We start from the raw sequence: 72,089 nt of genomic DNA, 5'->3' as shown, positions 1-72,089 counted from the left end.
TACACACTACTCTTACCCTAATTTGTTCTCTATCATTGCTAGGAAGAAAATGAGAGGAGAGCAGGAAAGAGGATGGAATAAAAAAAGGGACAAAGAAGAGAAAGAAAAATAGAGAGGATAAGAAGGAAAGGAAGGGAAGAGAGGGAAAACAGCAGAAAGTTCATGCTCTCCATTCAAGGAGAAAGAACTTTAGCACATCTTTTTCTTCTCTTCCTTTTTTCTTCTTCCTCTTCTCTCCTTCACTCTCCCCCTTGTGTCCCTTCCCACCTCCTTTGGCTACAAATACACATAAGTGTGCAATTTAAAACTGATATCATGGAATATCCTCAGAATTCCTTCCTAAATGCAGATTATACTGTAATGCAAAAGTCAGCCCCTGGATGCAGTAAGTGTTCCGTGGTATTGAAATCATTTTAAGTAAAGCTGACAATTCTCACTTCTCATATTTGCTATGGATTTGGAGAGGAAAGAAGATGACACCTAGCTATCTGCCAGCCGCCATTGGCACTGAGTTTTAACTGTTGCTGAATTTTCTGTCCCTACCCTGCCTTTGCTTCTTGCTCATACATTTGATTTTCCTCACCTCTCTACCCATTGGACACTGCCCCCAGCCCTTCCTCACACACCCAAATAGCAACCACTCAAAGTTGCATATTTACATGTGACAAGCAGACTAGTGTGAAGTTTTGATGCAAATGCAGCTGGAAAGGTGGAGTTTATATATCCCAGCAACACAGGGAACAACTTGAAATTGAAAATTAGATATTTCTGGTTTCAAAGTCTCCTAGCCATTTCGGATGATGAGATTTGTGCCCTCCACCCTCTTTCATGTAGAATGCCAACCATTGCCTACATTTCTAGTTGTCTGTTTTCCTTCACTTACTTTCATCTTCTCTCTCATTCTCTGGCTGCTTAGAGAAACTCAAAGTTCTTTTCTACTTTACCATTCATAGCAATTTGTTTGCCTTTGCCTCATTCCCAGCCCAGCCTACGGTATACTGAGAGACAAACCCAGTGGCCCATCATGGTACTTGTCTCAAGAAACACATTCATTCCACCTAAGAGAAATTCCCTCTCAGTTCTTAAATTAACAAGATCTTTTTTCCTCTATATTACAATTTTGAAAGCACAATTGTAAAAGAAAATAAAAAAAAATAAAAGGAAAAGCAAACAAAACAAAGTCTACAAGGAATAATATTGAAAGGTAAAATATGCTATAATAAATTATTTAAAAGTCCTGACTAATACAGTAACAGTGCTTTATTGAAACAATTATAATGGGATTCTCTCCAACATATAGCACAATACAACTTGTATTCAATTTGTATGTATGTGTGTGTATCTATCAGTTTCTAAAATAGCAGCAAAAATCTAATATATGGTATAAAAATGTGAGGGCAAAGAGAAAAGAATGTTAAGATTTTGGCTAATTGGCAAACAAAAGCAGAAACCTCAAAATGCAGGCGTTGTTATAATCCTGGAAATCAAATCGATTGTGCATATCTGTTGGGGACTTAGGAGCTGCGGGGGGCGGGATGGGGAGGAGTGAGGTTAAGTTTAAAAGGTGGAGAAGCTGAATGTGTTTGGTGAAGGGGAGAACTTCTAAAGTAGCCACTCAAATGACAGAATATGTCAACGTGGTACCTTTGTTCTGCCTTTCACTAAAACTTTGAATTGATCAGTCTGCTAAGTAAATGAGCAAACAAGAAACTTAGCAGTCTGTCCTATCCAACCCTACAATGATCAAACACACAACAGCTTGTGAAAGAACCAAAAAAGGAAAGCCAGGCAGGAGCTAACCAACAACATACATCACGTGCTGTGAAAGTGTCAATGAATATGGAGCGAACATTTTTTTGAAAAAGAAGTTAAAGGAAAAAATATTTGATGGTTGTTCAAGAGAACGTGGGTAAAGTTTTAAAGTACAGCAGGTAGTTGTGCTGTGCTTGGGGATTACAGGCTCAAATACAGCATGATGGACAATAACAAATTTAACAAGCCTCTAAATTAGAAGTGAGTGTTTAATTTGGTAAAGAGGCCTTTTTTCCTTCTACTAACGGCAAGTCAGAATGTAGCCCTTTCGGTTAAAAATCCAGTTGCAACATTCAGTGCATTTGCCATAGCTAGTTCCTTGACCAGATTTTTGTGGCTTAGATTTCTTGATAAGAACAGTAGTAAATTGGGCCAGTTATAGCTTTGGAGTCTTGGTATTCAACATGCCAAAGAAATAAGTAACATTAGTGCCACATACGTTTTCCTAGCAAACTAAGTCAACACTGGCTTGCATTTTAAAAGAAAGGGAGGGAGGGAGGGAGGAAGGGAGGGAAAGAAACTGTTTTTTTAAAATGTGTAGACGGCTGGATGCTTTATGGTCATTTTAATTGAAAGTGTGCTATGGTGTAAATGTATGTGCCCACCTAAAATTTCTATTTTGGAAACCTAATGCCCAATATGATGGTAATAGGAGGTAGGCCATTGGGAAGTGATTAGATCACATGGGCAGTGCCCTCATGAATGAAAATAGTGCCTTTATTAAAGAGTTCCCAGAGAGCTGCCTTGCCTCTTCTGCCATCTGAGGATGCAGCGAGAAGGTGCCTTCTATAAACCAGGAAATGGGCTTTCACCATACCCCAAATCTGCCTGCACATTGATCTTGGACATCCCAGCCTCCAGAACTATAAGACATAAATTCCTACTGTTTATAAACTACTGGTCTATAGGATTTGGTTATAGCAGCCTGAGCAGAATAAGACAGAGTGCCATGAAAAAGTAACCAATTACAGTAACTATGACACATGTTTAAATATAAGAATGAATGTATTTATTTTTACTTTTTTAAAAAATAGATTTAGGGAGAACAAATGCAGTTTTATCTCATGGATATATTATTATAAATTACCTGTTTATCTTATCCATTGTCTGTCTTTCCCACCCATATACAAACTCTAAGAAATCGGGAAATTTTATCTCTTTTATTACTCCAGCCCCTTTGCCTAGAACTGTGCCACAGAAATAGAAGATATTCTAGTGTCCTTGTTTAAATTGATGCTTTCGTTGTCTTTTAAATGAGTGAGAGCCAGACCAGGGCCCATTATTCCTTGTAAACCTCATCTGCCGTATTTTGAACAGCATACTGCCCTCAACTATTCTCCATTTGCAGGAATGGGTACTTTATGGGGCTCACCTTCTAATAATTTTACACATCCCTGGGTTGTACACTTTACCTCTCAATTTTCACATGGCAATTTCAAATATGACTGGGATACATGCCATAATGGAAATAGCTCTAAACCTCTTATTCTAATTTGTTAAAAATTTCCTCCCCCTTATAAACAGTCATCTTCTGCTATTGATGTTTTACTCTGCTAGTCACACATGATCCCACTTAATGTGCACAAAAACCCAATGGGGTATATACTACAATCCCTTATTTACAGATGAGGGAACAGATTCTCAGAGAGTTTAAGGAAACTGACAGTTAGTAAATCCCATGAGGAGTGATTTGAACTTAAGGATGTCTCTCTCCTGAGGAGTACCAAAAATGGCAGAATAGAAGCAGCCTGACAGCAGGCTGCTCCCAAGGAAAGAAGTGAAAAGTGCAGGCAGCTGCCTACATATGGATCGCTCTTCTCTGAAGCAACATTGTGAAATCACAGAGAAGCACAGCGGGCCACTCAGCATGGAAAAGAAAAGTGACAGGGTGGTAAATATAACAAGATCAGAGAATGCACGGGGAAGAATAGGAAGATAGAGCACTTGGGTGCCATGCTCATCCTGCTGGTGCGGTGCAAATTGGAAGATGACTTTCTCTACCCCCACAGCCCTCTGCTTGGTTGGACTAGGGCCCTGCCTGGAGTCTGTGCAGAGCCACTGCACCAGACAACAGGTGCGGTGAGGATCAGGCAGCAAAGCTCTCAGGTGCATCACACCAGGTCTGCACTGGACTGGGGGTGTGGGGTGGGGAGAGTGGACTAACAACTTCCTTGAGCCATACCCTGTAACGTGAAGCCAAGCACCTCTCCCTTAGAGCGCAATGGGATCTGAGCATGGGAAGTGACCAGGGCGCAGCAGGTTCTGACTTGAGAGGCTTTAGGCAACTGCTTCAGCAGGTCTGGGAAGGGCATGGAGAACTCAGCAGTCCCTGGCCTCTGGAACTGACCTCTGCCCACCTGACTTGGCATCCGTAGAGCCCCTGAGCATGTGGAACAGATGGCCACGTGCTTAGCCCTGATTCTGCCCTCCAGGCCCAAACTGCCTTCTGCCTGCTTGGCGCTGACATCGGCCTCCAGGTTGGATCAGCCCCGCCATCTGCACAGCCCTGCTTCTGTCCCAGAGGCCCTGCTCAGAAGCTCTGCTTCCAGCTCCTCCCAGTCCAGACTCTGAGTCTCCCACGCTGGAGCCAAGGCTCCATCTATGTGCCTCCAGAACTCCCACCAGGCCCTGAGACACCATCCCCAAGACTCCAACACTGCACCTGAACTTCAACACCCCACCTCAGAGGCCTGACCATTGCCTCAGGGCCAAAGGAAGTGCTCCACAGTTCAATGCCCAGCCAGACTCCTCCCAGCCTTGAGCAACCAGTACACTGCGACCTGGTTTGAACAAATGGCCACAGCCCAGAAACTCACAACAACCTCACCCAGCTGCATCCCCATTCTCTAACCAATAGCCACATGCAGAAGAATGAAACAGAACCCACGTATCTCACCACTCACAAAATTAATTCAATGGATAAAGGATTTAAATGTAAGGAATGAAACCATAAGAATTCTAGAAGAAAATGTTGGAAAAACTCTTACAGGTATTAGCCTAGGCAAAGAGTTTATGAATAAGACCCCAATGGCAATCACAGCAACAACAAAAATAAATAAATGAGACCTGATTAAGTGAAAAAGCTTCTGCACAGCCAAGGAAATAATTAACAGAGCAAACAGACAAACTAGAGAATGGGAGAAAATATTCGCAAGCTATACATCCAGTAAAGAACTAATAACCAGAATCTACAAAGAACTCAAGCAAATCAGCAAGTAGGAAATAAAAAACAACATTATTAAAAGATGGGCAAAAGAAATGAACATAAGCTTTTCAAAAGAAGATAGACTAATGACCAATAAACATGAAATAATGCTCAACGTCACTAATCATCAGGAAAATGCAAATCAAAACCAAAATGAGATATCACCTTACCCCAGCCAGAATGACTTTTATTAAAAAGTCCAAAAACAATAGTTGCTGGCAGGGATGCAGAGAGAAAGGAACACTTATACACTGTTCGTGGGACTGCAAATTAGTTCAGCCTCCAAGGAAAACAGCATGGGGATTCCTCAAAGAACTAAAATTAGACCTTCCATTGGATCCAGCAATCCTACTACTTGGTATCTACCCAAAGGAAAATAAGTCATTTTATCAAAAAGACACTTGCACTAGAATATTTATTGCAGCACAATTCACAATTGCAAAGATGTGGAATCAACCCAAGTGCCCAATCACTTCATGAGTGGATTAATAAAATGTGGTATATGTATACCATGGAGTACTACCCAGCCATGAAAAAGATAAATTAATACCTTTTGCAACAATCTGGATGTAACTGGAGACCATTCTCCTAAGTGAAGTGTCTCAAGAATGAAAAAAATACACACCACATGTACTCATTAGTAAATTGGAACTAACTGATGAACACACATGTTCACAGAGGGAAGTAAAACTCAATGAAAATCAACCAGGGGGTGGGGGGAGATAGGAGAAGGCGAGGAGTAAAAACCTACCTAACGGGTACTATACACACTATTTGGGTGACCAGCATACCTTTAGCCAGGACTCAAGCATTACAAAAGTGATCCATGGGCCGGGCGCGGTGGCTCACGCCTGTAATCCTAGCTCTGGGAGGCCGAGGCGGGTGGATCGCTCGAGGTCAGGAGTTCGAGACCAGCCTGAGCAAGAGTGAGACCCCGTCTCTACTAAAAATAGAAAGAAATTATCTGGCCAACTAAAAATATATATACAAAAAAATTAGCCGGGCATGGTGGCTCATGCCTGTAGTCCCAGCTACTAGGGAGGCTGAGGCAGTAGGATCGCTTAAGCCCAGGAGTCTGAGGTTGCTGTGAGCTAGGCTGATGCCACGGCACTCACTCTAGCCCGGGCAACAAAGTGACACTCTGTCTCAAAAAAAAAAAAAAAAAAGTGATCCATGTAACCTAAAACATTTGTACCCCCTTAATATTTTGAAATTTTAAAAAGCTTCAAAAAAAAGATGTCTCTCCTAAGTCTATGTTCTCAGCACTCTGCTATATGTCCTCTTCAACTGTGGAAAATCTGACATCATTTTTAAAGAGTTTTGAAGTCTAAAACTACATATTTTCTTGGATCCCTACAGAAAAATTAGTAGTTGAGATATATAAAAGTATTTCTAGTCTGTACAAATTCCAATAATGACAAATGCTTTTTTTGTATTTCTTATAATATGTGCAAACTCCAAATACAGCTTTGCAGCTAAACATCCTCTGTGTTGTTGTAGAAGGCAGTGATCAATTCTGCTGGTAAGGGATGGTGTAAGAATAATCAGGATATCCATTTAAGATTTAAGTCAGACCTAAGAAGAAACTGATTTATAAAATTGACTCAAAGAATAAAGGGCCACTCTCAAAAGAATATAAACACTGAAAACAAAAGGAGAAGGGAGATTAAAAAAATAAAAACACTTGAGTCAGCACAGGTTCTCCGTAGTAAGAAATAAATTAAAAACAAAAATGGAGAAGACATCCTGAGTATGAAATAAAAGTCTTCTGGATGAGCAGTATCAGATCACATAAAATGCCCTCAGAGTTAGAGTTGAATTGTCTTCAGTGGATTCTAGAGGGTCTCGTTTTTCTGACATCTCAATATACATATTGCATCTTCCTAAATGACAAATGCTCACACAGAAAGGACATTGCTTGGAGCTCAGCCAAGGACATTTACCAGTTTATAGCAGCACAGTCTATATTTTATCCCTGCATTTTTATTGAGATCATTATTTTAGCCTCACAAATATTTTTCAAAATCTATTCTGACATTTTCCTTTTTTGACTATCTGAGAAGTGTCAGAGCTCGACTCTTCACTTTTACAATATGCTCTTCAGTTTAGCATGTGAACAGTTATGTCTAAAAAGTTTCAACCAGATCATAACAGAAAAATACCAGCCTGTTGAGTTGAATGCATTGCATAAATAATTTCCAGTGATTATCTCCAAGGATATTTTATAGTTGAGGACTTGTGTCATTCTCCTATTTTAAAAACAATTACATTTAAAATACATCCCTAATGATTGCCCAGGTATAGGTTTCTTGAGAATAGTAATCATGTGCCTAATTGACAAATCACTTCATCATGTACTTCCTATTGCTTTTGTTGATTAATAACTCTTTTAATTGACTGAATTGCAGTATGCAAACATAATATTTGAAAACTAGGAAAAGCTAGGAGTTTTAAGGTAGCAATTATACTTAAATCAAATCCCACAAAATCTAATTAAAAATACAATTCTATTTCCTCATTACCTAGGGGGAATAATCAGGGGGCATTGATCTTTTGCTCTTTGCTTTAGTTGCAATTGATATAGATACTAGTTTTGCATGTTATAGTGGAGTCAGTATACCAATCTTATTTAATTCTAATTGCTCTATGCCATAGACCAGGGAGGTAGACATGGAGGCAAGTTGCAGCTTTAGTTAAAGTCATTAACTTTCAGTTCCTTAGAATCAATCAGTGCCTGCTCCAATGTTTTAGAGAACCTTGGGCTCTACTATTTCTGCAAATCTTTGTTAAGAAGAATAAGATTTTTGGTAGTCCTTGGCACAGTGAGAAAAAAAACATTCAAAACTACTATAGTCAAGGGATAGAAATTCTTAAAGGATCAACTGAATTCAACCAGAATCTGAAGTTTTACTACATTCAATGGATTTTGTTGTATTACATTTATTTTAAACAGAACCAGGTGGCCAACACCAAAGATACATTCATTAGAAACCCATTCTCAAGGTATATCTATGTGCAGTAAAAACAAGCACCTCCTGAAAGACAATGCACAAATAAAAACAGTTGGCCTACAAATGTGAAGTATCGGAACATTTACAGGGTGATTTATTCTGATCTTCAGATACTAAAATAAGATTTGAATTCATAAATAACTTCAGCCGTAACTGTTCATTTGCTCTCTTGACATTAGTGATATCATTGCCAACAATTGTGTAACTAGATCTTGATTAAACTTAGGTTTATTTTAATTTGAAAAGCATCTCATTAAGATAATCCTAATTGCTAACTTTTTGGAGTGCTTGCTACATTCACTTAAGTGCTTGGCATTTATTTGTTCATTTAGTCCTTATAACAAGAACATTAGAACTTACCCCAGCGGGTTGTCCTGATGTCTAATGAGTTTATATATGACAAGTGATTGGTTTCTGGCACATAAAATTTTAATAAGTGCTAAACATTTGGCAAGTATAATCATTATCAACATTTTACAGTTAGAGAGAAACTTTAAATAATAGAGCTTCCAGGATCATGATCTTGTCCACAATTCTGTGGTTAGAATGGACAGTATGAAATTAGAAGGCATGTGCATAAGAAACAGAATAGGTATCTCTTTAATGTCTAATTCTTTTCCCATACAGTTCTACTTCCTTGACTTTATTTTTTACTAACCTCCGTTTCATACTCTCTCTGACAATAAAGCATTCCTTGCTTCAGAGTGACCTTTGAGTCCCAGTGTAAGCTACTTCTTACTCTGGAACAACTTCCAGGAAAGTATATTGTATATTATGTCTATTGTTTGTTTCAAGGTCTACCTATTTTCTGAAGCTTTCTTGGGTTTACTCCATCTCTTTCTTGTCTGTATAATCCCTGACCTCTTAATATTCTTCCTTTTTTTCCTTTCTATTGAGAAGTATGATTAGGAATACATCTGTTATTTTCTCTTCTGGATTCTTGAGAAGTAGCAACTTTAGCTGAAGTCTCAGTCATTATTCTGTACAAAGCCCTAATCTACTATAAACTTTAAGCTTCTAAGAATACCTACATCAAGAAGACTTGATCTTTGCCAACATGTTCCAAAGAACGATGGTCTTATCACATAAAATTATTTCAAAAATTTGATTACAAAATTCAAATTTCTACATATACCAAGTATTGCACAATTGTGAAATATATTCCCAAGATTCAAATGACTTCTTTTTCTCCATTTAATGGGTCTGAATTTCAAAAGCAAAAACATACCTTCTATCCATTAATAAAGTGTATGTTGTGTGCCTAGCTACTGAAGTAGAGTGTACAATTACACAAGGAGCCCCCAATGTTCATTCAAATAATAAATCACCATGGTATTTAGAAAGTATTGTGCCATGAATCAAAACTTTTATTAGAATCATAAGATGTTTTACTTATGTTACACTAGAGTGACTGGGAAATATCACACAGATTTTCCATATGAAGTTACATAAATTTTTCTGATACTAGATTTACATTTGATACATATTGATATGACAGTCTTAAACTCTAGAAGGATTCTTACACTAGAGAGGGAGTGTAACAGATAAAGACTGGCTCTCTGCACTTATTCTGTACCAAGTGTTAATGGGACATTAGGAAAATGATTTATCTTATCTAGGTCTCTATTTTCTCATCTGCAAAATGGACAGATTAATGAAATCCTGACTTGTTTCTAGGTTTTATCAAACATTTCTAAATATTCCATATAATTTCTTAATGACTGGAAAAACATTATTCTTAAGAAGGATTTAATTTAGTCACCACATTCTATGTACAATATCTATGGCATTCATACTCCATCATTGAAAATTAATGGTACAGTGCTACACTTCTGATAGAATGATAATAAAAGCTATAAACTATGCTACTGTGAGCAGTTTTATAATTTACCTTACTTAATATATTTCTATAATAAATATTTGCTTGATCTTTATCAAAAAATAATCTATTAAGAAAGATTGGGGAGGAAAATGAGAACATATACATGTTGCACATAACTTTTCAATTGGGTATTTTTTTTAAAAATGAACTAGTTCCTTAAAGTAATTACAAAAAGTAAATATATTTTCAGAGAGGCAGAAGTAAGAATGGTGGTATTTTAGGGCAGTTTGTTCCATTATTAGGATATAAATATTCCTGCCAAATTCTCCCTCTCCCCTTTGCTTCTGGACCTCTGTTTTTCTACTCTCAACTTATAAATGCTAAGTGATCTAGGAGACATGTCAAAAGGCAAACACAAATATATCATCTTAGTAAATCACACGCATTTTCCAAGCATGGACATTGGCACAGTTTTTATGAAGAATATCTTTATTTTTAATGATCTCTATCCACATCAAGTCTGATTATCAATGGTTGTAGAAAACATATTCAGAGGGGAGAGACATTCAACACTGAAGACCAGGATGCTAAGAGTAAATAATGACTTATTACGAATAATTCATTTCAGATAACTCCAGAGATTTATTCAAGTAGATGCTCCTGGGTTCTGATGCCTGACAGCTGTGTGAGGTGCAGAAATGTTGGCTATTTCTATAGTGGCTATCAAAAGTAAGAGCTTTTAAACACTTTTTTTTCAAATAGCTTTTTGTAATGGAAGGGAAAATATCAGGGAGAGTGGAAATCAAATTATTTTTTGGGCTTCTCTTCCAACCACTTTAAAATAGATTCGGAGGTTGTCTTGCTAAAGAATTTGCCAGCAACGTACAAATAACTCCATTTACAAAGTAAAATGAACAAAGATGGTATGACTATAAACACATAAGCTACCTTTCTGGATTTGTCTTTGTTTATCTCATCACTTGGTATTTTGCTTGATTTAAGCTTGATTATTCCTGTTAGGATATATTGAAGGAAAGCATTATTTGAAAGGAAAAGATAGAATAAAGATCCAGGTAATAGAGTCTAAGAAGAAAACCTCCACTTGGCTTACTGCTTTATTTTTTAGGATATTGATCTTTATTGTTTACTTATAGACTTTTAAAACTAGGAAGGAAATGACACATTATTGAGCTCAACTACCCATTTTAAAGTAAAGGAATTTTTGTTTTCATGAAATGCAAAAATCATTGCTGAACTATAATATTGTATATTTTTAACATAGGACCTATACAATAGGAAATGTACAATATTATACACTTCCTATTATAAATATTCTTTGATTCTGTCTTTAATATTGTTATTTATCCCAAAGAACACCTTTTCAGCAAAGTAAACCTTAAAATTGCATAGCAATTGGAACTTTATTTTCAAATATATTTTCAAGTAACACTGTCCAACTTTGAAGCCCTAGACTTAGGAACACATGTGCAAATTTTTTTAAAGGTACCCAGTGACCTTAGGAGAGGTCACACCTCATCAAACTGGTTATATTATGTGCAGTTCAATGTCGGGCCTGCTAAATCAATTAGAAAAGACATAAACTGAAATATGGGCTGTGTCTTGCTAGAATAAAAAATCAGATGTTATGTCTGTTTTTTAGTTTGATATGTACCCTTGATCTTCAGCTCTCATACCAACTATGGATGTTACGTTTTTTATGCTTTGAAAAGTATTTACAGGTATGAGATCCCAATTTTTTAAGCAAAAGGATTATTTCTTCACAATTCAAATAACCTAAAAAATAAAATACTTTCTCTATAAACTACATCTTATTGTAACTACTGGGATATCACATAATAAACAGTAAAATAGAAATCTAGTCTTTTATGGTTCTATGTTAAAAAACATATACACATATACATATACACACCTTTATATTTAATTATCGTATACTTACATATCCGCCTACATTTGAATGTATATTAATTATGTCACTCAACTAAAAATTAATACATTGTGTAATTTTGAATTTTTTATTCAAAATCTGTAAACTGAATGCAAATTTGATAACCATGGGGTTACAAACCACAAACAAGCATAAACATGACCAGAAATGGAGATGTTTTTCTCTTTCTTTCTGATACTAATTCTGTGGAATTTGTTCAGAATATCAAGGTAAAGTTTGGAGAGAGAAGGTAACCAGGAACCACTAACATCTGTGACCATTACATCTATGTATGGGAAAAAAAAGTTTTAATAAGAATTTATGGAAAAATATCATTGTCAATATTATAACAATCAGGAAGGAGAGAATAGGGAGAAGAAAGATAAACTATAAGCTAATGCTGTGTTTAAGTAGAGCTCTATCTTGCATTTTATTCCACTTTATTTAAGGGCTGCTCAGGAATATGTTTTTATTTACCTTTGTAATTTTTTTCTCAATAATAAAAGTCTTCAAAGATACTGTTTACTAAAATCTATATTGCTCTAAAGAAAACGATTTTTTTAAAAAACACAGATTCTACTCAATGGGCATAGTTAGAACCGTAAGGCTCCCAAGAAAATTTTAGAGAATACTCTTAAATCTTTGTAAGTTTTTAAAATAAGAACTGCCATGCACAGATTATTGGGTCAATATTTATGTTTGAATAGAGAGAAACAGAACTTTAAAACACAAAATATTTATGCTTGGCTGTAGCACTTTACATTCTCCAAAATGTTTTAATGCACTCAACCTTAATTTGGTTGTTACAACTACTCAGTATCATAAGTAACTTTATTATTATTATATACCCTAAGCATCCCCTGTATAGCAATTTGGTTCTCTGCTTTTATCCTAGCACTGTTGTCTTTTATACTTTTCCCATGACAACAACCACCAAAAAACATTTGAGCTTAACCTGGTAGGTAGATCATAAAGAATCCATTTTATATGAACCTGTGTTCCAAATTATTATATAAAATATCAGCAACCTACCATTGATCCCTATTTTAAATATCTGAACACTAGTATGTCCAGTTATAAGAAAAGACCATTCACTGTTGGCAGAGACATGATATTGTCTTTGTTAAAATGCTTCAAAAAATAGAAATACTTTATATGCACTTCATATATACAGCACATCTCTGTATATATGTAAATTTGTGATCACTATCTAAATTACAAATTTAAAAGTGCAAAATAAGCAGCACTAGAATTCAACGTGATGAGGAATATTTTATTCTCAGATTTGGAAAGATGTTTTTTTGACTTGGTTATTCTACCCATAATTTGGCAGAATGAAGAAACAAGAATTTTAATCCGAGGCTCCTCAGATGCTGGCTTTATTTAAAATTACAAGCATTATCAGCTCATTCAAGTGCCTAGACAATAAAATTGTCAGTAGTTTAAAAGTGATGTCAAGATTTAATTCTTAATCTAGATGATTAAAATGAAATGAATAGTAACTCCTGAATATATAGTTTTCGAAACACTAGCCAATATTATTTTAAAGGAACTTTGTGAAGGTTTTCTAGGGAGCAGAAAGACTATCCCAGGCATCCTGGTCCAAGTCATCCTGAAGTTTCCTCCAGTCCATCATGTTTGTGTGTTTCCTGGCCAACAGAAGGCTGGGGCTCTTTAAATATTTGTGTCATATTGTTGACTCGGGGCAACAGAGTAGAATCCTGAGAAACAAGGATCAAGAGGGAATTGCTTTCAATCATGTGCTCAGTTACATAAAAGATATTCATCTCTTCCCTTTTCCCGGCTCCAACACCCTGCAGGATCCAGAGGCTATAAGAGCAGAGTTGCCAGAAGAAATACAAGATGACCACTTAAATTTGAGTTTCAGATAAACAAAAAAATTCAGTGTAAGTATGTCACACACAGTATTTGGAATATACTTACACTAAAAAAAAAAATTGTAGTTTATCTGAAATTTAAATTTAACTGGGCGATTTTTGTTTTTCTTTCTGTTTCGTTATGTTGCTCATTCTAAGAGAAAGGAGGTAGTGTCCCAGGATTAGAGCCTTCCCCATTGCTACCTCCACATCAAATTCAAGGCTGATCAGTGAGGGGACGATAAGAGTTTAGACAGAAGTGAGTCTGAGGCTGGGCGCAGTAGCTCACACCTGTAACGCTAGCCCTCTGGGAGTCCAAGGTGGAAGGATTGTTTGAGGTTAAGAGTTCGAGACCAGCCTGAGCAGGAGTGAGACCCTGCCTCTACAAAAAATAGAAAAATTAGCTGGGCGCGCTGGCACGCACCTGTAGTCCCAGCTACTCGGGAGGCTGAGCAGGATCACTTGAGCCCAGGAGTTTAAGGTTGCTGTGAGCTATGATGATGCCAGTGCATGCTAGCACTCTAGCCTGGGCAACAGAACAAGGCCCTCTCTCCAGAGGAAAAAAAAAAGGAAAAAAAAAGGAAAGGAAAGGAAAGGAAAGAAAGAAAAAAGAAATGAGACTGAAATTCTAGACCAGACTGAACTCGTTTATGTATGAAAAGGAAAATTCTAAGTCCTCCATAAATCTTATTAAAGGGTGACAAGGAGAAAAGATAAAATAGTTTCATGTGTCTGTGCCTCATCTTTTTCAGGTTTTTTTCAACAAGACAATTAAATGTCCAGAGCTTGATATGATAACCAAATTTAACCCTGGATTGTCATTAATCCTAATGTGGGATGTATCTATCTCCACACAAACTAATAACTGCTATTCCTAGAAATAGATGCAATGAGCATTTTAGAAAAATAGTCATGACATTCTCTGAGGACAGATGCGAAAGTTTTGATGTGAGTTCTCAGAGATCAGTGCAGGTTTGGGAAATACCAAAGAGCTGAGATGGTGCTAAAAGTGAGGACTCCCCAGCCTGTTCTTTAAAGACCCTGTGCAGACATAAAGTGCTTGACTGGATGTTTAAGTGGGAGTCTCATAAATGCAACCTTGATAGAGCTTGCTGAGGATGGTGATTTCTCTGCAGTCTCCAGAGAGCTCTTGTGAAAGAGCGATATCTAGAAAGTGATATTGAAACACAAACTCAGATACCAACTTTTCTTAAAAAAAAAACAACCAAAACTAACTCTTCCTAAAGAAAGAAGTAAAAAACCTGTATAAGTGGTCCAAGTCTTATATCCTAGCATCTCTTTCTAAAGTGTTTGGGGACGCCATCAGAGAAGTAGACTCGTCTAATAGAATGGACAGAGTAACATATGCTGTCCAGCTATTTGTGGGAATTAGGAAGGCATAAAAACACAGGGAATTCTGGAACTGTCCCAGGGGAAGAAACCTTTGGGTTCTGGTTACAATAGGTCATTGAGATACTTAGAGAATTGTTACCTGATATGGAAAAGAAAATCTCTTCCTCTCTGCCCCCGAGAATATCATGTGCTAAAAATGCCTCTACTCAGAAAGCTATAAGAAAGATCAGGAGAGAGCTGCAGGAATACAATGTCTAAAGATGTATCAGAAGGCAAGGAAAGAAATTGTCCACATATATGTCATGGTTAGAAATTTTGCTTCAAAAGGGTGTTCAGAAAGTGATTACAGGTAGCAGAAATGACAACCAGGTTTAACTGGCAAAAGTCATTGCTATGGCCATAGTTAATGTTTTTGAAGGCAGGCACAAGCTGCAAGAATAACAAGGGAAGCCTACTGGTATGGACCAAATGTTTGTGCTGTGGTTTGAATGTGTCCCCCAGAAAGCATGTGTTGGAAACTTAATCCCAGTGCAACAGTGTTGGGATGTAGGGCCTATGGAGAGGTGATTAAGAGTGAGAAACAAGGAAAATAAATTCTCTACGTTTATATCATGGTTAGAAACCTTACTCCAAAGAGCTGTTTAGAAAGGGATCAAAGGTAGCAGAAATGGTAACCAGGTTCAACTGTGGCCATAGTTAATGTTTTCAAAGGTAAGCACAAGCTGCAAGAATAACAAAGAAAGTCTACTGTTACGGGCTGAATGTTTGTGCTATGGTTTGAATGTGTCTCTCAAAAAGTATGTTGGAAATTTAATTCCCAGCACAACAGTATGGGGAGGTGAGGCTCATTGAGGGGTAATTTGGCCATGAGGGCTTTGCCCTCATGAATGGACTAATGCCATTATCTCAGAAGTAGATTCATTACAAAAGTGGGAGTTCAGTCTCCTTCTCTCACTCTTTCTCTCTTTCTACCTCGCTCTCTCTCACCCTTTTTTACTCTCTCACCTTACACCATGGGATGACACAGCAAGAAAGATTTTCCCAGATGCGGGATCCTTCATTTTGGACTTCCCAGCCTCCAGAACTGTGAGCCAATTAATTTTTGTTTATTATAAACTGCCCAGTCTATGGTATTCTGTTAGAGAAGTACAAAATGGACTAATGCAGTTTGTGTCTCCCCACGATTCATACGTTGAAGTCCTAACCCCCAGTGTAATGGTATTAGGAGACTGGGCCTCTGGGAGGTAATCAGATTTAGATGAGGTCATGAGGGTGGAGCTCCATGATATTGGTGCCCTAATAAGAAGAAGAAACACCAAAGCTTCCTGTTTCCATCATGTATGGGCACAATAAGAAAGTAGACATCTGTAAGCCAGCAAGAGGGCTCTTACCAAGAACCAAATCTACCAGCACCTTAATCTTGAACTTTCCAGCCTCCAGTAGTGTGAGAAATAAATGTCTATTGTTTAAGCCATCCATTCTATGGTACTTTTTTTTTTGAAGCTCGAGCAGACTAAGACATCTACCATCCTCCTGAAGTTAATGAAGTTAAATTGGGAAAAGAAGGATAGGGAGGTCGAAGTCACTGAGAAAAGGAAGAGGGAAAAGACCAGATTATTTACAGTCATGAAGATCCCCAGCAGGACTTTAAGAGAACAGATGACTACTTCTTGGAATATTGTTCATGTGATGACTTTGGAGGTTTGGAATGAATAAATCAGACAGACCAACTCTGTTTCCCTGAGTGAGTGCTTAAGTATCTGATACCAACTTGGTAGGTCTTCTGCTCCTGAACTGATAGGATTCTACCAGAAAGTAAAAAATAATACAGAAGGCCTAACTTATTGTAGGAAAAAAGATAAACTGTCCTGCATAAGGTGGTAAGAGAAGCCCTCTCTGAGAATGCAGCATTTTATGCCATATTATCAAAAGGAAATCAACAAATTCAGCTTGTAAAAGAGCACTAGAGAAATGGTATTGTATCCATAGAATATACAGTTTGTTTAATGTTATTTTACCCTTGCCACATCTTCTATTCTTCAGAATAATTATTTCTTTTATACTTCCATATTGCCTATTATAAATTTAAGAAGAAAATTAATCTGTATCATTTTAGTTAAATATTCTAATTAATCACTCATTATCTATTGAGTTCTGTCTGCCCAGCTGTTCTCATAGTACTTAACAATGCAGGTCTAGAGACCAGTTTTTATTTTTAAACAAAAGTGGCACAATACAAATAAAAATTATACAACCAAATCAGATGGAATGATTTGAAAAAATTCTAATAAATATTTGTAGAAAGATTAATAAAATGACATTTTTATTCAAGATTTTGAAGAACAGGATTAAGATTAGTCTGATATATTTGCAAGTCTTCAAAAACCAGAAATACAATGATAGTATTTGCACACAAGTACACAGAGGGAAGTAAAACTCAGTGAAAATCAATCAGAGAGGAGGGGGGAGCAGGGAATGGGCAAAAACTTACCTACCAGGTACAATGAACACTGTTTGGGTGATGGGCACATTTATACCTGTGACCCAAGCATTACAAAAACAATTCATGCAAACAAAAACATTTGTACCCCGCTAATATTTCAAAATTTTAGGAAAATGAAATAAATTGCATGCTTCTGTAGAATTTTAATTTAGAGAATATTTTTTAATTTTATTGTTGATAATTGATATTTACTGATATTATAATGGGCTTACTGTCTATTTCTTTTCTACAATGTTCAGAATCTTCCATTATTATCAATATGAAATGTTCCACCTGAAGAATAAGAGGAAGTAAATTAATTATACAAATAAATTAATAAGTAAATAAATAAATGTATGTGCATCTATATGTTTAACTGTAAACAAATAAATACATGCACAGATAGATTACTAATTTAGGACTCAAGTAATTTAGCAGGCATGGATAATACCATCTGCAATTTAACAAGTAAAAAAAATTCAGTTTAGTGTAAAATTTTGTTATATTCTGCATATAGAAGGTAAACCTCACAAGCAAATCCTCACTATTAGCAAGAAGTAAGATTTAAAAGTAAATTAATGGGAAGTAACTGAGGATTATCACACATTAATTTGGACATATGGGAGGCATACAAGCCACTCTATTGCCAAACACAGTGACTGAATCAGGTGGCTTAGAGGGTAATTTACAAATTTGAATGGCATTATACTGGAGATATGAAAATGCCATAATTCCAAAAACTATTACACCATTCTATCCTACACAATTTAATATTATCACTGAGTGCTTATCTTTTCTCTGTTCAATAACCACTATCTTTTCCTTAATAAAATAATAATTATAGGAGTAAGTCAATATGAAAACAATACATTATAAAATTATCTTCTAATTTTCAAGATATTAAGAGCAGCCAACACTTTATAATGCATAATATGGAGCAGCAGCAATAAACATTGTATGTGCTTTGAATGAATTATTTAATTTATCCCTCACAGCAAACCTTAAAGCAAGGATATTTATTATCTCCATTTTACAGATGAAGAAAGTGAAGTGTAAATAGGTTGAATTACATGCTTGAGGTCACAAAACTAGTCAGTTGCAGATGTGGGATCTGAATCCAGGTAATATGAATCCAGAGTCTATATTCTTCATTATTATTCTACAGCGGCTTACAGTAAGTATACAGATAAAAGTAAGAACATTAACCTTTTCCAAAATATAATCAGTGTTTAATAATTTATAATATCAATTTATTGTAGTGCTTTTCTTGGTATTAAAACATCTGTGTGCTAAGTTTATAGCATAAGGATTCTGCCTCATTTGTAGATATTATTATTACAAAAATGCATTTATAAGTTCTGATTCCAATAAAAGCATATCCAATGACTTGGATCAACTCTTTTCATAAAAACAGCTAGAAAAATTGGTACAAAACATTTTATCTTTTAGTCTGTTTGAAGATCTCAAAGAGCTAACAAAGAAGTCATGAATTTCAAGGCCAACATCTAGGGGATAAAGAGAAAACTTAGGGTGGCTAATAGTTGTTTATAAATATGTTCAACGTCATATGAGAGATTTTGAATTAGCATCACTCAGAAATACTGTTATACAATTCTATCCTATGCAGTTGAATAGGATGTAAGAGGTGAGCCTGACATTTAGAGCCTCTTTTCTCCTAGGGGAATGTGCTTATTTCAAACTTAGCATCTAAGAGGCCTACATGCTCTAGGCTGAATAGAGCTATTGATATTTGTGTGAGGCAAAGGGGAGAAGTTTTAAGCGTCCAGGGTGCTGGTAAATCTCCCATGCTTTAGATTGGGCACCTAAAGTCTACAACTTAGAATACATAGGAAATACACCAGTCCTCACAGGGCCTGAAGCCCACCTTAAAATGAAATAAATGTGTTTAAATGATCTAGAATTGCTAATATTCGTATCCACTTGCCAGATGCCAAGGCAAATATTCTCTGAATAAACATACCTGTATCTTAAACCTCCAATTACTTTTACTGATTTTCATAGCTATTCATTTGCAAATAAATAGACACATAAAGAGAAAGTTTAACTTGATTTAAAAAAAATAAACAATAAATAGTAGAAACACTTCTTCAGAGAAGCCAGGTAAACAAAAGAGAAGTTAAAATAAATATGCTGCCTAAATTTAAGAAAATATAAGACATGACTAAGAATTTTGGCAGAAAACCTGAAACTATAAAAAAAGAAGCAATAGGAACTCTAACTAAAAAGTAAAATAACAAAAATGGAAAACTCAATGGATAGATTGAACAGCAAATTAGATACAACTAAAGAAAGAATTGGTAAACTAGAAGATAAGCAAAAAGAAAATAAGCAGCCTAAAACATGGAAAGATGAATGGAATATACAGAAAAGAGTACAGATGATATAAACAATACAGTAAGAAGGTGAAAGAGTCTATAATATGTGAAACTGAAGAGAAGAGAGGTAATAGGGCAGCAGTAATATTTGAAGAAACAATAGCCGAGAATTTTCACCAATTGTTACAGTCATACATTGAGATACTATAAAACAATAAAAATGAATGGCTTCCATATACATCAGGACAACATGGACCAATCTCATTCACATAAAATTGAGGCAAAGAAGGCAAACACAAAAGAGTACATACTATATGATTCTATTAATATAAAGTTCAAAACCAGACAAAATTATATTAGAATTTGAAAGGTCAGAATAGTGGTTATTTTTTGGACAGAGGGAAAGGATACTAATTTGGTGGGTCACAAGGCAGACTTCTGAGTATCGATGGTGTTCTATTTCTTCACTTTGGTCCTGGTTACCCAAGTATATTTACTTTGTAATAATTGATATATATTGTGTTTACTTTAGTATATATTTGTTACATTTCACATAAAAGTTTAAAAACAAAACAAAGATGACAATTATAATGTGCTAGAGAGAAAAATGCTAATTCCAGAAATAAAAAAAATTATGATTTCAATATGGTTCTTAAATTAAGATTTATATTTTAAATATGTAATTCTTAATAAGATCTTTCTATAGGTCTTTCTAACTTTATGTTCTTTTCATATTTTCTGTAATTGAGGACTTTCATGATTTTAAAAAATGATCTAATGTACCTTACTTTAGAAAAAAGAAACTTTTTTGATGTTGCTTATACAGTTTTTTTTTTTATTTTCTATTTTTCTGATTTCCAAAATGGTCAGGTAGAATATACAAATAATAGAAGCTACGTGTGAATGTCTTTACTTTTTTCAGAATCATGACTTTTTAAAAATACTAATAAATTCAGGAGAAACTGTTAGTCATAATATTTATTATGATTTGGACCTAAGGCAGCAAGTAACAAGAGGTGTCCATGTTCAACTATATGATTAAGTCAAATCTTGATCACTTGCTTGACATGGTATCATTGTTGCATAATAATCTTTGTCATAATATCTGTGACCTCAAATTGTATTTTAATAAGGCTTAAAGAAAGTATACACAATCATAAATAGTTGAAACAATTTAGTGATTTTAATACGAAAACATTAGCATGCCAAACATAAGCAAATGCATGAAATTATCTTATCATTAGGTGTGAATGCCAAAATTGAGGGGTTATTTTATTGTTTAACACACTCCTGGGGGACAGGACACCTAATCATTCATAATCAAAACTGTAAATAACTGTTGATAATCTAAGACATGAATTACTCTAAGACTTGCTGAGAGAGGTCTGAAAAGACATTTCTTCAAGAGTAGAGAAATAGTACCTTTCATCATCAATAATAAATGAATGTTGAAAATGCCAAGAGAAACATTATAAGAATTGATCTATAGCTCTGCCTTCTTTTAAAATTTTCTTTTTATGTGGTTTTATCCTTTTTTTTTCCAAATAGTATCTCAAACCACAAGTTTTATCCTCTTAAATCAGGACAACTTGCAAGAAAATAACAAAATTTAAATGTACATCACTGTAAGATTTTTTCCTATAAATAAATCCATGAATCAGCAAGTACTTAGATACCTATTTGGACCTCTATCATTGGGTTTATCACAGCATCCTAACACAGTTTATTTCTTTATTCTCCCAGTGCACTGTCAGACCTCCACAGGCAGGAAAAATATCTTATTTATATCCCCAGGACCTTATAAAATATGGTACTCATTAACACTTGTTGAACTAAACTGATACCTAAAAAGTAGCCTTATTCCTATTATCCTCCTCAATTAAATTAACAAGATATCATAACACTAGCATATAATTTAAAATGAAAATCAGTGGAATGAGGCTTCCCCAAGTTCATTCTCTCCTTCTTCCTTCTTAATAGAAGTCCAATTTTTAACTGTGCACTTGACACCCAATAAAATGACTACATTTCCCTATCCTCCTTGCAGGTTAGTATGGTCATATTAGCATGACTGCTTTGTTAATGAGCTCCTTCAAAATGAGGGGGGAAATGGACACATTTTTTTGCTCTCCTTTGCTACCTCTTGCTTTTATCCTGGAAAGCAGATGTAATGACTGAAGCTGTATTATCAATGCTGGTCATGGTAGAAACCATATAATGAGTTTGTGGAGGAGAAAGATAGGAGTTTGTGCTCCTGATGATATCATGAAGACACTACACAAACTCTGGAATAAAATACTTCCAGGACTTGTTTGTGAGATAAAATTAAATATTTATCTTGTTTAGGCTACTGTTATTTTGTTTTGTTTTATTCCTGTTGTATAAGCTAGCACTAATCCCTACTGCATAAGGCATACTATACAGAAGAAGAAAAGCAACATATTATATCAAAAATAAAATGTATTGCTGGACATATGCCTTCATGGAGCCATTGCTATGATAATGTTCAGTAAGAGGAACAAAGGTTTGCTTACCTAGCATAAACTGAGTGTGTTAAAATAACAGTAAATTAATCTCATTGCATATACCCACCACATATAAACCATCACTGTGCCATATACACAGCTGAAAATTTATCTCCCTTAAGCAACATATATGTGCCTGAAATTGTGTTAATATTTCTTAAGAGAACATTCTCAGAGCATTGCGTGATTTATACAGCCAATCTGCTTTGCCAAGATTACTGGAAAGTAATTCAAGGCCAGCACCAATTGGGTATAATTAGGTCCATCAGATTCCCCATGTCTTATTTCTATCCTATTTCCCCAGTAACAAAGTTTTTCTTTCTTTGATTCTATAATTAAGCCCCTTTCCTTATAATCTCATTACACCAAGCTAACAAAATAAGACCAAGGTTAGAGCAATATCTGCCGGCATGTGTATTTATTTAAAATGCAGATTCAAGTAAGTAGAATGGCAACAGATAGGGCTATTGGGACATGTACAGAAAAGAATTCTTACTAGGTTCAGGTGTAGGCTGGTGCCAAGCAGATTAAACAATTATTTAGTTTTTAAGGGAATAGAAAAATAAAGTAGAATTGGAAAGGAGGCTCTCTCTACAGAGTTGGGTATACGTGGGTATTGACTAGCCAGAAAAGAGACCAAGAAATGGAATCGGGCAGGAGCAGGCCTTCAAGGCAAGCGTGGTAAGAGTAAGCAGTGTGTCTAGAGAAGCAGATCCTGAGAGAAATCTTACTATAAGCAATACACCAATACACATTATCACTTAACTTAAAAATACTTAGAGTATTTACTACATATGAATCATGATGCCAGGGAGTATGGGAGATTCAAAGATACATGTGATAATGTGTCCAGCATCATAAGTTTAGCAGAGTAGATTATAAATTTATAGAAATAACTATAGTAAAAGGCAGAAAGAAATAAGAGCTAGGACAGTTACCCATAAAACTCAAAGACTTCCTTAATGACAAACAAGCATGAACATGTAAATCCTTTTCATAAAAAAAGAAAAGCAACTGGTTAATATAAAAATATTTAACCACACTTGCAATAAATCAAAAGAAAAACATCTATAAAGACATCATTTTTAATAGTCTTAAAAAAGCAATAAGTGGCCTTGACTTTTTAAACAGATTTACACACACAGACACACAAAGGACTGGGGAAATTAGAGAAGTAAACTCAGACACATTGGCTTTTCAGAAGGCATCGTCTAATAATTAGATAGATCTAGTTTCACAGAATTCTATTTTAAAAAACGGATTATTCAAATTCTTAATGTCTTCCAGTTCTTGCTCTGTTGCTCAGGCTGGAGTGCAGTGGCCTGATCATAGCTCACTGCAGCCTGAAACTACCGGGCTCAACAGATCTTCCTGCCTCTGTCTTCCAAGTAGCTGGGGCTATAGGCGCATGCCACTACGCCTGGCTGTTTTTTTTAATTTAATTTTAATTTTTTAGGGACAGGGTCTTGCTATGTTGCCCAGTCTGGTCTCAAACTTCTAGCCTCAAGGGATTCTCCTGCCTCAGCCTCCCAAGTTGCTGAGATTACAGGCATGAAACACCATGTTCACTAACGATATTATCTTTAAGCTTTCACATTAGCCAAAAAAAGTTTTTAAATTATATTATCCAATGGTATGATGAACACTGTACTGCAAAGTAGTGCTGGTAAATGCCTAACAACCTGCTCTCTGGAGAAAAATAAAACACCATCTATTTTTGTAGCATTGCTGATTTCCATGGTATAAAGACCTTCACCATGGCTGACTTCAAGAAATCACCAACTCAATGTCACTAAACGCTGCACTGGGAAGAGATGCTCATAGTAGATTCTCATGGGCTGATCTAAGTAAGCTCCAGCACACCTCTGATTGTGTGCACTCCTTAAAGGACTATAAATTATATAAATCTCTTGTAACAGTTATTTGGTGATACGTTTCATTTGCCTTCAAACTATACCATTTGACTCAGTAATTTTATATCTGGAATCTATCCTAAATAATTTCAAATAATTTTTAACTTTACACAAAAAGTTGTTTGTCATCATAATAATTATGATAGTGTTAATAATTAAATATTAAGTAAAGTATAACATACCTACATTAAATCATTAATTTTTATAGCAATTAAAATATATTTATAAAAAGTATGGAATAACAGAAAACTGTTTTCTTTATAGAATTGAATTGAAAAGGCAAAAAAAGTGATCATGTGTGGTATGAATACAACTATTTTTTAAAAATTATACATAGAAAAAAAGAAGTGATAATATATTTAAATATTAATATGAGATTTTGTGTGAATTTCTGTACCTTTATAGCCCAGCACATAAGAAATATTTGAAAAATATTTGTCAATCTTAAATATGTTCTATTTTTCTATATTTCCTGATTTGTTTTCATGAATTTGAACTTATATAATAAAAAACAGTAAGCATTAAAAAGAACAATTTATTGTGCTTACTACAAGAGGAATATAAAACCAGCGTTGCTGGTTCAAGAGGATTCTGGGCAAATAATACATAAAATAATTAGGGAATAATACATGATAGAAGAAGAGAAAGAGTGCAGAGAAAAAAGAAGGTAGGCAAGATGATACCTAAGTTAGAATGTATTTTCTTAACCACAAAACTTTTTTTGAGATTGAAAAACCATGTATATTTAGAGACAGAAGAGGAGAAAGGGAACTTGTTCACAGAGGAGGACTGACTTAAAAGCAAGAGCCCTCATGATTTGGCAAGAGATTAATCTAAATCACATAAAGGGTCTAGAAGTCGGCAAACTATGTCCCATGTAGCAAATTCTTCCCACTGTCTATTTTTGTCAACAATGTTTTAATGGACCACAGCAATGTCTATCAGTTTATGGGCTAAGTAGTTGGGACAGACGCTGTCTGGCTAAAATATGTACTATCTGACCCCTTACAGAAAAAGGTTGGCAACCCTTGGTTTAGAAGAAGAGGTTAAAAATGTGATAATTCATATTTTTACATAAAATTTTGTGGAATGAGATCTATCTAATCATTATAAAAGGTCTTCTGACAAGCCAATGTGTCTGACTTTACTTCTTTAATTTCTATAGTCCTTTGTGTGGATGTCTGTTTGGTAGCAAATCCACTTAAAAGTCAAGGCCACTTACTGTTAAATTAGAATTGGGACTATAGATACAAAATGCTTTAAACAAAATGGAGATTGATTACAAATTCAAATGCATTAACATTATGTGAATGGTCAATTAAATAACTAATTATGTTGAAAAATTAATTGCCTGCTTAAGTGAACGACCACACCCCACCACATACCCTTTCACAGCCCACACAGGTGTTCCGGGTCTCTTAGACTTCTCAAACGATTTGGAGTTCGTATTTAATGGCTGAAATAGCCAGACACATATTTTAACACACTCAGTTTATCTATTGCTTCTACAAACATATAACTAATAACATATAACAAACAAAGTTAATACCAGAAACCATGTAAGCATTTAGGAATAGGATAAAGAAAGATGGTCTCTGACCTCAAAAAGCTGGTCTCTCTCTCTCTCCCCCATGTTTCATATTTAGGACTCATTCTAAAAACTACACATTCCTATGGCATTTAGTTTATATCTCTATAAGGGAATGGGCAAAGAAATAAAAACTGCTACTGTTACATTTATATTTTTTGGTTTGTGAAAATGTTTGGGCCTATTTGTACTCATACTTGCTCCCAGGATGGTATGGAAGAGAGAGGTTGAAATTAAAAGGAGCATATTTATTCTGTATAACTAAGTATTATCAACTTCTGATTCAATCTAGTCACTTGGGAAGCTTTTCCTAAAATTTGGGAAATAGAGTTGGAGACGGATTTTGGTTAGCATGAAGCTGAACCGCAGCAATATGTTGGGAGTCTGGAACCGAAAGAAATACATTATGAATGAGTGATGTCCACGTGGTGGAATGTCGGATCTAAGAGAGGAATTTCAGAATAACATCTTAGGTTCAAGTATAGTCGGTCTCTGTGTTGTAATGAACCTTCTCTGTCTCTACAGCTTCACTTACCCAACCCAACAGCCTTATATTGGTGGTTCTTTTGGAAAATGGAGGTGTCCACACTTGGGGTGAAGCCCTGAGAACTAGGAGGAAACAGACAGGAGTGATGATAAGTGATCCAGAACTGAGTTTGGAGTGAGATGCAGGAAGGACTTCCTAGGAGATTGTAAGCACCACCAGGCAAGAATCATCATAAACACCAGAAAAGGCACTGAACTCAACAGTGCGTGCGATAGGGTCTTGAGTTGTTCTATTTGGACATAAAAGCAGCTTTAGGAACTTGGTAATTTTCAGTTATCATTATGAATCTGAGTTTTGCTTCATGTTATACTTATTTAGATCTCATCGACCTCCTTCAATGGAATGTAAGCAGGTCATATTTATCTTTATATTCTTCCTATACCAAATCTTACTGTATTATAGAACAGGGGCTTATTAAATTAAACAGAAAAAGAATTTCAAAGGCCACAGAAAGATGATCTTTGCTGCATCATAAGAAGCAATGTAGAATTGATTGAGGGCTAAGTAAACTGCTTTTGTCTACTTGAGTGTCCTCAACTGAAAATAGTTTCTCCACAATCAAAACAGGAGAAGGGTGGAAAATGTGAGCATTGGGGAAGGGATGTTCAGGGAGAACTTTTTATGTAGCAAAACCTCCAGCTGGAAAAACGAATGATTTTAAGGAGGGGAATACATTTGCCTGTTGGGTAAAGAGAAAACAGAAAGTCCCTGATGCAAATTTGATTTATTCTGTAAATCACATACAACATGGGCCCGAAATTTCTAAACATAGCAGTACAATAAAATCACTAAAAACAGATTTGTAGGTTTATTAAAAACATATGGCCACGTTCAACCTCTGGAGATTCTGATAGTCTTGGTCTGAAAGTCTAAAATCTATATTTTTATTATATTTCCCACAATATATTAAAATCCCAAAGGAAATTTTCTACTCCTTTTGGTCTTTTTAACCTTAGGTCTGGCATGCTTACCAAATTAATTAATAATGTGTTCACCATGCAATATCTCTCTTGGCTTCGTAAGTTAGAAATTTATCAATAAAAATATTTTAATGTAATCTAATTCTCATTTTGTTTTGCTTTAAATGAATCCTCACAATACCAGTATCATATATATCTAATACATTCTTCATCCTGCTCACACAGTAGAAAACTTAAGGAATGGCTAAAATGAGGCTCTTGGCTAGGAACAAAACAGCAGCAAAAAATGGGAAAAAGGAGTATTGTATTAATTTTTATTGTGTTATTGTTAGCCAAGATGATATTATCAACAGCACATATAACAGAAAATGCTGTTTTCATACTTTAGATTTCCAATCTATTGCTGTATTCTTACACTTACCTTGAATACTATGATAGATATATAGATAGATAGTTGCATAAACATAGAGACAGAGAGACAGCTAGAGCTAGAGCTAAAGATATGGAGATAGAAAAAGTAAGGAATCTTTGAATATAAAACATGCCACACAAAAAAATCAGTTACAAAAGACAATGGAATCTAAAGATTTTCCAGTGTAAATCCTTCATTATCTGTTTTACCGTAAAGGTAATAATGTCAGTTTCCATCACACAATCATGTGATGAAATAGTGAAGAAGGCGGTTTCAGTGTTATCATTCATCTATTCATGAGATTCTAATTCAGAGCATCAATTTCGTTCAGCAATTCAAACTGAGAGGGTTACAATACATTTTTAAAGAAAGCCAGAAGGACAGAATAACTGCTGCAAATCTCATTTTCTGATGGGAGGTAGCATAAGTATTTGGAGTCCACACAGTACCAACAAATGTTGTGCCAATGATTTGAAACGATCTAGGGGGATAAAAAAGTCTATCCCTCGCCTTTGCCCCATTGAAAGAGCACAGTCCTAGTGCAGGTATACTGACTCTACACCACAGCTTTCAAAACTATCCATTACTATCACCACGTTGCCTTATTCCAAAATGTATACTCCTAATTTTCATATACACACACATACATATGCACAGACACACACACTGACACACTCTCTCTCTCTTCTGGTTCTGGAAAAAGGATGCATTTCACAATCAATAAGTATATTTAATGTAGTTTTGTTTTCCATGAAAGATATTATTAAATCAAAGGTATATTTTGCAACTGATGCCATATTAAAATTGAGAAAATACTGTATTCGAGCCCCCAAATTTCAGTTAATGTTTGTTTTTATGGTCAATAGAAACTGTGCTACACTGATGCTATAAGCCTAGCTCTGGAGAGAAAGGAATTTCCTTGGAATTCAAGAAAAGAACTTTGGGAAGAGTATCCAAAGTGTTCTTTGGATAAGGACGCTATCTACTATCCACTTATACCAGGTGCCATTAATTTAACAAGTTCTTTGCCAATCCAAATGTCACAACCGTTCCATTACTTCTTTCAGATTCCATGCAGTCAGAAGGTTACTGCTCTGCCCTAACTAGATTAACAAAAACTGACCAAGATCAGAAAAATAATAAAAATAAGTTGAAAAGATAATTCAGACAGCTCTAAAAATTACCAAAGTAGGTCCCATATTTACATTTTTCCAGAGAAAGAGGGTAAGTACTTTCTAGGTGTGCTAGAACCGGCTCTTATGGGCTCACTAGGGCTGATTCCTAAATTTTCAAGGATCAGGTGAGCCAATTGGTACATTGTTAGTTGTTTGAAATTGACCATAGTGGGAGTATACAAAATACAGAAAGCAGGAAATACTACAAGTCAGAGCCTTTTATTTCCTTCAAAGAGCCAATTTATGTACTTGGCACATACAAAAACATGTTACAGTAGAATGTTTGTATTTTATAAAGAAGTAAAAATATCTCTTATTGAAAAACATCACTTTGGAGCAACTGTTTCTCTTCTTAAAAATTTATAAACTATTTATGTCTCCATTTTGAGAAATTATCTGGAAAACACATGCAACTCTGTTAAAAGGAAAGAATTAGTTACCTTTAAAAGCTGTATTTTGGAGGAGAGAGAAGATGGCGGAGTGGAGGTGACCTCATGGATTTCTGCTCCCGGAGAGGAAGGCGTGGATCTCCACCTGCCACAACACTGGAGGATTGCTCCTCCACAGGAAGGGTGAGGTGAACCCACGGAGAATCACCGTGGGACACGGGGAACAGGAAAAAACAGAGGCGAGTGGGAAATCAGACCGAGATAATTTGGAGAGTGCGGGACGGAAAACAGACAGCGGAGTGCGGGACGGCCGTACCTGCCTCACCGGCGAGTGGGGCGGGTGCAGCCCCACAGCAAAGCGGCTTGATCTCCCCACTGACCCCCACATCCACTCGGTCAAGGATCTGACTGAAATCGGTGCAGAATCACCGCGGGAGACCTGGAGCTCCGAGGACAGGTGACATAGGCAGGCGAGAGCTTGGACTCTGGCGGCTCTCTGGCGCCCTGTCTCTTAAAGGGACAGACGCGGGCCTGCGCCGAGGCGAGGGGCCGCGAGCGTGAAATATTAAAGCGGGACTTTTTTGCTTTTTTTTTTTTTGCCCCTACGGCAGCTCTCCGGCTGGGGAGCTGCTGTGGGCCCTGGCGCCTGCCGAGCTCTGAACGCTCTCCCCGGGCGCCTGCAACCGGCGGATGCGCGGTCGCCATCTTGGTTCCCACAGCTAAGCCTCTGGCGGGTCTCCAGCGCCCTATCTCATAAAGGGACAGACGCGGGCCTGCGCCGAGGTGAGGGGCCATGAGCGTGAAATATTAAAGCGAGATTTTTTCTTTCTTTTTTTTTTTTTTTTATTTTATTTCTCTCTTTCTTTCTTTCTTTCTCTTTTCTTTCTTGTTTTCTCTTTATTCTCCTTGTTATTCATATTGTTTCTCTCTCTCTCTTTTTTTTTTTTTTTTCTTTTTCTTTTTTTTCTTTTTTCCTTTCCGGTGGCCCTCCAGCCCAAGAGCTACTGTATACTCCTGAGTGCTCCAGACCTCCAGGTCTGATTCCTATTGGTCCCTGAATATTGCCCCCCAGTACCAGTGAACTGCGGGTGGGCAGCAGCAATTGTGCGGGCCAAGGTCTAACTGCTGCAGAGCCATAGGGTGCCAGGCGGCTCCCCAGGAGGCTCCATCCCCTGATCCATAGACCCTCTCCAGGTCCCCTTCCCAGGTGTGAACACTGAGTGCTTCCCCAGACGCAAGAGTGTGGAGCCTGGACCTTGGGAACACTGGGACAGTGTAGACTCTTGCCCGTGGGAGCTGCAGCAGCTGGGGCACTGAGGGAGTGAGGGCACTGCCTCCTCTGCCTAGCCAGTGTCTTTCCTGCAGAAAGAGACAGAAACCACACATCCAGAGGAAGAACCAAAAGTCAGGGGGGGAAGAAGAAGGAAGACGAAGAGAGAGGAAGGGAAGAAAGAGGAAAGAGGGAGAGGAAAAAAAAGAAAAAGAAGAAGGAAGGGAAAGAAAAATAGAGGGAGAAGAGGCTTTCTGCTTGCAAATAGTGTGAATCCTGCCTACTAACTGAAAGTCCACAACACAGTGATTTAACTTGCCAAACTGGTCTTAGGTCAAGCCAACCCTCTGGGGGTGGACCCATCAGAAGCAGTCTCCCAACTGAGATAGAAAAAAGAAACTCTAAACAACACACAACAGTCTCCCCCTATAGATAAAGGAAGCAACATTCCAAGACTGTTCCACAGCCTAAGAACAGAGTACAAGACGTGCTGTTAACTAGACTAAAGCTGTGAGAAAAGATCTAACGATAGAGCCAGATGGGAAGGGCTCAGCAGAAAAATATGGGGAGCACAAAAAACCAAACGGAAACCTCGCCCCCAAAGAGAAATACCAACTCTCCTCCAATTGGCACAAGCCAGTTTCAGAATACCAACATGTTACCAGAAGAATTTCAGTCTTGGGTTATAAATAAGCTGAATGATATACAAGAAAAAATTGATATCCACCGCAAAGAAACCGCAAAAAAATTCCAGGATTTGGAAGAAAAATTCACTAAAGAAATAGACGTATTGAAAAAAAACCAAACTGAACTCCTAGAAATGAGGGATTTATTCAGGGAGCTACAAAACACAGTGGAAAGTCTCAAGAACAGGGTAGATCAAATAGAAGACAGAATCTCAGAAATCGAAGATAACTCTTTCCAATTAAATAAGACAGTCACAGAGATAGAGCAAAGAAATAAGAAAAAAGATCAGAGTCTTCAAGAAATGTGGGATTATGTGAAGAAACCTAACGTGAGAGTTATAGGCATCCCTGAAGGTGAAGAAGATAATAAGCAAGGGCTGGATAAACTATTTGAAGACATAATACAAGAAAATTTCCCAGGCCTTGCTAAAACTTTAGATATACAGGTTCAAGAAGCTCAAAGAACCCCTGGTAGATTCATAGCAAATAGGAAAACACCACGCCACGTAGTCGTCAGACTGACCAAAATATCCACTAAAGAGACCCTTCTTCGAGCTGTAAGGAGAAAGAAACAAGTAACATACAAAGGGAGACCCATTAGAATTACGCCAGATTTCTCAAATGAAACTTTACAAGCAAGAAGAAGTTGGGGCCCCATTCTCACTCTTCTGAAACAGAATAATGCCCAGCCTAGAATCTTGTACCCAGCTAAGCTAAGCTTTCTATATGAAGGAGAAATTAAGACATTCTCAGATAAACAAGGACTGAGGGAATTCACCAAGACAAGACCACCCCTCCAAGAAGTACTCAAAAGAGAGTTACACACGGATCATCACAACAAAGGCCCACGAATGTAAAGCCACCCAAGAACTAAAGATCAAATTCTAGCCACCACAATGGCTCAAGAGAGAAAACATAGCAAAGAAGTTCTACCCAATAAGATAAACAGAAATCTGTCCCAATTATCAGTTCTCTCACTAAATGTCAATGGCCTGAATTCCCCACTCAAGAGACATAGACTGGGCCAATGGATAAAAAAACACAAACCAAGTATCTGCTGCCTTCAGGAAACACACTTAACCGGCAAAGATGCATTTAGACTGAAAATAAAAGGATGGAACTTGATATTTCAAGCAAATGGTAGCCAAAAGAAAGCTGGTGTGGCAGTTTTAATTTCCAATAACTTAGTCTTTAAACCAACAAAAGTAATAAAAGACAAAGACGGTTACTACATACTGGTGAAAGGCACAATTCAACAAGAAGACATAACCATACTTAATATATATACACCCAATCTAGGTGCACCCAGATTCATAAAGCAAATCCTACTCGATCTAAACCAAATGATAGACAACAACACTTTAATAGTTGGAGACTTTAACACCCCACTGACAGCACAGGACAGATCCTCCAAGCAGAAAATAAGCAAAGACATAGTAGACTTAAACAGAAGGCTAGAACAAATGGGCCTGACTGACATCTACAGGACATTCTACCCTAAATCCACTGAATATACATTCTTCTCATCGGCTCACGGAACATTCTCTAAGATTGACCATATCCTAGGCCATAAAGCAAGTCTTAAAAAAATTTAAAAAATAGAAATCATACCCTGCATCTTCTCAGACCACAATGGAATAAAAGTAATAATGAACCCTAACAGGAACTCTCATTCCTACTCAAGGTCATGGAAGCTAAACAACCTTCTTCTGAATAACAATTTTGTAAAGGAAGAAATTAAGTCAGAAATCAAAACATTCTTTGAATTAAACGACAAAGGTGACACAACTTATCAAAATCTATGGGATGCAGCTAAAGCAGTCCTGAGAGGAAAATTCATTTCCATAAATGCCTATTTCAAAAAGACAGACAACTTACAAATAGACAACTTAATGAATAGACTCAAAGAGCTAGAGAAAGAAGAACAGACTGACCCCAAACCCAGCAGAAGGCGAGAAATTGTTAAGATCAAATCAGAATTAAATGAAAAAGACAACAAAAATACTATAAGGGAAATTAATAAAACAAAAAGTTGGTTCTTTGAAAAGATAAATAAAATAGACACACCACTGGCTAGACTAACCAAGAGCAGAAAAGAAAAATCTTTAATAACTTCCATCAGGAACATGAAAGGAGAAATCACAACCGAAGCCACAGAGATACATGACATTATCTATGAATATTACAAAAATCTTTATGCACACAAATTGGAAAATGAGGAGGAAATGGACAAATTTTTAGAAACACACAGCCTTCACAAGCTCAATCAGGAAGAAATAGAATTCCTGAATAGACCAATATCAAGAACTGAAATTGAAACAGCAATAAAAAACCTTCCCAAAAAGAAAAGCCCTGGTCCAGATGGGTTCACACCTGAATTTTACCATACATACAAAGATGAACTGGTGCCCATCCTACATAAACTATTCTTCAATATTGAGAAGGATGGAATTCTCCCCAACACATTCTACCAAGCCAATATAACATTGATACCAAAACCAGGAAAGGATGCAACAAAAAAAGAAAACTACAGACCAATTTCTCTCATGAACGTAGATGCAAAAATTCTCAATAAAATCCTAGCAAATCGTATCCAAGTGCTGATTAAAAAAATAATTCATCACGACCAAGTAGGCTTCATCCCAGAGATGCAGGGGTGGTTCAACATACGAAAATCTATAAATGTAATTAACCACATAAATAGAAGCAAAAATAAAGACCATATGATCCTCTCAATAGATGCAGAAAAAGCATTTGACAAAATTCAACACCCTTTTATGATAAAAACACTTAACAACATAGGCATAAATGGGACCTACCTAAAAATAATACAAGCCATATATGACAAACCCACAGCCAACATCATACTGAATGGGGAAAAATTGAAAGCATTCCCACTCAGAACTGGAACCAGACAAGGCTGCCCACTGTCCCCATAACTTTTCAACATTGTATTGGAAGTCCTTGCGAGAGCTATCAGACAAGAGAGCAGAATCAAAGGTGTCCAAATAGGGACAGAAGAGATCAAACTCTCACTCTTCGCTGATGATATGATGTTGTATCTGGAAAACCCCAAGGACTCAACCAAGAGACTCCTGGAATTAATTAACGAATTCAGTAATGTCTCAGGTTACAAAGTCAATACACACAAATCAGAGGCATTCATATATGCCAATACCATTCAATTGGAGAACCAAATTAAGGACTCAATACCTTTCAAAATAGCAACAAAGAAAATAAAATATCTAGGAATATATTTAACTAAAGAGGTAAAGGACCTCTATAAAGAGAACTATGAAACGCTAAGGAAGGAAATTGCAGAACACGTAAATAAGTGGAAATCCATACCATGCTCATGGATTGGAAGAATTAACATTGTTAAAATGTCTATACTACCCAAAGTAATCTATAGATTCAATGCAATTCCTATTAAATTACCAACATCATTTTTCACAGATTTAGAAAAAATAATTATACACTTTGTATGGAAACAGAGAAGACCCCGTATAGCAAAAGCAATCTTAAGCAATAAAAACAAAATGGGAGGTATTGATTTGCCAGACTTCAAACTATACTACAAAGCTGTGGTGCTTAAAACTGCTTGGTATTGGCACAAGGGCAGGGACACAGACCAGTGGAACAGAACAGAAAACCCAAATATAAAACCATCCTCATATAATCATCTAATCTTTGACAAAATAGACAAAAACATACTCTGGGGACAAGAGTCCCTATTCAATAAATGGTGCTGGGAAAACTGGATAGCCACATGTAGAAGACTGAAACAGGACCCACAGATTTCACCTCTCACAAAAATCAAATCACGGTGGATAACAGATTTAAACCTTAAATGGGAAACGATTAGAATTCTAGAAGAAAATGTAGGAAAGACTCTCACAGACGTTGGTCTAGGCAAAGAATTTATGAAGAAAACCCCTAAGGCAATTGCAGCAACAACAAAAATAAACGAATGGGACCTGATTAAATTAAAAAGCTTCTGCACAGCCAAAGAAACAGTCACGAAAATAAACAGACAGCCTACAGAATGGGAAAAAATTTTCGCATACTACACATCAGATAAAAGACTGATAACAAGAATCTATTTAGAACTCAGGAAATTCAGCAAGAAAAAATCAAACAATCCTATCAAAAAATGGGCAAAGGACATGAATAGAAATTTTTCAAAAGAAGACATAAGAATGGCCAAAAAACGTATCAAAAAATGCTCAACATCCCTAATCATCAGGGAAATGCAAATCAAAACCACAATGAGATACCACTTAACTCCGGTGAGAATGGCCTTTATCAAAAAATCCCAAAACAACACGTGTTGGCGTGGATGCGGAGAGACAGGAACACTCATACACTGCTGGTGGGAATGCAAACTAGTGCAACCCCTATGGAAAGCAATATGGAGATACCTTAAACAGATTCAAGTAGACCTACCATTTGATCCAGCAATTCCAGTATTGGGCATATACCCAGAAGAACAAAAGTCATTCTTTAACAAAGACACCTGTACCCGAATGTTTATAGCAGCACAATTCACAATCGCAAAGATGTGGAAACAACCCAAACGCCCATCAATCCATGAATGGATTAGTAAACTGTGGTATATGTATACCATGGAGTACTACTCAGCTATAAGAAATAACGATGATACGACATCTCTTTGGTTCTCCTGGAGAGAGCTGGAACCCATCATACTAAGTGAAGTATCCAAAGAATGGAAAAACAAGCATCACATGTACTCACCAGAAAACTGGTTTCCCTGATCATCACCTAAATGTACATCGGGGAAGGATACCAATTGGATATCAGACTGGGATGGGGGGGTGGGGGGAGGGGATGGGTGTATGCCTACATGACGAGTGCATTGCGCACCCTCTGGGGAATGGTCATGCTTGAGGGTGCAGACCCGGGGAGGTGGGGGGGGAGGGGATCGAGGTATGAATACATGGCGAGTGCCAGGCGCACTGTCTGGAGAGTGGGAGCGGACGCGCTTGGGACTCTGACTCGGGGGGATGGGCGGGACAGGGACAATGTATATGACCTGAACTTATGTACCCCCATGATGAGCTGAAATAAAAAAAAATATAAAAATAAAAAAAAATAAAAAAAAAAAAGCTGTATTTTGGATCAAAAATCAAATTGATGTAATTTTAACCTAGCCCCATCAACCCAACATCATTTAAAAATATTTACTTTTCATTATTTCCAAAGACCCATGTTCTTAACCCTAACCAAAATACTGAGGTGAATTCAAAATTAAATTACACACACACACAGGTGTGCACGCATGCACTAAAGGGGGCCATATTGCTCCAATCCAAATACAGTGATTATCATCCACAAAGAAGATACCACTTGGGGTGTCTGAAATTTACAGGGAAGACAGCAGAGCTCCCAGCAAGCATAATGCATCTGAGATGTCTCCCCATAAATACTACAAGCACAAAATAATATTCCCTCACTGTTGAAATCTGACTTCCTGCTGCATTGAAAACACAGGCCTCTGAATCGTGAATTGGGGATAAAGTATAAAATGTTTTTAAGTTTCTTCTACTTTTTATATGTGAATGCCTTGAGAAAATTTTAAAGACTTTTTAAAATCAAATGTTTTAAAGTGTTGAATTGAGTCCAAATATGGAACTAAATAGGTCATGAATATCACAGTATGGTTTTATAATTTTTATAAATGTTGAAGAGTACGTTTCTTGGGAGCATAGTAGTATTCATGTAATTGTTTCTCATGTTCAAAATTCTCAGTTAATCTGGTTATGGCAAGGTAATCTGTCCACTGTATTAGGAGAAGAAGGTTATAGCCAACAATATAACATAAATAGAACACACATTTGCTACATGTTCTATAGGAAAGAAAAATCCTTCATAAAGTTTAAGACTCAAATCAAATCTTAGCAGCAACCTGAAACAAAATTTTATTGCTAGGCAAAAACAATGAGAATGCCAGGTCATCAGGAACTCAAATATTTCAGTGTACTTATTTTGTTAGGAAAGAAATATATTTATAAAAATAGATGAAGGTATTGAAGATTAAAGTAACTGTGGGTAGCATATCTCTCTTCAGCTTTCTTTTTAACTATGAATTATTTTTAAACAATGAGTATACATAATTTAACTCAATTTTAGTTTGGTCATAAATACAAAATATCCAAAGGTATGTTCTAGTGTATATTAGTTTCTTTGTTGTTCTTTAAATTCTTGGATTATTCCCCCATTCCAGGGCGTTTGCATTTGCTATTTCCTCTGTCTGGAATGCTCTTCTCTCAGATATCGAGATGTTCATTCCCTCACTTCCTCCAGGCCTTTGCCTAAATATCACCCTGTCAGTGAGTCCTTCCTATGTGAAAGAGCAAATGACACCCCCTTTCTCCACCCAGCACTTCGTAGCTCTCCTACCACTTCTCCACAGTACTTATCACCACAATATACATATACATGTGCTTTCAAAAATTGTTGTTTTCTACTTACTGTCACGAGAGCAAGATCATTAACTGTTTTACTCACAACTAAATCCTGAGCACCTAAAGCAATGCCCACATGTAGTGATATTTCTTTTTTTTTTTTTTTTGAGACAGAGTCTCACTCTGTTGCCTGGGCTAGAGTGAGTGCCGTGGCATCAGCCTAGCTCACAGCAACCTCAAACTCCTGGGCTCAAGCGATCCTCCTGCCTCAGCCTCCTGAGTAGCTGGGACTACAGGCATTCACCACCATGCCCGGCTAATTTTTTTTTTTCTATATATATTTTTAGATGTCCATATAACTTCTTTCTATTTTTAGTAGAGACGGGCTCTCGCCCAGGCTGGTCTCGAACTCCTGACCTCGAGCGATCCACCCGCCTCGGCCTCCCAGAGTGCTAGGATTACAGGCTTGAGCCACTGCGCCCGGCCAGTAATATTACAATTAATAAATCTTCACAGGATCAGAAGGAACTCAAATGTTCTCTGATAACTTCAGCATTAATTCAGAGTAAAACCACAACTAGAATTAGTGCCCCCAAATCCTAGTGTTTAAACATAGGAAACACTATTTCCATACAATCCTGTTATATAATTTTATCATCCTGATAGAAAATGGAAAAGGGCTGTTATATCACCAAAATAAAGCTATTTACAATTTTATTTACTCTAGCATGCAAACTATAGGAGAACAAAGATCTCTTTGGACCAAAACTATACATAGGTGTGGAAACTAAAGATGGAATCAAAAGACTGTTATAAATACAAGATTGATTTTTACATTAGCAAAAAATTATTTTATAGGTGGATACTGTACACCAATCTATAGTTTGAGTCTCAGTAACTTAAAAGGCAAATCACCCAAATTATATATGTAGCCCACAGTGATGGTTGAGAATTTTTTGTTTCTCACAGGCTTGAGCTTCGGAAGTGGGTTATAAACATCTCTAGGAGATAAGAATAACCACTATTATCAGAGCACTCTCTATGTTCCAGGAGTTGTGTCTGCATCAGCCACTAACCCACAATCCGCAGGTAGGTATTACTATCCCATTTTTATAGATTAAAAAACATGGAGCTATTAGGATTTATGCATTGAATGCATATTGAAATTATCAGAGAACATTTGGATTCCTTCTCACTCTGCAGTTATATTAATTCATTTAAGATTTATTAAATGAGCAATCACTGTATGCAGATATTACTCAGGAACTTACCAATGAGTAAAACAGATAATGCTCATGATACAAATAATTGATTGAATAACTAAACAAATGGGAAGATAAGTGACAAATCTCTCAGAAAAATTCTGAATAATTTACATAAATCTCCCCTATCAAGGATGTGTAGCTTAACTCCTTATCCACTGACTATAAGGTGAGCTTATTGGCTTATTGATTTACTGCTAAGTACGGAGAGGGGGAAGAGGAGGAAGAGTGACTCTACAGTGGGGAAACCTGGCCACACTAACTCAGCCAGGTGGTCAAGGTCAACCTCATCAATGACGAGTCATGCCAATAGCCCGTGCACGCGCTAGGATGTGATGAGACTGGCATCTCATCTTTGTGATCCTACTCCCCAAGACACATAACCTTGGTCTAATCACGAGAAAAGCCTCCTATAAACCAAACTGGAGGACAGTGTACAAAATACCTGGCCGGCACTCCTCAAAACTGTCAAGGTCATCAAAAACAGGGCAAGTCAGAGAAAGGATCACACAGGAAGCTAAGGAGACATGAGAACGAAATGTAATGTGCCAGCCTGAGCAAGAGTGAGACCCCGTCTCTACTAAAAAAAAAAATAGAAAGAAATTATCTGGCCAACTAAAAATATATATACAAAAAATTGGCCGGGCATGGTGGCGCATGTCTGTGGTCCTAGCTACTCGGGAGGCTGAGGCAGGAGGATCGCTTGAGCCCAGGAGTTTGAGGTTGCTGTGAGCTAGGCTGACGCCACGGCACTCACTCTAGCCTGGGCAACAGAGTGAGACTCTGTCTCAAAAAAAAAAAAAAAAAGAAATGTAATGTGGTATCCTAGATGGGATCCTGCCACAGAAAAGGACATTAGGGAATAATTAGTGGAATGTAAATAAAATGTTGAGTTAATAAATAATGTGCCTTTAGTGTGACAAATGCACCATAGTAATGTCAAATATTAACAATAGAGAAAACTGGGTAAGGAATACACAGGAACTCTGCACTAGCTTGCAACTTTTCTGTGACTCTAAAATGATTTTAAAATTAAACTTTTTTAAAAACACATGCATGTATACATACATACACACACACACACACACACACACACACACACACACACACATATATATATATATCTCCAATCACTTAGACAAAATTGCAAAGAAGACATACTCCCATTCCTGATAAAGTACATTTACTGTCCCCCTAACAAAAAATGATGCAAAATAGTCCCCAAGATATTCAAACTGGTACCACCATGAAGGATCATGTTTTACCTTGGATCAGTGGGAGTGACTCTATTGGCTAAGCATAAGAGAAAGATTGGAGAGTATAATTATCTGGATAAAAGATTTTGGTTTTTCTAATTTCAGGGATGGATAAGAGCTTCAAAATCTCCCCCGAGCATTGGAGTAACAGGAAATCTTTCCTTCTTATGAATAGGAAAAGGCTCATTAAAAATTTCTGCTACTTGGGGGGAAAATCAGAAGGGGTTACTTCAGAGATATAGGGAGTAGATTCCAAAATAGGGTAGCTATGGGAGTAGTAAATCACAAGAAAACAACTGCTAGAGATCCCATTGGGGTCCGGTGATGGAAAAACTCATCTGCTCAGTGGAATGTGATTGAGTCATCCGAGGGAGTGATTCCCAATCGGGGGAGACCAAGGCACCAAAGGCACTGTTGTTTCAAAGGTGCCATATGGGCATTGTAGACTTCAGGTTTACGGGGTTTTGTTGTTGCTAATTAAATCTCTCTCTCAAACACACATTAAGAATGTTTACTAGTTAGAATATATTTTTTCCTCCTGTGAGACAAGCTAGTGAACTCTTATCCTCTCATAATGTAAATTTGCCATCTATGTCAAAAATCCTGAATGTAAAAGTTCAGGTAAAATTCTCAATTTGAGAGAATCCCAAACACAAAAATGGGGCTATATAGAAGCAGCATTATGAAGAATAAATTCAATTTTTGCCTCGATTACTTTGTGTCTCTTCCCATATATACACTGATCAAAAGAAGACGTGGAAAAAAATTTCTTGCTTTGAAAATGAGCTCTGTCCTTCTGAAAAAGAACCAAAAGAGACACACTCTTCATGCAAAATAAGAAGTATGTATCTTTCTACTGGGCTCTGGCCATTTACTGCTCTTATGTATGATAGCTTTCCCTTGCTGTAATAATTTATTGCCTATTAGTTCACTATTTTGCAGGCTCACTTTTCTCTCTTTGGCTGCATGGGTGACTCCATTAGTGGTAATGAACTGTGTCATGGGTAATCACACCATCAAGACCCATCTACCTAAACCCCAAAGGTTGAAACCTTCTTAGCTCTCAGTCCTACAAAGAGAAAAAGAGCAATGACCTGCAAAAGTAGAGACCTGAGAACCTCTGGAGATATTAAGTTTAAGCTTAATAGTGAGTCATTAATAAATAAGCTGCAGGACAATTATCAATATGAAGCACATTTAATAATTAATATCTTCCAAACAAAAGAGAAATGAAATACCAAGTGGAATTAGACAGAGGTTATATTCCGTTCCCCTTGAAGATCCTGCCTTGAAGGGGAATTCACAAACTGTTTAAAATTATGAAAGAGCCATTTTCCCAAAGCTCAAGAAGTGAGCCATTTAGCAAATAACATTCTTAACACTCATCCTTGTGTGCTCTTATAAGCTTTATCCATGCTGGATTCGAAAAGCACAACTTCTCCCATTTAATTACAACTTTTCATCTTTCATCGCAGTATCAAAGGTTTGGGTGTGTCTGTGTGATTAATAAAAATGAGTAGCCAAAATAGTTGAAATATAGCATCTTTCATCTGTCATTCTTATGATGTAAGATTCTTAGGCTATAATTTTTTGGCAGTAACTTCCAGTTTCTATGGACAATACTGATATTTGATGACTTATCCTTTGTTAAGTAAGGAATTTATATTTATTGAGTATTTACCAGGGTAGATGTATTGTTGCATTGGCTATCACCAAGCATCTTCCAGCATGCTGTGAACACAGGTATTCCACACTTTTAAAATTGAATACATATGTTTATTCTGTTCAAAATACTCTCAATTCTACTTAAATTTGACGGTCAAATTTTACTAAAAACACATTTTAAGGTGATAATGATAATACTAATAATAAATAATAATAGAGCAAATACTATCTTAAGTTTTTTGTTTGTTTGTTTGTTTTAGAGAGAGGGTCTCACTCTGTTGCCCAAGCTGGAGTAGGGTGGTGTGATCATAGCTCATTGCAACCTTGAACTCCTGGGCTCCAGGGATCCTCCTGCCTCAGTCTCCAGAGTAGCTGGGACTACAGGCACGTGCCACCACACCTGGCTATTTTTAAAATTTTTTTTAGAGAGGGGGATCTCACTGTGTTGCCCAGGCTGGTCTTGAAATCTTGACCTCAAGTGATCCTCCCATCTCAGCCTCCCAAAATGCTGGAATTACAGGCAAGAGCCACTGCACCTGGCCACTTAACAAGTTTTAATACTTAAGAAAGTATTAGAAAAAGGACATAATGCTCATTCTCATCAATGATTTCTCCCTAGCTGAGCTGAACAATATTAGGAAGCCTTAGATTTCAGAAAGTCTCCTGCCTACGAGGGTCAGACAGGCAGTTAGCATCATGATAAAAAGGAAAATGAAAGAGAAACAAAATTACCATGGGAAATATGAACTTGGCATAAACTTGTCAAAAAGAAGTCATCTATTTAAACAGAATTGAATTTGGATCCCTTGTATGTGTAGTTTCTCATAAGATTAGCTGCAAAATATCACATTCAGCTAATTTCAGGAAATGCCCTCTCTGCCCTGTAGTACCTATTGGAATTCTAGCCATCTTTCAAAGCTTAGGTCACAGCATTTCCTTTCCAAAGTCATTGGTTCTTATTCTGTTCCTTTCTCCATTTTAAACTCTATTAAATGTAGGGTTTTGCCACACAAATAAACATATTACAGAAGCTTATCATTGTAAGGCAGATAATTTCTGTGTCACTCTCCTTTCTTTCACAAGAAACTGAGCCTTCAGAATGCGGAAATTTCTCCTTCCTGTGTTTCTTCACTGTAGCTACCAATGAGCTAGGCACATACAACACTCAGTAAATGCTCATAAGTTGATTACTGGGTAGATACTAAATGATCCTCTGATTTTATATGCGTGTTTCACTTTGGGCATGTGGCATCACTTTTTATTCTCTTAGAAGTATTTTATTTTATTTTAATTTATTCTGATTTATTTTTCTGATTCTGACGTGCAAATGTTCTTCCTCTTCCTTTCGATCAATGCAATGCTAAACTTCATTAAAATCCATCCTTAAACCCAGCTTCTTCCAGAACGTCCCTCTGATGCCCTGTGTGTAGTGATCTCTCCTTTAGCAATTGTAATTGCAATGATGCTACATGGTCTTAAACATTATTGCCTTACACTATTCTTCAGTATTTTCTATTGCACAATTTATTTCCCCAAGATAACAAGCTCCCTTAAGGGCAGGGGATGTGCCTTCTACTTTCTTTGTATCCTCCACAAAAATAAACACATTAAACCTAAGGAAATATGGATTGATCTGGCTTCAGATTGATATGCTCTGTCACATTTTGTGGTCCCTTCAGTCTTCAATTAGCTGATCCACCACATGCTTTTTCCTACCAAAGAGTAATTTTTGTTTTGTTTTTTTTTGCTTTACAACTTAACCATACAGGAATTTTATTTAACAGCTCAGACTTCTTAATATGCACCAGCCATTTCACTTGGATTTTCAATAAGATGTTTCTAAGAAGCCCCCAGTTCCTGAGGATTTTAAAGATTTTTTTTTTTAATTTTCATTCCAGTTTTTCCTAGTATTCGTATTTGTCCACAGTTCCCTTTTCTAAAATTAAGTAATGAAATGATGGACTTGTTTATTTGTTTTCCCATGGCAGCCAAAATACTGATATAAATGTAATTAGATTGAGAGAATTATAACAGAAACATTCATCCATGAATTACTGTCCCATTTCCTTTCTGCTCCTTAGATACACTCACTCTATTTGTCATTGCAGGTTCTGAAAGTCTTGTCTAGAGAAGTAGCCTTCTCACCAAATCATGGACTCACGGACAGAACTCTTAGTTTAGACATGGTCACATTTTCTTCCATTTTACAAATCTGGAGACAGATTTGTTTTGTATTATTACAGCAAATATGTTTTTATTGTTAAATGAACAGTGTGCTTATGGAGAAAAGCATAAAGTATTTTGAATTACCTAAAATTTATTAAAATGAAGATAACTAAGGATTTCACTTTGTGTGTCTTAAAGAGGTCTCTAAGAGTACATTGCCAAAAGTATGTAATATTCATTTTTAAAGCAAAGAAAGAAAAAATAGAGTGTGTATAAATGTTAGTGGATGTGAATTTTATTGGAATGTATTTACACTTTCACCATCACCTAGCATAGAACTACTATTATTTAATATTTTAAAATTTTCAATAAGGATTTTTGGATCGTGTGTGTGTGTGTGTGTGTGTGTTTGTATGTGTGTAATTGTCAGATACTTAATATAGACAATTGAATTTTTAATTTATTAAGACATGATTACAAACACCTTTTTCAATTGCTTTACTGGTTAAAACAATACATTCTTTTGCTACCAATATCAGTGATTCATAGATTTATGAGCTTCTCTCCATTGTAATAGTACTTGCTTTGTAAATAATATATGCTTTCCTCAAAGTAATTGTAACTCTGAAAGAGAAAACTGTGATGTTATCTTTAAAAATATGGAGAGGTAATAGAGAATTCTGAAGAATAGAAGATAATATTGAAAAGAATAAATATTGAAAACAAAATATATATTTTATAATTAACTATATAAAATATGATTCAAAGTCTTCTTTTAGTGCCTTCATTTATTTTTTAAAAATGGAGTCATATATATAGGGAGAGATAGAGAGAAAGAAAGAGAGAAAGACTGTGTTATAATAGGCAAACATGTATCTGCCTACCTTTCAGTTGCCAGCCCAATCCCCTTTTCTTTGTAATAGTTTCCTCTGTCTTTCAGCATCAGCTCTCTCAAGCCCACTCCTCAACTCCTTATCTAGTCGTTTCTCAATTTACAATGAATTTAATAAGAATAATAAATTATTTCCTGACCAGTAAAGCAACTGAAAGAGGCAAATATCATTAGACCTTAATTTAACAAATCAATGTTCAGCGGTCCTGACCCTGGGCAGTGAGAAGTCCTGGCATAACAACATGCTGTCTGAACTCTGATGACGTCTCTGTAACACAGTAAGGGGGGCTTCTTGCTGCTCTATTTGAATCCATTCTTTACTGGTGCTCCTTCCCATGCAACACAGACCTGTTGGTGCTTTATGCTTTCTACGACATTGAGGTAAATTCAAAAAGTGAATGACATTTTCACAAAGCTTTATAAATAGTCTAGAGAGGGAATCTCATTTCCACGTCTCTTGTCTCTACACATGTTGTTTTTACGCCCCGACTCCTGTCCCTTCTTGTTCCCTCCTTTCGTCTTGCTCCATCAGGACTCACCTAAGACACCCCCTTTGCAGGAAGTCTTTGCTGACTCTCCCAGGCCAGACAAGATGCTCTGCCTCTCTGTCTCTGTGCTCCTGTGCGTTGATCTCTAATGATACTCACTCCTACTCCGTAATGGCCTGTTTCCTTGTCTATCTTTTAAACAATTCTGTCACCCACACTGAGTTCCCTCTCTGTGAGTACTGTGTCTTTAACCTCTCTGTCACTGTAAGCTATCACATCACTAGGGTGCCTGAATTATAAATGTGAATGAATGAATTGCCGTATCTGTGAACAGCTCCCTTCTTCTCGCAGGATAGTCTAGACCTTCCAGCCTGGTTCCAGATTCACTCCCTTCTTCCTTTCCATCTTCATCTCCTCTAACGTTTCTCGAATTGTCTGGTCATGCAATGGTCCAGTCTTCCTGGACTTACCCTTTCTCACACAGGCTTTGCAGTCTCACGCTACAGGTCTCAAATGGCCATTCTAATGAAAATAGTTTCTGTGTTGTATGCAGTGAAAATCAAAGTTGGGCTTAAATGTTGCTGCCTCTATGCTCCCTGAACACTTTGGTCATAATGCTGATATAGCACAAGGTACATTGTGTCATAGCTGGTGGTATATCTATCTTTCCCACCACACTGTACTCGTTACTGAGCAAGAGACATTTGGTTTATCTCTGTGCTTTCAGAGAAGTTAAGTGATTTGCTTAAGATCAAAAAACTGACAAAAAGCATACACAAGCCCAGGTATTCTGCCTCCAAGTCCAGTACCCTAAAAATATTTCTTATGAACTCCTTTTTATTTTTCATACCTACTCAGGAGCTTTATTGTTTTTACTAATATTAACACTAATAGCAAATACAAATAGATGTATATTTTTCCTTTTATCTTCTTGTAATATGCAGTTCTCAAAAAACTCTGGAAACTAAAATAAATACATAATAGGTGGTAAATGCAGAGGCCTTTGTTGGGGAAAATTCTGAATGGAGAGCCAGGCACCAGCATATATGCCAAAAACTATGCAAACTTCTGTAATAGCCTCTACGATTATTATGAGGCTTCTTTTGCTGATATCTCCTACTCCTAAGTAGTTAGAGTTCTGATGCACATGATGACTAATGATGGTTGACTAAATTGCTTTAATATCCCTACATGGAAAAAAAAGGCTTTTTGAAATATCTCTATATGAAAATCAGTTTCGGAGAAGAAATTGCCTGTTAAGCTATAATGAAGCCCAACTGCAACCTGCCAATGTCTGGTATATTTTATAGACTGTGTCTCCAGACCTCATTCACATTTGCTGACAGCAGTTCAGATGTTCAACGGAGGGCTCCGGGGGCAGGAGTGAGGGAGGAAGGACTCATTTTAAGTAGGCCAATTCGGCTTGAAATAAGTGCAGTCTGAGCATAGGTCTTGGAATCTGAGGCTTTCTGAACTGTAATCCTAGCTCAGACACTGATCTCTCCTGTGACCTGGGATAAATTACTCAACCTTTTTGCCTTGGTTTCCAGATCCTCTAAATAGGGATAATAATCCTGACCTCAGAAGGCTAGCATATGAATTAAACATCTGCAAGGCCTGCTCTTAAAGACAGGCAGAGCGAAGCATCTCATTCTTGCAGAAATAATAACTATTTCAACTCAAGTTAACGAGAATTATTTCTGCTAAAGGGGCAAAAGATGGCTGATTCTGGTATCTAGTTAGATTGAAAGTGTTGATGTCAACTCAAAAGGACGTCAAACTCATAAATGAAAGAAATATTAGGCTGAAAACAAAACAAAAACAAAACATTGACTTCTCACAAAACCGCCATGCCTGGTTGGTTCTTTTACTGTGACAAGCTGTTGTTTGAGGTTAGCCTTCCTGAGCACTGCTCCACAAGCTGAGGCTTTTCGGAATATCCGTGTGGTTTATTTCAATAGTTTACAGATATATTTAGTTAGAGAAAGATTAAACTATACTTACCAACAGTTCCAGAACGAGACTTTTCCATACCTGGAAGTTGTATCAGGAGTGCTATTTTAGATTAGATAGAATAATAAGATTCTGTTATCTTAGCAATACAATCAAAATATATAGAATCAAGTCACTTTTAGAGTGAGGAACGTGTTCTATAACATCACATGTGCAAATATGTTATTCCAAATTCACTGAAGTGAAGATTAATGTTTCCATAAGAAAAAATGTAAAAGAGAGGAAATGCATTCTTAGAAAGGTTGACTCCAGACCAGTGTAATATATTTTTATGTCCACGTTTCTTTTTCTTTTCTCACCATTATCTTTCTCTCTCATCACACAGAATCTGTTTTCCTAAATTAACAACAAAACAGAAAATGGTGGGTACCTGTCCTTGAATTAGTTATCTACTGCTATGTAACAAATCACCCCAAAACTTAGTGGCTTAAATGAATAATATTTATTATCTCACAGTTTCTGTTGCTCAGGAATCTGGGCATGGCTTAGCGAGGTCCTCTGGCCTGGGTCTCTCACAGTCATGATGCAATCAAGGTGTCGAGAGGAGCATCAGTCATTTCAAGGCTCAACTGGAAAAGGATCTGCTTCCAAGCTCACTTGGAACATGGTTGTTGGCAAGATCCAGTTCTCCACAGGCTGTTGGACTGAGGGCCTCAGTTCCTCATTGGCTATTGTCCTGACGTCACTCTCAGTGCCTTGCCAAATGGGCCTTTCCATAGGGCAACTTGTAACACAGCAACACAGCAATTTACTTCATTAAAACATGCAAGTAAGAAGAGCTGAAAAAGAGAAAAGAGAGAATGTCAACAAGTCAGAAAGCAGTCTTTTGTAACTTAGTATCAGAAGTGACATCCCGTCTCTGTCGCCATATTCTATTCATCAAAGCCAGTTGCTATCTCCAGCCCACACTCAAGGGAAGGAGATTACACAGGTTATAAATACCAGAAGGCAGAGATCATTGGCAACCGTCGTAGAAGGCTACCTGCCACAGACCTCTGAGTACTGTATACTACATCTAACTTCCTTTCCAACATTATTGTTAATCAAGAGTGTTTTTTAGTAATATCACAAGCTTTACTTCCTAGTAAATATTTCCATGACATTGCTACAAGATGTAAAAAGGCTCTTAAAGTATCATAGTAAGCTTTAAAATAGCAAGACAAGAGTCACCCAAATCACTCAGGGAAGTATAGGTGTGTCACCGGCAGCGTGACTTGCAGGAGACCCACAAGAAGGCAGGGGTTCTGTGAAAAGGATGAAGTGGCATTATGCTGTGACAATAGCATCAACTTATTTTATAATTCATTCCAACTGGTTTTCAAATAATGGCTCTCAGATAATGCAATTCTTGTGTGTTGGGGAAAAACCAAAGCTTGGATCTACATTAGTTCATGTTCATAAAGTGAGACTTTATAAACTTTACTAACATTCCATGTCACACTATTTCCAATTTGCATAAAATATGACCACATTCTATGCATATGTGAACACTTGTAAAACTAAGGCCTGTATTCCATATATGTCTTTATGTGAAATGTTTTTCAAATTTGCTTCATTAGCTCATTTGGCCCATGGTGTTAATTAAAAGTCATATGCTTGATATTCATGTAAGTCACCTAGTTTTGCAAGAGAAAAAAATTGTTGCTGAAAGTTTATAAAACCAACTCTAGGCTATTTTTATATATGTATTACATTTTATACACAACACACATATACACATACATATATATATATATAAAACATATATTTTGGGGTATTAAAGCATATAGATAGATTGGGGGGGAAGGATTTATCACTACCCTTATGAGAACAACTCAAGTTCCATCACCTACAAAGAAAGGGTTGACATCATGATTTATATATTCCTTCTCAACAGTAGTCATTTTTTTGGAAAAATAATACCTACCTGAGAATGCCCATTCACCTTTCACTCTGATATTGTTAAATATGTATTTGATTAGAAATGCTAGTTTTAAAATGTTTGCTAAGAGTCCTGTTATAGTTGTAGAAGATACTTTTACTCACTAGCAACTACTTTTTTAAAAAATAAATTTCATTTATTCTAAAATGCTTTATAACTGTTATTTCCAAATATATGGCTATTTAGAGTATCTTCAGTTTAGTGATCTGAGATAGGCTATATTACAAAAGATGCATTTCCATTTTTGTATCATCCAAGAGATGAAAAATAGGAAGTTCATTTGTTTTCAAACATTGTATCTATGATGAATTAGCTGCTGACTTTATGACGAAAGATTCCCCTCCACAAAAGTTTCAAAGCATCACTTGTGTGTCTGAAAAGCAGAAGTTCACTCTGAGTCAATAGTTTCAACTGCTACAAGTCAATAGAACTCATAGTGTGTTAACTGAGGAACAGTAACTAGAAAAAGAATTAAACTAACTACTCCTTTCTTCTGTTAACTTACCAGACCACTATCTTTCATTTTTGGCATCAACTTTCCAGTGGAGTATTGATACATTAGAATGCCTGTGGGTAAAATCCTCATGCATAACAAAGTGTTGTAAAAGATACTTGAATAATCTATAGATATCGTATATTTTTCTAGGGCAGCCATAATAACAAAGTGCTACCACAAACTAAGTGGCTTAAATAATAGAAATGTATTGTCTCACTGTTTTATCGTCTCACTGTTTCGGAGGCTAGATATCTGAAATCAAGGTGTTGGCAACATTGGTTCCTTCTGAGGGCTGTGAGAGTCTTTCTAGGCCTCTCTCCTACGTGTAGACAGTGTTCTTCCTGTATTTTCACATCCCCTTCCCTCTATACATGTCCAAATTCCCCTTTTCTGTGTCCAAATTCCCCTTTTCATAAGGACACCAGTCATGCTGGATTAAGTTAAACCCTAACAACACTACTTTAACTTGATTACTTCTATCAAAATTTGTTGATTTGTGCCCCATCAACAAATAGGGTCACAGTCTGAAGTCCTGGGGGTTAGGACTTCAACACGGGAATTCGGAAGGGGACACAATTTGACCATAGACTGGTTGGCTTATAAAAAACAGCAATTTATTTCTCACAGTTCTGGAGTCTGGGAAGTCCAAGAGAAAGGTGCTGCTAGATTTGGTGTCTGGGGAGTGTCCTCTTCACAGATGGCCATCTTTTTGCTGTGTACTCACATGGTGGAAGGGACAAGGGACCTCTCTTGGGCTCTTTCATAAGGGCACTAATCCAATTCATGTAAGAAAGTATTAGAGGGTGTATGATAACTATTTCAAATTTCTGAAGGACTGGGTTGAAAAAGAAGGATGAGATTTGTCTGGGCTGCTCTAAAAGACAAAACTGAAATGAATATATGAAGTTAGAGAAGTAGCATTTTCACTAAATATAAGGAAATACATTCTTTGAGAACCTGTGTAATATGCTACAAGAGAGGCTTTGGATTTTGTAGTCATTGAGATGATAATATAAAATCTCAGCACTAGTAACTGCTAGCTGGGGACCTTGAACTGGTTTTTTTTTTTTTTTTTTTGCTTTCTCTCTGCTTTAGCTACTAGGCTTTAGTGAAATGGAGGGAAGGACACCTATTTCATATGTTTGCTGTGAAAGCTGAATGAGATGATGTATATTCAGTATCTATCACTGTGCTCAGCACAGATCAGAACCTTAGAAAAGATAGTTATTAATATCATTAGCATTACTATATAGAGTTTTCTAATTATTGCAAAGTGAAGAGATTATTTTGAAATATTAAAATACAGGGTAGAGGGCCGCTTCTCACAGATATTATAGGAATTCTTAATACTGTTTGGAAGCTGGATAGAGGATCTCTAAGGTGACTTGTAAATTAATATTTTATAGCTCTAGAAGTAGATGATAAGCTGGAAGTAGATGGAGCAGCTTAGGTTTTATATCTTCCCCCTCAAACAAAAACTAGAGTTGCTATTGCTTATGGTTGTATCACTCCTCAACTACTTAATTTCATAACTTGTAGCAATGGTTTTCCCTGTCATTGTTTGATTAATGTTGAAAAACGTCTGTACAAACACCAACATCAATTTTAATGTAATCTTCAATGTCAAATATTATCACACAAAGCAGCACCGAATATTCTACTGATGCAGCTCCTTGGAACTGAATGCATGCTTCCAAATGCAAGTCTGTTGTAGGTGTATTGAAATAAGTAAAAATTAATCTCTTCCTCATGCAAGGAAATATAAAGGAAACATCATCCATTCAGTAATTCCTAAGTTATCAGAATGTAACTTGGGTACCCTGTTAATGTGCCTGGAGATTGCTAGGCATTGGGAATACAAAAGTAACAAAATAGTTGTTTTCCCATGTTTAGGGAGCTTTCAGTTTAGTGGTGAAAACAACCAAGCAGACATTTACTGAACTGTCAGTGCTATGGCAGGTGGAATACAGGTTATTGAAGGCGGAGGTAGGATGGCACCTAACCACAATTTTGATGGTCAGATAGGGCTTGATAGAGAGTGTTTCTAAGCTTAGATCTTCAGGGTTAGCAAGAGTTCACAGGTGAAAAAGAGAAGGAAAGAGGATTCTAGAAAAGACAATATTATGTATAAATCCTCAGAATCAAGAAAGGTCATGCACCAAAGGAGGAATTCCAGAATTTACCTGGAGTGAGAAGGAACATTGTATGGTGGAAAATCCTAAGAGCTGAGAGTCAGAAGACTTTCCCCGGCCATTAAGTAGTGGTGCCCTTAACCCCCACCCACAAATACAGGACATACTGTGTAACATTAAAAATGCCAGCCAGCTTTAGAGTCCATACATTATTTAAGATCTTTTATGCAAATAAATTTAGAAAGATCATGGTATGGAAAGAAGATTGTGGATTACTAGATCTTGAGATTCTAAAAGCCAAATCTCTTTTTTTCCCCTCATCTGCAATAACTCTTGGTGCTTAGCACTGTGAAATTGTATAGAATTGAATCAAGAGATGCTTCTCTTTCAAGAAGGTATTTGAGGTGGAGTCACTCCACAAGGACTGGCTTTTTCAATGGAGAAATGAACAGGAATAGACTCACCTTGTGAAGAGGGAAGATGAAGTTCTCTGTGGTGCTCTGGAGGGTATTCAAGACAGAAGCCAGGTTACAAGAGGCTTGGCACACCTGTAGCGGTCGTTCTCAAACTAGTTGAATACACTTGGTGATTTTATTTTTTTTTAAATATAGGTTATCTGGTTTCAGCTCCATACAATGCAATTGTGTTGTCCCAGGAAGAAGCCCATGAGTCAAGCTTCATTGCCAGAACCAAGTCCATGCCCTTTACATTGGCCCTTTCCTGGGTTTCCAACCTTTTGTCTCACTTTAAACCTTTCCTCGCTCCTTGCTTCAACCATATGGAAGTGGGCTAAGCACACCAGTTTATTTCATTCCTCCATGCCTTTGTTATCAACCCCTCCCTCTCTCTTAAAATACTTTTGCTCTTAAAATGCAGTGTTGTTTCCCAGCTGGCTGCCCACACATATTTCAAGCATTATCTCTTTTAAATTTCTCCTCTCCTTTCCTTGTCTAGACTTGACCACTTACTACTTAGTGTCCTTGCTTTAACCCTTACCTGTAGTTTAATCTATAACACATTTCTATACTTACTTTTTTAAACATTTCCTTCTCCCCTATTATACTATTTTATACAATAGGTACTCAGTGAATGTTTGCTAACTGGACCAATGCCTGAATGTATGAATGAATGAAATACAATACAGTGCTTAAAAGCATGGATTCTGCAGTTATACTACCTGGTTTCAAATCCTTTCTCTGCCACTTACCAGGCATGTGAATTGGGGAAAGTTACTTTGTCTCTGTCTCAGTTTCTCAATTATAAAATGGGAATTGTAATAGTACTACCTGATTCATAGAGTTGTTAATAGATTTCAAATGAGCTAATATTTGTAAAGCACTTAAAAGAATGTCGGTAACAGAGTGTTATCAGGGTTTATAAAATAAATGAGTATACTGGAGCAGACATGATGAGTGTTTGAATTTAGATTCAGAGACTGAGAGCAGAGACAAATTCACAAGACACAAGAAGCAAGAAGTGATGAATTTGATGATTGAGGAAGCAAAAGGAGTTGGGACTAAGTCCTGGGATTCTAATACAGGTCATTGGAAGGGGTAGGTAGGCTTCTTCCATTAGTTCATTACTTTTAATCATTTGATCACCTGGAAAAGCAAAAAAAAAAAAAATGGTCTTGCAGAATGACACACAGTTTTATGGAAAAAGAGTCATATGTTTTAAAAAATGACAACAATAATATGTCCTGAACAGTATAGGAACAGAAGACTGACTGACCCAAGAAGGGAAGACCCAGGTGGAGACCACAGTGAACACTGGAAAACAGAGGAGATCCTGGATGGGAGAGGATATCACTAGAACTCTGGAAACATGGCGTGCTTGGCCAACAAACGGGGCAGTTTAGGGGAATAACTCTGCAGTGTTGTGGATAGAGAACACAGGAAAACAACTGTAGAACCACAGCTCAGCCAAGAGTAAGTGTAAGTTGAAACAAATTTCTTGATCTAAGTCTCTTTATTCTGTTGAATGCAAATGATAATGCACACTTCATCCGGCAAATTTCTATGAAGATTAAATGAGACAGCATTTGAAATTACTATGCAACTGAAAAATAAGACACAGGCAGTCCTTGGTACAGGCACAATAATGTGGGACCACAAAGATGATTATGCAAAGCAATCTTAATAATCAATGAGAAAAATTATAATTGTACATTGGCCTTAAAAATTTCTGTCAAAACATTAAAACCTTTCCTGTCATTTATAAACATACAGGAAAATTTAAAAAAAAAGAGTAAAGCTCATATCTATTTAGTATACTGTAATTTAAAATATTAAAACATTTAAAATTAAAGTGATTTCCTCTTTGCAAAAACTTATGAGGAATAGCTTGAACAAGTTTGCCTTCTTGTTATATAGCTAACAATATGGAACAAGCATCTTTTATACACATTGACAAACTGTCATACTCCTTTCTAAGTCTGGATCAGCTTCCCACATTTTATTCTTTATTCTTTCAATATCTTGAAATATCTCCAAGAGTGGTTTATTTTTTTTTTTTCTTCATGTGAAGGTTTTTTTGCCAGCATTACTTTCTCTGGGACACATTCATCCTGTTCATCCCAACTATTCTTTTCATTTATGTTAAGTTCTCTTTCACTAAGTTCTTGGGGCCTCATACCTAGAGACTCCCACGGCAGCAGTGTCCATGTTCCATGGTCATGTAGCATGTCTAATTTCACACCTAGCATGATTACTTTTCATTTCTTTGCTGCACTTTCACCTGTTACACAATTCCCTCTTTCAAGCATGCATTTTGTAAAATGTCATGTGAGTTTGTCACCAGGAGACAGGAAGGCAGCACAATTACCTGCTTTGTTGTGTGTTAACTGAATAACAGGTGTGCAGTCACCATGCTGAGGTGATTGGTTGCTGATCGTTATGTGCATCTGGTATTTACATAGTGATTTCTGAGCTGAAGTGCTATCATATACTTCATGCAATTGCCATTAATATACCGTAGTAAATGAAATTGGAACCATATCATTTAGGGACAGGTGTTATTTAACTAAACCATGGCGACTGAAACTTGCATATATATATATATATATATATATATATATATGATATATATATCATATATATATATATAAAATGAATTAGCAAAGCAAGAGCTGCCAGTATTTTCAACTTCATCCTTTGGGAGAAAAGTCCTTAATTTTTCTTTAATCAATAAGAGTTATGTTTGTATGTGTGCCACTCTGATACGGATACCCAGAGATGCAATATGAGTGAGAGGTTCAGCATTAGGCTCAGCTCCTAACCTACTCTCAGCGTGAGCCTCCTGTTTCTATAGCAATCCAACCATGTCGTTGTTGACACACACCTGGAAGGAGAACCGCTGCTCTGATGCCTTTCATACAACTGAAAATTTAGTCACTCTAGCTTTGAAATTTTTTACTTGAAAAAAATAACTAAGAAAGCCATTAATTTAGAATTTTGGTGGTTTTGCTTTTAATTATTTCTTACTTTGTTTTCGGTCATTGGAAAGGAATGGCTCTAATTGAGGCAAATTTAAATTAGCTTTGACTTTTCACAGTGTGTCCCTGGGCCTCACCTCATTCTTTCTATCTCAAGAAATGCAACAAAAGACAAATGTAAGGGGAGATAGTGTGAGTAACAGAGACCACAAATCTAGCCCCATGAAAATTAAAATGCTAAAAATGAAAAGATATATCACACATTTTTTTAATTTTTTTATTTCAGCATATTATGGGGGTACAACTGTTTAGGTTACATATATTGCCTTTGCCCCACCTTAGTCAGAGCTTCAAGTGTGTCCATCCCCCAGACGGTGCACACTGCACCCACTAGGTGTGTATATACCCATCCCCTCCTCTTCCCTCCCACCTCCCAACACCCGATGAATGTTATTACTATGTGTGCACTTAAGTGTTGGTCAGTTAAGTCAGTTAATACCAATTTGATGGTGAGTACATACAGTGCTTGTTTTTTTCATTTTTGTGATACTTAGTAGAATGGGCTTTAGCTCTATCACATATTTTAAAAGAAAATTCCCATTAAAATAGGAATTAACTAAGAATTTATATTAAGATAATAAGTTCGGAGGAAAATGGCATTTATGAGAATGTTTATTTTAGACTTATTTTTAATATCAAGTATTGTAACCCACCTAAATGCTAAATAGTGGGAAAATGGCTGAAAACATATTGTAATATACTAACTACATGGAATATTATACACATTTAATCAATGTAAATGTTGATTTTTAAATATATTGTAGCAGTAAAGAAAAATGCAAAAGTATAGTATGAAGTGAAAAAAAAACACTTTGAGTCAAAGTGTAGAATGCAAGGGAGTTGATGTTTCTGCCGCTTTCCTCATAGCAGGAATGCTACTGCTCTCTTCCTCCCAGTCCCAGCACAAGGAACCGCTGATGCTCAGCCAGCCCTTTGGAGTTATAGCTCAGAAGAAAAACTTCAGGGAGAAGCGGTAACTGGCATGGCAAAGTCCTGTTATCTTCAGGTTTCTGGTATTAATAGACTCAGAATAGTAGACGAAACCCATCCTGATTCCTAACATCAGTTTAGTATTATGTCCCACTCTGAATCTCCAAGCCTGCCCCCATCCCAGATGGTGTACCAGTGTGGTCTATTAAGTAAAAGGTATAGAATAACATTCCTAGTAGTGGATCATAGGTGTATCCAGAAGGAATAGAAGGTCAATCTGCCTGAAATTCTTCCTCCTCACGTTGTGAAGCAGGTTCACTGTGCACCAGAGAACACCCATGCATACCAGAAGTAACATGAAGCAGGTTTATTATTTAAAGACAGGCAGCAAAGGACAACAGAAGCCAATGCCTCATTGTGAGCCAGTTCCCAAGACTTGGGATATCTGTCCAGGGTAGATGAAATTTCATCTATTTGTACCCCACCTGTATCACAGGGACCCCACAAAGCAGTTCACTCCGAGTTTTATACACTGGGGCAATAAGATTTGCTGGGCTAAAGCATTGAAGAATGCCCTGTTTTAGGAGAGGTTCCTGGACCAGAGCCCAGGCTATTCCAGCCATCCAGCCCCTCCTTATGTCAAAATGTTGTGTTCTCAGCCCACTCTACAGTTATTCTGGGCAACTAAAAATAAGACGGGGCGACCGGGTTGGTGCGAGGCCACCCAGAGAGCAATCCTGCATTTTCCTCCCCTTCCCTGCTTCCCTTTCCCTTTCCGCTCTTCCTCCTCTTCCAACATGTTCTTCCTCTCCTTCTCTTCCCCTTTTACATCTATTTGTCCTGTTGACAGAATGCTTGTTACATCTTGGCAGCATCTCAACCTCATTGAAGCTTTGAGAACACGGGTGTTGTCTCTTCCGACAACCTTCCATCCTGAGATGATGAAAGTGGATCCATGTGTAAGTGATCCCGTCGTCTTCTGAGGGAATCTACTTCCTAGTGTGTTTCTAATTCTTTAGAGTAGACTGTCTACAAGAAAACAAATAAACTTCTCTCTTGGTAATATTGATCCTCTCTTATAACATAACTGAATATGTGTCACTTTTCTATTCTTCTCCCATCACAAGTGAGAATGGGGAATAATAACAGGGATGCTAAAATATTTCCACTTTTTGACAAGGTTGGAGACTATGAAATATTGAAAGATAAGGATTGGGAGTTGATGGAAACTCTTTATTTCTCTGGATACTGTTTGTCTTACCTCACAGTAAAGACAGGGGGACAGAGATCACCTGGATCAGTGTCCCATAACAGATCACCACATGCAGATTCCTGGACCCCACTGCAAAGCTACCATGTTAAACGAGAGAGTAGGGATGAGATGGAGGTGAGGTGGCTTTGAGAGTCTGCCTTTTTAACAAGTTATCCAGGTGATCCTTGTAATTTCTAAAACTTGGGAATCACTGTTCACCTATCTTCTTACACTCTGAAGGAAGATCTACAGACTCCAAAGAATCACATTTTACTTCCATAAGCCTTGAAGGCAGACTAAGGGTGATGAAGATGGCATTATTCATCTCAATTATTCATTTTCATTCCCCTTCCTAAAAGAAGATTATATGCCTCTACCTTTGCCGTGCTTCTCTTTGGGAAAGGCATACTCCACGGCCTGATCAGCTCTCATCTACATCACACTTGGCCACGTAACTTAGTATGGCCAGTGCAATGTGAGTGACAGTGATATCTCCAGCACCTGGGCAGATGCTTCAGGAGCCACCCCATGGCTCTGACATTGCTCTTTCCCCATGCCACATGACTGAAATAGGCCTTTCCTTTAGTCTGGATCCCCAAGTGAAGAAGACATGTGATGCAGAGCCACAACTCTCCTACAACCTACATTGACATAGTAAGAAATAATCTGCTGTTTTTATAAACCACTGAGATACTGGACTTGATGTTTTTAATGGATCGTAACATAGAGAAGGATTTCTGATACAAGAAAATAAAAGAGTTTCTTTAAATTTTTATGAAAAAATAATAACACATATGGCCACATAAAAGCAAAAAGTAACTTGTGCTACCTCTAAGGAGATGCAGTAAATGTACCTCACCAATACCCACTGAAAGGACAGTCCCAAGAAGTACACCAGTTACACACTGGTCTCATGCTTCCACAGACCCTCCCCTCAAGCCTGCACTGTTTCAAGGACAATAACAGCTTTAATCTGTCTTCAATGGATGGGATAGTATTTGCCCTGCTCCCCTCCTACAGACACACACAATTTAGACAAGAAGGAATACCGCCAGGCAAATCTCTTCAGACCCATCTAATTTCTTCAAAACTTTTCCTGCTTTATTTTCCAAAATCAACCTCTCTTCTTCCATGGCAACAGAACAAGACAAAATGGCTCTGTTTTAATATTCAAGAGCTGTTACTCCCAGACAATGTAGTGCTGTTCAGCAGAAAAGCCCTAATTCAGCATATTAAAAAATTTCATTAACTCTTCCCTTCTCATCACTTTTGAATTACAGATACCCTGGTCAATACCCTTGTCAGACCCCTGATTTCATCTTCCTGACATCATAGGTTACAAACATAAATCAGAATGAAAAATAAAGCCTATGGCTAAACCATTGCTACCTACTCATTGCATCCTGTAAATAAACAAACTGGCAGGATTCTGAAATAGTTACATAACATTACCTCCATAAATACCATTTGGATCTGGAGTCGTATACATATAAAGGAATTCCCAGAAACTATCTTTCTTTAGCTTCTAGTCATCTAAGTAAATAAAAACATTCTGAAATTTTTTAAAGGATAAATCTAAACTATACTGGAAGTAAGTTTAACATGCTGAAAATATACATGCACGTCTACTCTTTATCTAGATGATAAGTAAGTCACATGGAATTTTATTGAAGCAATTATAACAAGCCATTTGTACTTCTTGCTTAGTCCAATGTCACTATATAGTACAAAAGAAAATGTCTCTGTTTGATGACAAAAAGCCAGTAACTCCTTCAGGTGTAATTGGACCCATGTCATTTGGCACAATGTACTTTAAAACGGTATGCGGCTGTCTTCAAAACTCAAAGATCGATCAAATATAATTTTGCAAATGTGCTTAAAGGACCTAACATGAACCAGATCCCTTAGTTTGCAATATGCTGTTTCAAATATAAAGAAGAGGTGCTTCCATATGGAATAGAGCCATTTAGGAGCCACAGTCAGTCACTGAGGAGAATCAAATGTCCCTTTGCTTCCTGACCCAAGCCAACAGAGTCAGAGGTAATGATAACTGATGTTCCTCTTGTTACCTGACTTAGAAGCCCGTGATGCTGCAGAGCTACTTCTATTTAACTCTTAACAGGAAGGAGCCCAGTATGGTTCAGGAGCTTCTGAGGCTGTTGAGTCAAGACGGGAAATACAAGAATGCTCTAAACTCCACCAGGACCACTTGGGAACTGACAGCTCCCAGGCCAAGATGACCAGCAGAAACCTGACAAGTTATTTATAGATTCCTTTCCTTTCCTTCCCTAACTACAAGAATCTAGGACATTCCAAAAGGTCTAGGAGGAGTTCACTTGGTCCAACACTTCCTGGAATACCTCAGAAGTCCCCAGCATTATTTTAAAACCTCAGGGAGCCTCCATATTTCCCTAACTAAAAGGAAAGGAACACACACACTGATTATGGGCTAGACTGTGTGCCTATTAGCTCAGAATTATATCCAAGCAAACACTCTGATACATCCAGAATCCTCAAGGTGTAGGGGTATAAAATATCAAGCTTCATTCATCAACGGGCAGTCACTGTCACAGGCACCTCCAGCCTGCCAAATTTACCATCACTTTGATGGGGACATGGATGTCCTCCATCTCCTGGGGGATTTTTTTTTTTTACTTCTCTTATACCTTCTTATATTAGTTTCTCCCCCATCACACCTCCAAAATATATGACCATAATAAGACTGCCATCTACACTGGTTAGGGCATTTGTTCATTAAAAAGCCAACTCTCAGCTAAATGAAGAGCAAAAGATCATTAGAGGTGACAGAGCATGGAATTTTTGAAATGAGTACCTCCCATAAGGGCTCAAATATCACCTTGGCCGTTTATGACTCTCTTGGTATGTATTTTATACACCATTTATTTAAAACAGCTTTGAGAGAAGGTCATTCAGGTATTTGGATGTGGGTTAACATCTAAAATGAACCATGGTTTATTATTCTTCTTATTGTCCACTTACTAAGGATAGTATAGTAGATGGTTGAAGTCTATGGCCTCATTTGAGAAAGTGCAAAAACAGCACTTTTCCTCTGTTCATATTAGAATGAATATTTTGATATTTAAGGCTCTCACCCCTTAGGAGTGAGTGGTAATTTTGTGCATATAGTATATCTGCACCTCATCCTTCTAACTCTGGAGCATAATATTCTAACTCAGGCAGAGAAGAGCTGCAGCAGAAGGATGTTAGTGTCTGCAGCAATGTTCTGTTTAAATGAATTATATCTATAAGGCGATCTTATCAAGCTTGTTCTAGCATAAGTGGCAGCTTTATGTTGAAGAACAAGAGGAGGTAGTGAAGGATACCGTGATGCATCATAAACCTGCAGAGTTTTTACAAGCCAAGATAGATGTTGAGATAATGAGAACGGATTCACTTGTCAGAGGCTCTGATGTCAAGACTAGAGTTTTCCATGATTTTCAAAAAAGAATACTTTTTAATACATTCACAACACCATAGCACTCAACAGCAATTGATGATCCACAGAAATGTGTGTAAATTAATATCAGAAAGAAGCACCGAGCTCTGAGTGTCCAGCATGCCTGTGGGTAAGATGATAGTTACTTTAAACACTGTGATATTTTTGCCAGTCCATCTCAAGTTTGCTCTCATGATTCTGGAATTCATTGAAGGTACGTACACAGAAAGACCAAAAGCAATTCATTTGAGACTCTGAACAGGATTTTTTATGAAACCCCTGCACAAGTGGGAACTAAGGAAATTTAGTAACCATAGGGGGAAAAAATGAAGCTCCATCATTAAAACATCTTTGAGAAGAACTGAGAAAAATTAAATGGTTAAAGGCTCAGAATGTAAAGAGGTTAATGTTGGGATGCCTCCAGAGCAGTTTAAAACTGTTAATGTCCAATGAATTTATTAACCTAGAAAAAGAATGAGTTGTGAATTTAAAAGTATGATAATGTTACAGAAGTGTTAAGAGAATTCAGGAATGAGAGGATTGTGAGAGCTGCCAGGGGCCATCAGATTTCCTTCTGTGATGGCCTCTGGGTGAAGCATAGAAACAGGCATGATCTAGAATATTTCTACATTACAAGACCATGATTGAATTTCCTAAACAAGGACCAAGAAAGTATTTTGGATTCTGAAAGGGGAGCAGGGAACAGGGAGGAGCAGAGGGTACTCCAGTCAGAGCTATACTAGAAAAAGATCAGAGACTGAGCCAGGAGGATAGCTTGAGTCCAGGAGTTGCAGGTGAATTGTGATCACATCACTGCACTGCAGTCTGGGCAACAGAGCAAGACCCTGTCTCCAAAAGAAAATAAACAAATAAATAAATGATTTATCTCTTGTTGCCTACTGATGAACACAATCATTGTACCTTGAGGAAAGAATTTATTCAGTAAGTATTAGCAATCAAAACAAATTTGGAAGGTTCAAACAGGCTTAAGAAATGAAAATAGAAGAAGATATATGAATAGTTTGTTCCAGTGTATAAACAAGTGATGCAAGCATATGGTGAACACCATTTTTTAGTTTGATGAGCAAACTTACTAGAATTTTATTTAAAAATGTAAAGGATTTCAAGTACTAGGTCCAATTATTTCCCTCAAGACCAGTACCCCCAGCTGCTCCAAATGGAGCAGCAAAGTGAAATTAACCAATTCCCTTGAAAGGTTGTAGTGGTTCAGCTTCAGGGGGCTTGTTAATTTTCCTTCTCCAGGGGTTCCAACTGAGGCCTGAGAGCAGAGCAGGGAGGCAGAGTGAAAAGAAGAATTAATAAGCTTTCTAAAGTATTGCTACCCTACTTCTTTCAAGGGAATTGGTTAATTTCGCTTTGTAGCTCCATTCAGATCAGCTTAAGTTTGAGAAAAGCTCCAATTAAATAGAGGGAGAGGGGAGACAAAGGCAATTGGGTAGGATAGAGAGAGAATGGATAGAATTTAAATCAGTGACCTCAATCCAAAGCATTGCCCCAAATACTCAAAGCACTTTACAAACAAACACTTATAAAAAATCTGGCCAGAACATAAAAAGTTTTCATTTTTATTAATTTCATGCTCCCTTTGAATCTTGGTAGAACTTCTGAAATGCAAAAGTTTTCTATTTGAATCACAGGGTTAACAGTGATTTATTCATGTCTCATCCCTGTAATACTCTCTTCACATTTGGCTGGCATGAATGTCTCTACCCATCTCCTATGTGAAATAGCAACAGCAAGTGTTTTAAAATTGAAAACAAGAAATAAGCACCTAGGGGGAACCTCTCTTCAGCACTGCCTTGAGTTATAAAAAGGAAAAATATGAAAAGGAATAAAAGTAACTAATAGGAAAAAAAGATGATAAATGGAAGAGGCTAAAAGGGAAGAAATATATGAAAATAGTACATATAAATTACCTACAGACATGAAGCATCATATTTTTAGAGGTATTGTAAAGGGCGTATGTAAATACATGCATTCAATTTATAATATAAATAGATAATGGACAAGTTCTCACTAAGAAACCCTAGAACACATAAAAACACTGAAACAAATAATGTAATATCACCCTTGATCTGGTTCAATAAGTGTTCAATAAAGCTCTAGTATCTTAAAATTACCTGACCATTATCTGTAGACCACTTTCTGTTTATGTGTTTCTTTTATAGAGTTTTTAAGACCCTTTCTTATAAAATAATCTTTTACCTTTGACAAATTTGGCTGACATCAACCATTTAATGTTAAAACACTGAGGAGTAGTCTCTTGATAGGGACTATGACAAAATAGAAAAGCACCCCACCCAAATCAGAGCTTCAAGCATGTCCATCCCCCAGACAGTGTGCACCGCACCCATTAGGTGTGAATATACCCATCCCCTTCTCCCTCCTCCCACTTGCCCAACACCCAATGAATGTTATGCAATCATTCTTGAGATGCAGAATGTCCATGATCACATCCTTATAACATGCACTACCACCCACTGCATAGCTCATGGACCCATTGATCATAACTCCCTTCTACTAAGTGCCAAGAGCTACAAGACCCCTACTCGAGAGAAGGGAATGATAGTTACTTTATCCTTTCTAAATCCCATCAGATAATATCTTTTATTTTCCCTGCCAATATATAACCCCATTTGAGCTTATAATGTAATTGCATATGTCCAAACTAGACCATGGAGTCAAAAAGCTATTTGGTCCTATTAAAATTTTTTGTGTATATGTACAATGGCACCCCTCTGTCATCACATCCCCTCCAGTTATCCACTCTTAACGTAAACTGATTCTCTAATATATGATTTATTAAACGATATCGACTAATATTAGTCCCTGCCTAGTACTTACATGCAAGTGACTTCCTGTGACACATACATGGTTAAAATTGCAAAGCGTGCTGGGAAAACCCAGCTGTGACATTGTCCCACTTCTTTATTTCACCCAGCCCCAACCTCTGGCTCTTGGAGACATTCTGTTTTCCCATAGACTCTGTTACCAAAAGACTGTTCAGTTTCCATTTTATGGATGAAAGTTATCAAACCTTAATCTCAGCTCCAGCTCCATTATCCCAAACTCTCTGTGACTTTTAATGGAATTTCAAACCACATGTAATACTTGAGTAGCAAATACTCCAAGTGATTCAGGATTCAGATATGTGGGACTTAATGAACACCCTTAGAAAATTTAGAAAGTAAATATATTTTCACTCCTGCCTGTCCACATTTGTTTTTTCTACCTCCTAATTTAGCTCTATGCTTGTCTGCCCTTCCCAGCCAGCAAGATGCCTTCTATTCTCCAGCTCTCTGGACTGACATGATAAATCATTTACAAAAAAAAAAAAGTGTTAGATATCTAATAAGTTATACCTTAGGAATATTTGCGTTTCTAAATACTACTACACAAAGGGAAGAAACTCTTCTAAAAGGGGACCAGCACAAAAATCACCAAATTATAGAACTGGAAGGGACATGAATCCTTCTTTCTTGGGTCACATTGTGTATGGTTTATTCATTCAATTATTTCAACAACTATTTTTTGAGAGCCAGTAAGTACCTTCACGGTGCTTGTACTCTTTTCTCTTATTTCAATTTGTTTATACCAATTTTAGTTGGACATTTGTCTAGCTTCCCTCTCACTGGTCAACTAGTTTCAGGAACAATTCAGGCTTATTATATGGTACAATGGTACCTTGTATGTAGTACTCACTCAGTAAATGTTTGAGGAATTTAATTCAGTCTCAACTAGTTCCTCATTTTAGAGTTAAGGGAAAAAGTACACTGAATCTTTTGGGACTTTTCCAATGTCATATATCTGGTCAGTGGAAAACACCGAATAATTCACTAGCATTTTGGGAATCAATAAAGAAAAATACATTTTTTCGTAATGTTAACCTTCAAATATACTATGTTGGCACCCAAGTATATTGGCATTCCACCTAAATGCAATGGTCTTCTTTTTAAAATACATCTGATTCAAATTTGAATCTTTAGCACCAATTTATTTGAAATTATATATTTAATATGTGCTTTCTCATAACTATTAATCTAACTATCCCTGATCCTGACACATTATAGAGTTCTATGATAACCAGGCAGTGTGGTCTGATAGGATTAGTGGCAGGAACAGCCTCACTATGCTCAGAGTGCATTTATAAGACAAGCCTCAGTATTAGGAAAAATGATAAAAACCTAGAATGACATGGAAGAGGGTGAACAGGCTGGTGGAGGATGAACAACACAGTTGTTTGAAAAATAATTAGAGTACTAGAGAATTTTGGACTTTGAATATAAAGACTTTCAGGGAGTCCATTATGCTATTTTAAAATCTTTAAAGGCACTGACTATGGCAAATAAATAAATTATTCGTGTGTGTCTTCAGAGACAAGAATGAAACCAAAGCTGATGCAAAAGGAACTTGAACACTGTCAATTTAAATGTAATTGACCTATTAAATCAGCTAGACTCAGTCAGTTGTGAAAGAAAGAGGAGAGAGGAAGGAAGGAAGGAAGGAAGGAAGGAAGGAAGGAAGGAAGGAAGGAAGGAAGGAAGGAAGGAAGGAAGAGGGGAAGGAAGGGAGGAAGAAGCGAGAAGACAGAAGAGAGAAAAGAAGAAGAGAGAAAAAGGGAGAGAAAGAGAAAAAGAAACTTTTGTCCTTCAACCATTCACACGCTCAGGGCGTTCCTCTTTCCCCATCGCTGATAGCATCTAGGGCAAGCCTCTCTGCCCCATTTAGTCACAAGAACAGTCTCGTTTCAATGCTTTTTAAAGCCCCATCTAATAATATTTTTTAAAAACTCTGAATCTTTCCCTGTCAGAAGCTCTTCTCTTCCCCTGTGTCTGTACTGGCAATCTGAAGTGCCTGCCTCTTACCTTCACTCACTGTCTACTCCTTTTGATGGCTTTAGAGTCAGACCCAGAGACAGGGAGAGGATTAGGTGGAAACAGCTCATTGTACGCGACTGGTAGAGTTACTATTGGGGCTCTTTTGGTGAAAGTTTCCCTCACTGGGAACTTTTGCAGACTCCTTGGAACTCTTCTACTAAGGATTTCTCAACTGCAGTCCAACCCAAGCAAAGCCACCTATCCAGCAGGCTACTTGGGACTAATCTGGGCTTCCAGCAGTTCCTTCTGCTGTGGTTCCCATGCCCCATTAGGTAGTCCTTTTGGATAGGATCCCCTTCAAGCTTGCCTATGGTCAGTTCCCCTCAGTGAGATGCAAACCTAGATACTGGTAAGGACGCGTATTTCTCTACAGCTGGAGCAAGTGCAGCTCATTCCCAGAGCTTCTGTTCTCTCTCTCTTCCCTCTGCCACCAGGAAGGGATAGCTCCAGCCACAGCCCCTCATCATTGGACTATTTAAGAATAACTCAAGTAGCACATCCTCACACATCAAGAGCTTGACTGACACACATGTCAGCGTTTTAGCCTGATCTTCCCCTGAAGCCTTCTCACTTAGAGTGGAGAGGGAAGTACTTACTCTTCCCCATCCCAGCGACACATAGAAAATATTCCCCAAGACAGTCTTCCCTGAAGCCTTTCAACCCCAACCTTTCACATATGCTTTGGGGTGAGTGATAGCGCAGGCAGGCCCAGTTTAGGATCATCTTCTTTGCAAATCTAACTCCTCCACTGAGAATGTTTTGTTCTCCAACTTTGGGTCTCCAGAGACAACAGAAATAATTCCATTGAACATCCTTTGGCTTACGTAAAATGCTCCAATAATTCAAAGCGGTTCGGAAAGTGTAGTTTGCAATTGTGAATCACGTAACCAAAACATTTGTGCTCCGGTAATATTCTGAAAGTAAAAAAAAAAAAGAAAGTATAGTTACCTTGTGAACTGCTAAAGAGTTCAAGCATAGGCTAAATCTCAATTCTAGACTGTCAGGGCACAGGTAAGGCTCCAGCATAGATGGAGAAGATGATAATCTCTAAGGTCCTTTTGGCTCTTGAGACTTCATGATCCCCGGGCTGCCTCTGTATCAGATGAGCTGAAAGGTCCCCTACTCTTCAAAAGCAAACAGAGGAAAGAACATCAACAGAAAGCCAGAATATGATGCAACTCGATAAACATCTCCACATATCCTTCTTGGCTATTATTTATTTGATCTCTTCTCATTTTGTTTGAATTGGCGTATCATGATAGCACCATGCTTGTTATTTCAACTCTAACATCAAATCCCTAGAGGGATAAAAGGAGAGTTCTGAGTTCAGCTATATCAAGTATTCAGATAATCAAAAGAAGCTTAGAAAATGAAATAGTAACAACACTGGCACAGTTAAGCAACGTGGAACTATTCAATGTTACGCTATTTAAACATAATTACTAATAATTACAATGATAACAATTAAAATAATTTCATTCTCTCCTTCTAATCGCACTTAGGTATTTTCTTTCTCATGCCAGATATCATCAAACACAGCATTCTCTCTGCTCCCCAAACTTGCTTTGGTTTGATTTCTCTTCAGTAACTGAAAGAAATGTTGTTTAGACTCCAGGTTAGCTTTTTCCCTAATCCTGATCCTGAATTTGTCAGCACATGCACTTTTTGCTTTCTCTAAGAAAACCTAGATGCAGAACTCATTACTTCTCTGAATGGTCCTAAGAAATACACACACACACACACAAAGTGAGCTATGTAGATTTTCCAACTTTTGCATATGGAACATGGAAAAGAAGGTTAACATTTTATACCCCACATTAAACAGCTTAAAATCCTTCAGATAGTCTTGACTTTCACCCTCCTCTTCAGCTAAATCTCCACGGGAGACTTTTTTCTTCTTTTGACTTTTCTCTTCCTTACTGTGATACCCTGACTGTGGGCCCTTTTCTCCTCTCTCCCAGGTTTCCTTAAAAATTTCTCCTTCTTTCCTGTATACATGGAGTCCATGCACTCTACTTCAGCGCCTACTGCACGTTTTGCATATTTAAACACATCCCGGGCGTGTTCAGCAAACAAAAGGGGCGTCATAACCACACCTGCCTTCCTGGGAATACAATTTAGCCACCACCTTTGATTACTGGAACACACTCACCATGGCTTACCCCCCTCATTCCTAAGGTTTATCCAGATATTCTTCTGAAAGAGCTGTTTCTCCCTCTGTTTAGACATGCAGTCTCAGCAAAATAATGCAAATTTCCTGTCTGATTTCTGCTCTGTCAACTGAAGCTGAGTGGACAATCTCGGGTATTATTTTCCTCAGTAGTCACAGTAATCACACTCACCTGATGAAGCAGTGACATGGATCGTGCATGCCTTGCCTGTACCCTCAAAGTCTTGCATTTTGCACGTCTTTGAGTCAGCAAGGCCTGAAGACATCACCCACAGCACGCTTCTCCTTTTCAGACTCCACATTGCTAATGGCTCTGAGGACTACATTCCACAAGGTTATTTTTATTTCCAATCATACGTCTGGAAACGTGCTTGGGTGGAAATAATGACAGCAATGATCCAGATGATTATACCTTGAATTTATAGGGCACTTTTCTGAGGAACTCAGAGTTCTTCTAAGGCTCAGAGACTCCCCATCACCTCTCTTTCCTAAATATCATAATCCAAAAAACAGCGATTGTACCTATAATGAAGACTTACGTCAAAACTTCAAATGCTTTTTTAAAGGGCTAACCATAAATACATTGTACTGGCACGTTCCGCCCCTTCCCGACTCCAAGAATGACGAAATAGGAAGCTGGCAGCGAGTCCCGGAGCCTGCGCTGGTCGTAAAGTCGTTTACTTTCTGCCCGAGGAAGGCATTAGGACGTGCGTCAGGGATCGTTAGAGAAGTTGTTCAGCAACTGTCAGGCCCCAGATAATTACAGACCACAGTTTCTTCTAAGACGTGCTCCCCGCTTTCCACACGGCAGTAACTGCCCCCCGCCACCTGTTCCGGCAGCACTGCGTGCGGAGAACGTGCGAGAAGGGCCTGCTGCTCACCTGAGGTTAATGATTACCCCGTGGCTTTTCTCTGCAGTTTACACATTCTAATGTTTTCCTGCCGCATTATCACCTGGAAACTTTTACAGGAAAAGAAAGACACGCACTGCAGGTCAAGATTACCTGTAGACTTCCTCGTTGATTCTGTGTGTGCATATTTAATCAGCAACGTAGTTGCAGTGCGTTTGAACCAAGCTGGGAAAGGAAGAAACAAAGGCAAGCAAGTGACTTGAATCAAAATGACCTCTCTAAAAGTGTGTTGTGGAACCATAGAAGGAATGTCCTTCTAGGGTTGCAAAATGACGTTCATGAGGGCTGTGTGCATACTGCACAGGGCAGATATCACTGCTCTGTTGATTTAAATTGATAGTTTGCAAAATAAACACACGCAAGCACACATCAAGAACCTTCATCTACACTCCTTAACTGCTGCTTTTAACTAGGTAAGCATGGGCCTTTATGAGGTTAAGTGATCGTAATTTTGACCCAGCAGAGCTGCACTTTATGTTAAAAAAATGAAAGCCCTTTGAAGATCAATAGGTCTGTGTCTTCATTCATTTTGCAAGGGTACAACCATGCTGATTCCTGCGCTGTAACAATAAGGAGAGCAAATATCAGCCTCATCTGAGAGACATGAATCACAACGCAATCTTGCCCAGATTGCCCCCATTTGTCCAGTCTCCCCCAACCCCTCCTGTTCACTACGTCAATACTTATCTCCTCCAGACGCTTCTGAGAGTTCAAGCTGGATGTCTCAGTAAATATGAATATATATGAAGAGATCAGAACCTCTTGCCCAATAAATTAGCAAATTTACATTAGTTCATTAGAATTTCCTGAAATGGTATTTGGAGTGTCTTGGAAATTTTCTTCCTTAGGCAAATGCAACGCAAAAGAAAAAATTGCATTTCACCAAAATGCATCCATCCCAAGCCTCAGGCCCATCCACAGGAAAAATACAGCTACCTTTCTGTGGCTTACCTGCCTGGCTCCCTAATGAGGCTCTGCTAATCTCCAATTCTTATAAGTGGTTCATTTTTTACTACATCTTAAGCTTACAGCGGTGTGGCTTTGGGGATGAGATTCTTTTTAAAAAGCTATGTCTAAAGGCAATCCATTTGATAAAAGAATAATACCCTGACTTCATCTTTTATCATTTCCCAGTGATACTTGGGCTGCAGGTGGAATCCTGCAGTTACTTTGTTTAACATTAAAAATAATTTCATTTTCCTGCCAGAAGCTGGTCTTACTGATCATGTTGCTGCTTAGAAGCCTGGAGGATCATGGCTTTTACCTAACTTTCAGTAGTGAGAGATGGCAGATAATCCTAATTAAGAAAGAAACACAGACGGGGAGAAAGACTGCAATATAGAACAAAAATAACAAGTCTACTGTAGTAGCTATTTCCATAATCCAAAAGAGAAAGGGAAATTGTCAAGGCAGCAGGAATTGCTTTCAAGAGAAGTCTCCACGCCAAGTCTAAAGCAGAAATGCAGCTGAACTTGCTCAGACCTCCTACTTCTTTCTTCAGTTCAGCTGAGGATTTCAATTTAATCTAGTGCTGCAAAACCAACAGTTCAGTAGAAAACATCACAGATTCTGAAGAGAAAATCATTTTAGTATTGCATTAACTATATTTAAATTCAGAAGGTTTGAAGATATTTTCCCTAAGGCATTATTTCTTCTTTTTCTTATCTTAGTTCAAATCAACTGTTAAATCTTCTATTTGAAGACTTAGAGTTGATATAGGAAATGTCAATGCCTGCAGTCTTTTGACCTGCTGTAGTTGATATTCAGTCTGTTAACTTGGATGTCTAATACTATTGTTAAAAGGTTGAGTGCTTATTAATGTTAGCCCTGGGTAATGGCAATGGACACTATCCAAGATAGCATAATATGAATGCTAAATCTGAATACAGCAGAGAGAAAATCCAGGATTCTCAACAAATTAGGGTTTATTTGTATATATGGCTCCCATAACAGATAACAGATTTTCTATGTACTGCAATAAAATAAATCTATCTCTACAATTAGATGGAAACAGTGTGGTTTTAGTGTCAGACAAACCTAACTCCATGTAAATATAGAAAGAGACTACACTGCCTGCTGGATAACCCATAACGTTCATAATTTAAGTGGTTTCTAATGATATAACCAACTCAATAACCCATAAATGGAGGCAATTGCAGAAATTGGAAATTGACCAAAGAAATATTAAACATCAAGTATCTCTCATCCAACACTGAAAAATTACAGAAATATTCTTTAAAATTCAGAATCTAAAGGACTGTTTATAGAATCTAAAGGACTTACCCAGAAGTTCTGCAACTGAATAGAAAGATAAATGTGGGTTCTGTTTGGCTGGAAAGGGATAGGGAAATAATTATAATTGAATGGCTGTGGCATACCAGACATTTTATATACAGCTCATTTACTTCTCATTACAGTGCAGATATTATTTTTTTCCATTTTACAGAAAAAGAAATTGAGACTAAGAATAATAATATTCACAATGATTGTTTTTATTACTATTTTATTAATAGTTAACATTCAGAGGAACAATATGTCAGTTACCATACTAAATTCTTTAAATGTATTATTTCATATAAGCCTTTCCAGAAAAGGAAGATATTTTTATTCTCATTTTATAAACGAAAAAATTGGGGCTTGTGGAGTTGGAATAACTTGCCCAAGATTACACAGCAAAATGATTAGGCCAAGGTTAAAACCACAGTGAAGTGTTACGGCTCTTTTAGAATATGTCTAGCAGGTTTTCTGGTTTTTACTGGAAAACCCACACATAAAAAATAGAACCAGTCACTTCTACTAGGCCACAATCAATAAGTGAGGCAGATATGATATGCTGAACTTGCTATAAATATGAAAATTTTGTAAATTACTGGTTTTGCAAAATGTGGTAGTATTTTCTAAATTACCACTAGCCATTGCCATAATTGAAAGCTTATAGCATTCACAGGGAAAATAAAGGCAATATTTACAGCATTAAATCTACTGTCAGGTATT

The 72,089-nt window shown here is 37.2% G+C and overlaps 1 long non-coding RNA gene and 1 other non-coding gene across 4 annotated transcripts; one reads left to right on the top strand and one right to left on the bottom strand.

Annotated features, from left to right (window-relative positions):
• Positions 1–47,862: 47,862 nt before the first annotated feature.
• LOC123637702 lies at positions 47,863–68,876 on the bottom strand. 3 transcript variants are annotated; one of them, XR_006735033.1, is made up of 3 exons: positions 68,357–68,876; positions 66,963–67,138; positions 47,863–48,214 (listed from the first exon to the last, which is right to left on the bottom strand). It is a non-coding gene; the product is annotated as an uncharacterized LOC123637702 (long non-coding RNA). The 3 variants fall into 3 exon arrangements; XR_006735034.1 differs by having other exon boundaries at positions 66,963–67,133; XR_006735032.1 differs by lacking the exon at positions 68,357–68,876 and having other exon boundaries at positions 66,963–67,223.
• A 2,925-nt stretch (positions 68,877–71,801) lies between these two features.
• Positions 71,802–71,863, top strand: LOC123639032. Its single transcript, XR_006735602.1, has one exon. It is a non-coding gene; the product is annotated as a U7 small nuclear RNA (small nuclear RNA).
• Positions 71,864–72,089: the final 226 nt, after the last annotated feature.

Source organism: Lemur catta, chromosome 5 (assembly GCF_020740605.2).
Source record: "Lemur catta isolate mLemCat1 chromosome 5, mLemCat1.pri, whole genome shotgun sequence".
In the NCBI taxonomy this organism is placed as follows: Eukaryota; Metazoa; Chordata; class Mammalia; order Primates; family Lemuridae; genus Lemur; species Lemur catta.
This window is presented reverse-complemented; position numbering and strand designations above follow the sequence as displayed.